This window comes from Osmerus eperlanus, chromosome 1 (genome assembly GCF_963692335.1).
Source record: "Osmerus eperlanus chromosome 1, fOsmEpe2.1, whole genome shotgun sequence".
In the NCBI taxonomy this organism is placed as follows: domain Eukaryota; kingdom Metazoa; phylum Chordata; class Actinopteri; order Osmeriformes; family Osmeridae; genus Osmerus; species Osmerus eperlanus.
In genome coordinates this window covers 9967114-10020464 of record NC_085018.1, presented here as the reverse complement: position 1 = coordinate 10020464, position 53351 = coordinate 9967114, and the positions used below count along the sequence as shown (strand labels likewise).

The 53351-nt window shown below is 48.3% G+C and overlaps 1 protein-coding gene across 1 annotated transcript; it reads left to right on the top strand.

The window, feature by feature from the left end:
• The first annotated feature begins 15084 nt into the window (after positions 1-15084).
• Positions 15085-49097, top strand: LOC134024370 (plexin-A2-like). The gene is made up of 6 exons (XM_062466868.1): positions 15085-15445; positions 29333-30516; positions 30720-30884; positions 34882-35064; positions 42447-42576; positions 48997-49097. The coding sequence occupies exons 2-5, from the start codon at positions 29467-29469 to the stop codon at positions 42480-42482; spliced, it is 1434 nt and encodes a 477-aa protein (XP_062322852.1). The 5' UTR covers positions 15085-15445; positions 29333-29466; the 3' UTR covers positions 42483-42576; positions 48997-49097.
• Positions 49098-53351: the final 4254 nt, after the last annotated feature.

Here is a 53351-nt window from a genome sequence, read left to right as displayed (position 1 = left end):
AATGATTAAATGTAAATGTACTCGATAGCGTTAGCAGCAATGAGTTGTTGATGGTCGTTGGGGTGGTCGATGCTCTGCCTCTGCTGCCGGGTTGGCTGTAAGAGATCACTGTGACTGACAGGTGCATGCACTTGTTGGCAGTCAGCGTTTGAAGTAGTGCGTTACAGTCAACAGAGTAAACGGGCTGAAATTTGGAGAAGTATTTTATCAACTTGTTCAATTGCAAGAAGAAATAAAGTATTTTTTCTGTTGAAAACGTTTTTTATAGTAGATACATTAAATGCGCTCAATAGGCCTACTCCGCTGAGTCAAAAGTGGTGGGGCGGGGCCCTACCACTTTGAAAAGTAGTGGGGCAAATGCATGCTCGCCAAACATGTGCCGGCGGTTTGGGTTGGAAGTCTTTTCTCTTAGCCCCTTCCCTTGGTGAGACTGGGGCAGCAAACAGCTCCACCTGCTTGGTCGTCATTGTTACAACAGTTGAGGAGGCACGTCTGTAGCTGCCGGTGAATTATAATGAATTTACCCTGCAGCTTGTTTTTATGTGTATAGACTTGTAATTATATGCATGTGTAATTATAAATATACAGTATATTACAGTAATAATGTGTTCGTTTAGCAGAAGGTACAGTACAGGGAAGCATTTGAACCTGGGGCCTCTTGATCTGCAGTCAAATGCTTCACATATCTCACAAAGATCATTAGAAAATCTCAGAAGATATTTGTTTAGTGTCTTGTGTTTTGGCCCCTATGGCCATCCGTCACATACCTTTTTACAAGCTTTACTTTCAGTAAGTTACACTGAATGACTGAGTTCCAATGTATTGCTGTAGATACTCTCAACATCATTTTCCCACCTCGAGAAAACTTTCTGTTGGTTGTTACAGTAAAGTAATATGGTATGCTATAAAACAACACTGCCTGTTAGCTAAAGGTCCATCTTCCTCCACTAACCTCTGGTCTCTCTAAATGCCAGGACAGACAGACACATAGACTGGCAGACAGACAGACAGACAGATAGATAGATCGATCGACAGACAGATAGTTTGACACAAATCTACACATTTAGATGTACTGTAGACAGTGTGGTGAGTTCCTCCCTGTCTCAAAAGGTTCCTATCAGAGGATAATCAGGAAATGTCTTCTTCATCAATCACTATGACTTTTCTGATATCCCAGTAAGTGTCTGGGCTCTTCCACGGAAGACAACACAGTAGAGTATCAAAATAATATCCCTGTAAAATCTTCACTTGTTACAGAACCCGATACCATTAGATTTTCACAAATCGGCCTAGATTTCCACCGTGAGCTTAATTGTCTTGTTAATGTGGCACAATCCTGCCTTTGACAGCTTCTATGCTTGTTTTAACCATACAGTGAAAAGTGCTAAGCTCTTGCTGTTATCAGTGTTACGGAGCATTAAAAGCACTTCCAGGATCACTGGCGGATAACAAAGAGATGTAAGCATTCCTGTGGGGCTCTGTTCAACCAGGTTGTGATGAGATGAGAAGGTTCCAGAACCACATATGCCAGAGAAACTGCAGGAAGCATGCTCTTCAATAATGTATAGACATCTGTTTGCATGGAGGACCTCCCTTATCACCTCGGTTGTCTGTAGTTACTGATTAACAACAGACATCACAAGGGTCTAGGTCAAGAAGCGTAGCAACACCCTGGCAATGTCTAGATACTAAATGCCAGAGTGTGATGTTGTCGTATGGACACAGGTAATGCAGACACAATGCACAAAGTTAAACATGTTTGAGTGAACATGGCTCAATGTAGTATGACTCAGTGACTCAAATAGTGCGGTGAGTCTGCACATGTTTGCCGCTGTGAAAGCAGGCTGCGTACAGGAAAGTCCTCGAGGGCACAGGTGTGTCAGAGTGGTGTCATCCTATGCCGTTCCAGCTGCTTATTATAAACTTGACCCAAGTCTCCTGAGATGTGGTCTCTCTTTCTCCTCCCTCTCATTCTCCAGACAAACATTTCATTACACCCTCCATCCATGCCAACATAATCCACCCCAGTGTTCCATCTGCTGAGCAGGCAGACCAGAACTAATGTCTGAGTAGCAGACACCCATTCTGACCTTTGGTGATGGGGAAGAGGAGGACCGGAGGAGAGGGGGATGAGGAGAAGGGGAGGTTGAGAGGGGGATGAGGAGGAGGAAAGTGGATGAGCAGGAGAGGGGATTGCAAAGGAGAAGAAGCGGAGAGGGGGACGAGGAGAGGGGGGATGATGAGGAGAGGTGGAAAAGGAGGAGGGTGAAGAAGGGAATGAGGAGGAGAAATTGAGAGGGGTATGAGGAGGAGAGGTGGAGAGGCATCTGGGGTCCACACACTTGACTGAAGACCCACTCAGACTAACTGTACGGCGGATACCCGACACTGTTCAGCAAGGTGGCTTGGAGGTTGAGAGATACTTGATTATTTTATGTAACATTATAAATATTGAGAAATAGGACCACTGAGACCGCCAACTGAAGGGGTGGAAGGGAAAACTGTTAAAAATAGCTGCTGTTTCGTTTTCTTGAGAACAAGCCTGGGGGCTGCATTTAGTCCCTGCTCTCTCTGGATCATAATTGATAGACCAAACAAGAAGTGCGCAGAGACATCAACTTAGGGGACATCAGCAGAAATGGAATGTGACATTGAGTGCACCCTCCAACAGTGCTGTGACGCTTCCAGATGCATCTTGATAAGCTATGGAATCAGACAGGTCTACAGTTCATAATCATCCACATAGTTTATATTCTGATGATGGGGTGGAACTGAAATGTTGCAGCCAGTGACTCGGGTTAACATTGATTATGGTATATTAAACAACGATCTTGCTTGCTCTCTCGCTCTCATCACTCTCTTTGTCTCTCACACTTTTTCTCTCTCTCTCTCTCTGTTTCTCTCTCTCTCGTTTAATGATGAATCGACCAGAGGGTCCTTTCATTATCTCAACCCGCTAACTGATCTGCGGGCTACTTAAACCACAGAGAATCCCCGAAAGAGGTGAAGACGCTTCTGATGAGGGTGGCAGCACAGTCTCTGATTATCCTCTCTGTTCCTGCTGTCTGGAAAGATAGAATCAAAAGCTGTCCAATGCGTCAACGTGCTTTTTTACAGTTTTTCTCAATTGCTAAAACACTAAAACCCATTGGCTGAACAAAGTTCTCAGTTGCCTGAGCTCATGTAGCTAATTGTGCAGTCTGTTGTCAATACCTTAAACCATTTCACATGGTAAAACACAATTTGCAGATCTCACTGTTCAGCAAAACTCTAAACACATTCTCATTCTCAAAACACATTCTGCACTCTAATGTCACATGTCATCCATACTGGTTAACACAAATGGCAACAATCAAATACAAATAGAGAAAACATGTCATTGACTAAACACAACCACTCAAAATTGATTTCACTTGTTTCAAATGATGTGACACAACCAATATAAGCCAGTTCAGAGAGCAAACAGGTTGTTGAAGGTGGGAAAATATTGCACAAGTGCTCTGGCCTGACCCAGCCCAAAGACAAGAAGAAGCACATTGATCACGTTTACTCCTTTGATTTTAGTCCCTTTTAGTTGTGTATACTGTAGTAGCCTACAGTGCATTGTAGGCTGTATACTGTACAATGAACAAATTGTATGGCCCTGAACATTGTACTTTCCATTTGTTACAGTAACAGTACTGACTGCTCAATAGATTTAGACTGGTTGCAGGTTCATATCAACAAAGAACAAGAGTGAGTTGTGAGTAGTGAGATGCAGGGTACAGTACTGTATAGGAGTCCAAGGAGGAGAAAGAACAAGAAAAATTGCAAAGACCAAAGCAGAGTAGTAATTTTTGATCAATTTTGAGCTACTATGATAGAACATGTTTTCGTTCATCAAAAGACAATGACGGATAAATATGAAATTAGTTTTGAGATTACGTAAAAATTTGTATCCATATAGTTCTCCTTGAGAACTATATGTTTTGAACAATGTGTTTTCAATTTTTTGGTGTATTGTTTACTGACTGCTTGTTAGTCTATATCATTTTGATTACTTTGTTTATTTTGAGAGCATTGTTTGATTTTGAGCACAGGTAAATCTGTTTTGAGGCGAAAGTTTGATTTTTAGCACAGGTAAAACTGTTTTGAGGCGAAAGTTTCATTTTGCAAGAGGATTCAGAGGTTTTGTAAATAGTGCTTGAAGATGAGGTTTTGTGTTTACAGTTTTGAGAAAATGGGTGACTGTTTCAAGAAATGTGTTTTAGCAATTGTGAAAAACTGTAACAAATATGTAAAAAGCATTCAACAGAGGGAAAGACTCATGTACAGTATCATATAAATAGTGAAAAGTTCAACATTAGACAGCACACAAATAGCAAACGTTGTACCAAGAGAACACAAATAACATAAATATGAGCATGGACCCTTTCCAGACATAGGCCATCTTGTCCCACCAGCCTAGATGTCTTCTATTAGTTCCCTGACAGCAAGCGATGGATGACATAATGACATGGAAATGACATGTGGCAGATTGCAATACATGTGGTCTGTTCTGTTCTATTACCTTTTACACAATATGTCACCATATGTCACCTCACTTGTCATCACACGCCTTCCCCTCGGAGAGAGAAAAACCGAATGCCTCTCGCCCGCACTGCCCTCCGAAAGGTTGCAAATGGGCTAATTTGTAGGTTTGACAGCGCTGGTCTCAGCGATGGGAAAAGAAATAGGCCAGGTAGGCTGGACTCGCTTCAGTGACTGCTGACAAGCACACAGACTGTGCAGAAGGTATAGGTCGGGTTCCTCTGGAAACTCAGACAAATTAAAAACAGAGAACCTTTGACATTTCTCATGCTGCGGGGCTGCAAAAGGTCATTGCCTGTAGTTACCAGTCTCAATTTCTCTCCCTCATCCCTGGGGAATGTGTTTCTCAGGCGCAACACGGGGTCTGCATGTGGACCGGGGAATCAGCGAGCAAATCTTTTGCAGTCTCACCGTGTCCAGGAAAATATCACCCGTTTCAGAGCAGGAAAGATTAATGTCAGTCTATTCTGGGCATTTTTGGCATACTGCATTTGACACGTGTATAGGGAGTTGGGACAAACTACATTATTTTCTGGCATACTGGATTGTATGACAGTATGGGTATTGAGACACACCCAGTGGAGAGGCACCTTTATTCCACACTACCTCCTCCCTCCTTCTCCCCATTGCACACAACGCACCCCTAACACCCATCCACCCCATAGATCCACCTACCTTTCCGGCCACCATACCACCATCTTTGCCAGACCCCCAATACCCACCACCTTCACCAATGGCTTGACCTCACCCCTTCCCAACTGCACCTTCTCATCAACCCTCTCCCTTTTTCTGCCCTCCTTGGTAACCTCATACGCCATTTCATCCCACACCACACCTGTCTGTGCTGGGACCCAGCAAAACCTGCCCCACCACCCCTGCCTTCTCCAAAGTCATCCACACCACCATCAGCTCAACCAACAGATCCCCCCCTTCTGAATAGATATACCTGTCTTTAAGCTACTAAGGGCAGCAACCGAATCTGAACACAACCCCACCCTGAGAGGACGCACCTCCTCCTCCTCCACCCATCCCAAACCCCACCATCATGGCCACCAGCTCTGCCTTGTGAACTGCTACGTCATTACTTACTGGAATGCACACCCCCAATTCTAGTTTCCACATCCCTGCACCCAACCTTCCATCATCCTCCACTGCTCAACAACATGATATTCTGTAGGTTCACCAGGAGGTAAACTCCAATCCCTTTTTGGTTGACTGTGATGTCATCTTGGATACTTATGGAGGGTAATCAGGATCAATGTTAATTTGGGGTAAACATGTTTGTTTGTTTCCAGTGCGGCTTCTCTTTTGTTCAATCATGTTTGTTTGATGTACCTGTGGTGTACGGTTCTTTTTTTCGGCTTGTTGCAGCTTTTGAAACTGTGTTATCTTTGATCACCCTGGCAATGATATTTGCTCCCACACCTCCATTTCCTCTCAACATTGCAGTACAGTGTTGGTTAAAGATTGATACTCCCGTCAACAGCACCATACGAAAAGAAATAATCATTATCTACCCATACACTGGAGCCTGTCAGTATGGAACGGTCTCCAAACAGGATGTTAAATCCCCCCCTCATATAAAGCGAAAGAAATAAACAAAGTCGTTTGTGATTTTACCGTCGTGTATCACTCCACACACCATAAACACATCTCCCGGGGCCTCGTAACTTCTGTGAAGCGTGACTTATTCTCATTTAAATGTTAATATAATTCCCATCATTCATAATGTACTGTTCTCCCAAGCTTTTCCTGTTCATCTCTTGTTACATCTTACAGGACAAGAACATTAACAATATACAAATGACTGCAGCATTGTAACCACCACTATGAATCTACTTTTGAACTGAAGGTAAGTGGTTCACATTCCACCCAGTAAATGTACAGTATATTATATCAGTTCACAAAATTCCACAAACATTATATTAAAGATGGAGCTTGTCTTGACTGTGACTCACTACAACACGGTTTTGGTAGACTGTGTTAATCCGATCATCCCTTTGAGATGGTGCACCTCACAGCCCTGTTCTCTCTCTCTAGCAGCAGTGGTGGTTGTCGCGTGGGAAATTAGTGGGGCCGCAGATTGTGATTTGAGTATGGTTGGGCCAGTAAAATATGACTGGAGTATGGTTGGGACAGTAGAAGGTGATTGGAGTATTGGGCAGTAGAATGTGACAGTGGCACGGGTGGGGAAATAGAACATGAGAAAGGCATAAGAGCAGTCAGAGCAGCATGTATCTATAGACCTCCAGCCCAACACCTTCATACCGGAGCCTCTCTGTGAGCTGACCCAGCTTGTGTGTCTGTTTTTTGGGCCCCACAGCCCCCCCTGGTCCCCAGCCCCCCTGGAACCTCTGGTCCCCAGCCCCCTGACTCCCCTGGTCCCCAGCCCCCCCTGTCTCCTCCAACCCCCCTGTCCCCTCTAGCCCCCCTGGTCCCCTGCCACCCCTGTCCACCTGGCTCGTCATCAGACAAAGCCACTGGTTACCACACTAACAATCCCCATCCCTCATTAACACTGACACAGCTCCTGCTCGGTTGCCAGGCTCAACCTTTAATGAGGTGGAGGCCGGTCTCAGCAACGTGCCGGCTAAGAGCAGGATTAGATGAGTCATGAAGGCCATTGTGGAGGAGATGCTGTTGTATCTATGCAGGAGGGGGGTGATGAGTGAAGAACAAGCTGCTGCACGCTGGGAGAGACGGCTGGAGGAAGACTAATCCATTCTGAACTGCGAATATGCAGCGTGCAGCTTGTAACAGGATCACTTTGGCATACTCAGGGAAGCTTGAAATAAAATGTGACGACCGTTACCTGTTTTAGTGTTCGTGGCATGTTGTTTGTGGAACGTTCTCATGTAAGGAATCTACGCATTTACATACAGCACGTATTTATCGTTTGCATAACAATGCAAACATAGTATCCTTGAGGGTTTAGGCTGGTTGAGGGGCAGTTCTATGGCCGAATGTGAAGCAAAGCTTGTAAAAAGGGCTATACAAATAAATGTGATTGATTTGATAACCATCCATTCAAATTAGAAATATTTGAATTAAATTACTAAAATGTACATATGAAGTGAAACCTTTTTGGCCAAAAGGTTATACATGTTTCTCCGGACAGCCCAACATCCGACATGTTTTTGCGGAGCGGAGAGTGATGGGGAATATTTATTGATCAGACATCACACATCAGATTTTGCTGCAGCCAAATCGCATTCATGGAGTATGCCAACTTCCCCCAGCGTTGATATTCTCCAAGTCTGAGAAAAAAGGAAGAAGAAGAAAAATGTTGATGCTTTAAAATCTCCACAAAGAAAAAAAAGGCCCATAAGTTTTGCTTGAAGACAACTCTCTTGGCAGTAGACCATCAAAACTGTCTTTAATAATCCAATAGCCCCCATATACAGACCCCTCCCTCATCCACTCCCCCCCCCCCCCCCTTCTCCCAAAGGAAGCGTTTATGAATTCACGACAGGGCGGCATGCGTGTTCTCCCTCCCATCGGCATCCATATCTGATGTCCTCCAAAATCCTGCCTCTGGACAGATTGTGTGTTTGAATGACACATGAGAGCAGATGATTCATTTATCAGACCCGGCCCAGACTTCCTTCCCAGGTGACTTGCTGATCACATGGTTGATATGGCCCTGTCTGTCCTCGGGGTGATGGAGGGACGCACCAACAGGACAGCCAGAGCCGGAGTCTGGATGCTTGTGGAACTCAATCTCATCCTCGGTTTATACCTCCCTCTCCTCTGTCTCCCATCCCTCCATCCGTCTCTCTCTGCTCCTTCGTCCCACTATCCTTCCATTCACCCGTCCGTCGTCTCATCCCTCCTTTCATCCCGGCCTGTGACAGCAAACAAACTGGCTACTGCTGAACAAAAACGATGCTATTTTAGAGGGCATATTTGACTGGACATCAATGCTTTTAATGTCAGTCCAAAACAGCCAGTACGGAAGACAGTCTCGAACAAACGCCAAACAGGCTTATAGTTATTTTTATAACTACGTTGTTGCTATATGGTGGGGGTAGTGTTTGCATGCATGTGTGATTGTATGTGTCGCATTAAACATTTTTTTATGGTGTCACAGGCTATAAACAGATGGCACTGTCCATGGTGCTGAAATACATTTGACAGTAAGTCTTATGATGGCGACTCTCTACGGTCTCTCGCTCTCTTTCCTTTCTTCTCCTTTTCGCTCTCTCTCTCCCTCTCTCTTTCTCAACATGCTGCTGTTAAATAATGTAATACAAAGGCTCAAGGTGAGCAATAGCAGAAAGAAATCCACTTGTAGATCTTAGTTACCAGCACCATCATTCTTTCACCTTAAGAGGACGCATCCCTTTCACAGGAACACAAAACCTTCATTTCCCTGGCCACTTTTTATTTATTCCCTTCTCGTGGTGCAACCATTTTTTGAGGGGTTGTGCTTTAGAGATGGAGGTTGACGTAGTCTTCAGCTCTCATTTATTCATCAACAGGGAAGAACACAAAGGGTCATTCATGTCCTCAATCATCAATCTTCCTGTAATACGTCAATGCAGTCGGCGAAACAAACTGACCTTTCATTGGAATCCTTTCAATTTAATCTCATAGCATTCAAACTATCCCTAATCCCGAGTATTTCTCCAGAATCTACACTAGGGCTTAGTCCTCCTCCTCCTGTTCAATATTTACACAAGCCAAATCTTTTATTCTCCACAAAAAGAAGACCAATTTACTTGGCATGAGAAGTCGCTTTGATCCGATAGGCTAGATGCAAATGAATCGGAGTAAAAGAAGGTCAAACCTGTTTTGATCTCTCCAGTCCTCTTTGAAAGGACTTAGATGTTAATGTAGGATGAAAGTACAGCATGTTTGACTGTATTCGTGTATGAACGCAAATCCAAGTTCCAGTCTTTTAACATTTACACTACCCAACACCCAAACTCAATTCTCAGTGCAACACGGAACAAGAGATACACAAAATATGACCTATCCGTACCAGCTTTGATTTCTCTCATGCCCTTTAGCGCAAAATGGACAGAACTCAAATGTGTTCATTTGGCAGGTCACCAGAACCATTTGGCACTTGAGCATTTCCTGCTCTGTGGGGTTGAGCGATGTGCTGACTCGGCTGCTCTGGTCATCCCCACCTGTTCACCAAGGGGAATGACCTCCAAGCCCAGGTAGACGATCACAGCACGAACAATCAGTGGCCTGATATGAAGATGGAGGAGGAGAAGAGGAGGGCTGTGGATGCTGCAAGGGTTATATCAAAGGTTCATAAGTTTATTAAGACCCCAGACATTACTCTAAATCGACTCAATCAAATAGGGACAAAGCACAAACAGGAGTTACCACTCTCCTCTTATGGAAGATAAATTCTTGTACTTTTTGTGGAACACATTGTGTTGTAAAACACACTTTCAGTTCTCTGAAATCAAACAATTTCTTCTTTTGTGTTTGTAGGATTGAATAAATTGATCTGATAATGGATCTTGGTTGAAATCAAAGTTCAATAAACGCCATCCTATTTCAAAACTAAAAACAGCACTGAACAATTTGTGAGGTATCATGGTCTAGTGCTCCATGCTCTATTTGTCTGGTCAGCATTCCTCAACAATATCATCAGCAACTGCAGTGAATACCACTGCAGCTGGATGAAGACTGAGGAGAACATTCAAGCCATTACTCCAGTCATTCATAAACACTGACGAGTCATCTGGCCACCTGCGCCCCCCCCCCCAATCTTTAACATTTTTCACGTCACACACAAAATGTCAGCAAATGTCAGCTGTTGGAAATGCGTGAGTGATGTGGCGAGCCTCACCTTTCCAGAACACGTTTACACACGATTGGTTTCCCCTGGATTCTTTACCCCTCACCACACCCCTCTCTCCCCCATCACCCCCTCTACTCCTTCCCATCCCACCCCACCCCTCCTGTCTACCACGGAATAGCATTTACATACTTCATGGTTGTATGTGTCGTATTCGCTACCTGTTGATACACATACCTCACCACTCCAGCACAGTACTCTGAGCTTCAGGTTCGCTTCAAGGTGCCTTGCCTGGCACTATCAGGTACAGAACTCCACTCTCCATCTGAACTTTGGTGTCATGTTCTCATGTTCCGTATGTGTTCCATACGTACAGTAACAGTCATCTCATCATAAGATCTATAAACAGCAGACCCATCTTGCTGCTACCCCACATGCTGCAGAGATGCTAGCAACCAGACCACCTGATCCATTTTTCAAGCAAGTGTTGTAGATGTAAATAATGCACCTCCATGATGCAGCTGGAGGCACTGTGCATTCACTTACCAACTGGAGGGGGGCCTTCGTTCGTCGTTCTAGCCTGCGTCCACCTGGTTGTGGTTATCGTGTTCACCACACTGGTGCTGGAACCATCGGTGTGGCACCACAGGTCAGACAGGACAATGTAAATTTAGCTCCGTAAGAGACATGCATTGGGTTGTGTGTTTGAAAGAGACAGATTGAGGGGGAGAGAGACAGAAAGAGAGAGTAAGGGCGAGACAGAAAGAGATAGAGAGACAGAGTGACAGCGAGAGAGAGATAAGAGAAAAAGATAGAGCAAGAGAGAGAGGTAGAGAGGGAGAGACACATAGAGGATTCAGGACTTCATTAAGATCTCCATTAGCTGGTGCATAATATCAGCTACTCTTCCTGGGGTCTACACAAAACATGAAAACATAATAGATAAGACACTTACAGAATTGTTTTTTTTAATAAACTTGTTTTTGCTTTATTGTGCTTAAGCAATCAGAGCTAGAAGGGATGCTCTGTAGCTCTATAGCAGGGGTACTCAATTAGAAACTCAAAAGGTCCACTCACCAAATTTCCATTCAGTCCAGGGTCTGGAACAGTGATGGTTTATTTTTCTGGCCCTTACCTCAGAAAGTTCTGGGGGTAATTTTGTTCAAAGTGTCTATGCTTTGTGTCACAGTGACGTTTCACGTTACCACTTTTGACAAGGGCAACTGTCTCATTGCCCCTGATTAAACACATCGGTTTTGTGCACGCCACCGGCAACACAAATGCATACTTGTCAGTCCATTCTGTCTGAAATTTGCGATTTTCTGAATCAAGTTTTCACTTTTTGTTGGGTTTTGTCACGCCATGATTTTTTGTTAAGGAAGAAACAGGTACCGTTAGCAAATCGATTAGCCTGCGTTGTTGCGAATGACACACACAACCTGCGTGACCCACAGAGGTTGCGGCCAACGTTGAGTGAGTGAGTTGTCATGGTGATTACAGTTATTACAGCTCCTGATTGGATCTTTGGATTGGACACCACCAGATAGAAACCACATCTAGTAGGAAAGCAATATGGGCGTGAAATCACGCACCAATGAAAACTCGCTTGGATCATGACTAAATTAGAATGTTGATTTTGGCTTCGGTCCAAATTGTATTGTGTCTGGGTCCGGATCCAGACCGCGGTCCGCCTATTGAGTACCCCCGCTCTATAGTGTACATGCACTGTGCATTGCTTTGACTGTGTTCCAACTGCAGATGGAGAGCGAAATAGAGAGATTTCTCTGGTGGCCCCAGTCCCAGAGAGAGTGCTAGAGGCAGTCTAGGCCTTTCTCCCAGCCAGGCCCCTGGATTGGACTGACAGGACTGGGTTGAGACACAGACAGAGCAAAAGAGAAGAGACGGCAGAAAGAAAGAAAGTAAGATCGTTGGAAAGTGAGAGACAGAGACACAGACAGAGCAAGAGAGGCAGAGAAAGTCAGGGAGACTACGAAATTAAGAGCACGGAGAGAAGGACTGTGTGCTTTTGTCCCATGACGAGCACTCCAACGTGCCTACTGCTGCAGCCTCTTATTCGCTTATTTTCCACACAGTGTAATCTTCACTCTGCAGCTCAGAATGCAGGTTCATCATCAATTTTTCTTCCAGTTATTATTCTGTCTGTTCTGACAGCTTGATTTGATCTGCACGGCGCCCATTATCCCACCATTTGCATGCTATTTTCCACACTGTTGCGTTGTTATGGTAATCTGCGTGCAGGCGATTGCATCTGGCTATTTCAAGTCTCTGACTCCATATGTGAAAAGGAGCCTGGAGCAAAATGTCAGATTCTGACAATGAACACGTTTGAACAATGGCTTCTATGGACGTATGGCCATCCATCCAATGACCATAGTGATTGGTCACTTTGCTGAGTAATTGATTATGCTTCGTGATGGGATTATAAATGTCCTCAGTGGTCTTTTTCCTCCTGAGATCTAACGGAAGCAGAAAACGTTCACAACTAGTAGTTCTCTGCCCGACCGCCTGAAATGTCAAGTAGGCAGTAGGTAGGATTCTGTGTGTCCATACCTGTGTGTGTGTGTGTTAGTGTGTGTGTGTAAGTAGTTGTGTGTGTGCATGCCTATGCTTGTGCATGTACAGTGTGTAAAGGTAAAATACTTTATTTGTTTATTTGCGCTGTATTGTATACAACGACATTTTGTTTGGCAACTTTCAGACAGTAACAAGAGCAAGAGCATTTAAACATAAACCTCTAAAATGATTTTTTTTATTAAAAAGATATAAATAATTATTTAGTATTAATAAACAAACAGAACACTGTACAATATATACAAAGTTGCACGTAAATATTATGCATTGGTTAGTAACAAGTGATTATTAACAAGAGATATATTGCACATTGTACAAAATAGTGCATGTAACACCAAAGGGTAATGTTAATGTAAAATGGTCCGGTCCAGGAATTACAGGGGGAAGCTGTTCAGTCTGTTTGAGAGTGACTTGATGGCCCTGTATCTCTTCCCAGAGGGTAAAGGGACAAACATTCTCTAACCCTAACCCTGTGCCCTGGGTGAGTGTAGTCTTTAATGATACTGCTGGCCTTTGTTTGCAGTCAGCTATCACACGCATGTGTGAATGAATCTCTGTGTGTGTGTGTGTGTGTGAGTGAGTAGATATATTATGTATGTGTGTGGGGTTTCTTTTTCACTGTAATTGGACAGCTGATGACCAGATCAACTCAAATGGTAGAGTGGTGATGGTGGTGGTGGTGGGGCGGCGGGTAGGGGGGCACCTGCCATCTGGCTTGCCCAGGGGGAGGCCCCCGGTCCTGGGCACCTTCGCTCAGCTCAGCCCCAAACAGGTAGCAGGCACACCTGACTTCTACCTCCCACCCACACATCCACCAGTGGATAATGAGGGATGGACAGCTGGTGGCTTGGTTGTGTGTGCATGGCATGCCCCTCCCCAGGAACAAACTGATGGAGAGGCATGCTGAGGGCTTTCAGCACTGTCAGCATTTCTCTAAGTGGACTCTCCTTCTCTCTGTTTGACTTTGAGGCCGGGGGCGTGGAGGAGGAGGAGGGGGAGATTAGGGAGGGAGGGTGGATGGATATTGAGAGTACACTGCTGTTCTGTTTTGATATGAAAAAGTCTAATAAAAGTGGGGATGATGAACAATGCTGTGATTTTGCTGTGGTTACTGTCTCTTTCCTGTCATGTTGCTACATTAATTGTCAATAGCCGCACATACATACACACACACGCACAAACACAAACTGGTAGGCAAGCAATCACACTCTCACTGACACGCAAAGACACACGAATACTCACACAAAATCATGCACACACACGGTACATGAATGTAGACACAAACACTTACACAGCACAACCTGTCAACACTCAACAACACTCAACAGTATAAAGCATGCCGTTTGAAGTCATTGTCTGTATGTGTGGCAGTTCTCTTATCAGTGTAGCAGACAAACGCGTCTGCTAAATTAATACATTAATCAAATAAAACACAGCTCTAATTTGAAGGTTTCCTGACAACTTTTACTGTCACCAGAGAAAAAAACGTTGTGTTTTGTTTCGTCTAAACATGCCGAAATGATACGAATGATGCAAAGAATACATTTGCTTAACAGGTGTCCCATTCATCCAGTCTGCAGCATTTGAATGCGAGCATGAGTCATGAACACTAGAGACGTGGTGAATACTATGAATGAAGTTCATGAGGTGGCACCAAGACACCTACAGGTGTCACTGTTTTAAAGGGTAATTTACCATCCTCGCCTTGCCGTCGTTAACCATCACCAGTCCCGTTAAGCCAACAGTAGGCTACTACTTGGCGCATTAACAATACACTTTTTCCCTTATCGTTTTGTTTTTACTTACTTGCTCATAATTTGGCAATACATCTGTTTCTAGCCAAACCTTTCAATTGAATCCAATCGAGCAGGTGTGAATGAATGGATGAATGGTCAACGCTGGCTAGTTCACCGTAGTTTACATGCTTTCGCTGTCTGTAGGCTATTATCAGGTAGAAACTGGATGGAAATGGCATGGCTGCAACGTTCTTGATAACAAATTACTCTTTAGAATGCAAGTCCCCTGCACTGTCCAAGAAAAAAAAAAGATTGCAATGAGCTCAGCCTCACGCCAAAGGATGACGCGAGTCGATGGAGGGAGGTTGGGTCTAAACCGCACACTGTACGTGAGATGCAAGTGAAACTGATGGGACCGACTTTGTGTTGTGTGGTTGGCAGCACCGGCGTTCAAAGAACTGCGGGGACTGCGAGCAAGACTTATGTGACAACACGGGAAAACAACCAATAACGATAATACTCACCTTCACTTTTTGACAACATCGGTTTCTTTTGGTCAAAGCACAGGTATGTTGCAGATGACCATCTTTGTCAACGCAAAGACTGTGAGAACGTAGCTCAGGACCATCTATTGAATCAGCAGCGGTTCCCGTGTAAATCATTGTAGCCTACAGGGTTTCACAGCTGATTTTGCGAGCAGTTGTAGGTAGCATTGCTCAGCGTCTGGAATCAACGCGCGGATCCTGAATTCATTCCTCACATCATGACTGTCTTCTCCCAGTTGAAGGTGAGTGGGTTTCTTTGTAATTGCAAAGCGTGAGAACGAAGTTTGGTTATTACCTCGCAAGCAGAGGACGCGCACACGCGCCTTCTCCGTCTCTTTGCAAATGTGATTAATTATATGATTAATTGGGAAGAAGAAAATATATAGCATCATTATTGTTATCATATATTAACATGTTGGAGTGTACATGTCAATTAAGCAACCTCTGTACATTCTCAAAACAAAACCGTTTTAAGGGGATGATGTTTTCCATCGACTCCAGTCTACATCGTTTCATCCAGCCAACGAGTAACTGATGGATACTATGATTTGATAATTCTAAAGTAGGATAGCCTATTTAATTGATTACCTCTGCTTAGGCAATGTCTGTGCACACTGCCCAGTTTAAGAAAACAGACCCCCCACACATACAACTGATTGTGTTATGCTGCAGGATCTCAAGGTTTATCTGCTGAGGGAATGTGCCACCACCTGATCAATAAGACAGCTGGCTACACAGCAACATTTCAAAGTGTTGAATAAACACCAGGAGCTTTCAGCATGGTGAGAGTGGATCTATTTAAACCCTCAATGAGTTAAATATACACTCCTGGTGTTCAAATGAACACTTTGAAATTTGCTGTGTATAGGATCCTGGGAAGTGACCTTGCAAGACACCTGGATGCACAAGATTACCACGCAAGAAGCCAATTCCAGAATCCAGTTATTTGTTTGTGCCCAGACCAGTGGTTCGTACCAATCAGCGTCCTTGAAGAAACTACTGGCAGCTAGAGGCGTGGTTGAAGTCATCCCTTGATAGACAGTGATATACATATGGTTCATCCAATCACCTGCCAAGTATTTTGCCCTTTTCCAAACAGTTTCCAAGGACGACTTCCCAGATGGCAATGTGTAACAAAACCACCTGGCGAAATAAAGTTACCTAGGAAGGGGTACAGTGACACAAGTGACATCCTTAGTAATTAGAGTCACAGCTTGGTGTTGTGACATCAAACACAACAAAGGGGGAAGTGGGATGAAGTGAAACATAAAAATGTTCCATCGGCATAGTCCTTACATAGGTACACCGTATCAGCCTGTAATGCAAGAACCGTCCAACAGCTGTGAGGACCACCCTGTGTGGGTCTTGGTTGTCCACCTATCTGTGGTGGTTCACACTGCTACTGTAGCAGAGTCTACACAGGCTTGGCTCAGCTAGCGAGATCCAGTGTGACAATGACAACGGCCAACTCAGAGAGGAAGAGCATTGGGACCGGAGCCTAGACCAACAGGAGTACATGCAACTGCCTGCAGCGCCAACTGCCATCAGCTAGCAGCCAAAGTTCGCGATCACAATGGACCTGACCAAGCTGATCTTTGTTCCGTATGCGTGTTTGCGTGTGTGTGGTGTGTGTGTTGGGGAGTGTGGGTGTTTGTGTGTGTGTGTGGGGGGGTGCCTCTGCCTCTCGTGCAGTCACTAGATGAAGCTCTCTCTCTCTCTATCTCTCTCCTCCATGCTCTCGTGCTCCTCCTTATCTGGCCGGCCAGTTGGGCTAGCTTTTATTCACAAGGTCCCTCCAGAGCAGTAAAGCTTCTCATAGAGAGAAAGAGAGAGATTGGCCCCTATTTCTCTTATCTCTCTCTCTTTTTCTCTCTGTCTCTGCTCTTTCTCTCTCTGTCTGTCTCTCTCATGTATTTATTTCTCTCTCTGTGTATTTCTGCCTCTCTGCTTTTCTATCTGTGTGTCTCTCTCCCCCTATGTATCCACTCTCTCTCTGACTCTCATCTGTCTCTCTCTCTCTGTCTCTCTCTCTCTCTCCCTTCCTCCCTGTCTCCCTCCCTCTCTCAGATGTCTACTTTATCAGTTGCTTGCTAATTTTAGAATTTAAATAGGTCTTTAATGTAACTCTTTTCTTTTTTATTGCTGTCGTATAATGAGATTGCGTTTTTCTTTGGAGGTGACTCTTAATTTCCTCCGGTATTTCCAATGTTTCTCTACTGACAATGACCATGGCAAATTGCTTGCTATATTCAGCATCCTTCTGTAATCTAACCTCGATAATGATCATCCAGCACAATCTGTCTGCCTCCCACAGCCCCTGATACCAAATAAGCCTTTTCTCCCAGGAATCATGTTACTAATACTAAGATCATGTCCCTAGATAGAGGTCGATGCACATGAAACGGGCCCATGGACTGTAGCTCACGCACGCTCTGGCAGGGGGGGAAACGGACTCCTGTGTTGGGTTATTGCTCTGGGTATTCGGTGGATGACAGAGGTTGCTCTGTGATTCACATATCATCAGTGTGCGGCCAATATGGGTCAACTGCAGAGGCATGCACTTACGTTACGATGGGAAGTCAGGCAAATTAGTGTATGTTAGACAATTACGTGACGTTTGAGTGCGCTCACACACACACACAAACACACAGTTTCCCTAGCTGCAGACTCCCCCCCGTTGCCCACGGAGACGCTGATTAAACACGACTGCTCTGATGCTACAGCCCCGAGGAGGAAGAGGAGCAAGAGGAGGAGGGTGTGTGTGTGTGTTGTGGGGGGAGTGTGACAGCGTGCTGTGTTGTGTGCACGCATGCGTGTGTATGTGAGAGAGTGAGGGTTGGTTGGATAGAGAGACAAAGAGAGAAGGAGAGAGGTGACTGAGGGGGGGGGGGCTGGTTGGAGAGAGAGACAAAGGGATGGAGAGAGAGAATCTGACAGCATTGTGATTCACGTGTAGAGAGATAAGAGAGAGGAAATCAAATCCAAACTAACAAGGCCTTCAGCGGTTGTCCTTCTTCTCCCGACCCTTCCTCAAACACCTGTTTAATGTCTTTAACAGTGTTGGGCCGCCAGGAGGGAGACAGAAGTTGGTAGAGGAGAGAGTTTGTGTTCTGAGAAGTGTTAAGGTAGAGTCTCTAGAGAGAGAGAGAGAGTGTTCAGAGGAGTCTTCAGGTTAGAGAGAGAGAGAGAGTGACAGGGCAGTGTGTTGAGGTAGAGAGTGTGCGTTTAGCGTGGTGTTGAGATGGCGTGTGTGCGTTGAGAGCAGTGTGTTGAAGAAGAGAGTGTGTGTTTTCCGAATTGTGTGCTGAGGTAGAGAGCGTGTGTGTGTTCAGCGTAATGGGTTGAGGTAGAGAGTGTGTGTTCAATCTGAGCAGTGTACAGAGAGAGTGTTCTGACTGAGTCATATTCAAGATTTTCTGAGTAAGTTTGAAGCTATTTTGAATTATCTTGACTTATTGAGGCAGAGGGAGCATTATGTTGTCAGGGAACTCTGTAGATGAATAGAGTGTTTGTTCAACCAGCCATCCAGTCAGCCAGCCATTCAGCTAGTCAGCCAGTCATTCAGTCAGTCAGTGGAGTGTGCAGTGCCGAAGTAGGTGTAAGGTGGAGACAAGGAGCTCACCTACCAGATGGTTCCTTTGGCAGTGCTCTGCATGGAGTGATTTGCTAGCTTGCAATATGGTTCTGGCCCTCCAGATACACAGTATGCCAGCACTGCCGTTAACACGGGGAAGCATTATCTCTGCTTTGCCATCTATCTGTCTATCTATCTGTCTGTCTGTCTGTCTGTCTGTCTGTCAGTCGGTCTGTGTCTGTCTGTCTGTGTCTGTCGGTCTGTCAGTCGGTCGGTCGGTCAGTCTGTTGGTCCATCTTTCCGTCTGTCCGTCCTTCTATCCATGTCTACCTGGCTATAGAGGTTGTGGCTACAGACTAGTTTTTGTCTGTGCCTGGGTTCCCTGATTACAGTGCCGGTGAGTAAAGGGAGGGAGGAAGGGTGGCTCATTTTAAAGTGTCACACTGTCAGCAGCCAGGCTCACACCGAGCCCAGCACAGGAGAGAGGCACGGCTGAGATCAGATCATCTGAGCAGATGCTGATATTTGCTCAGCTCTGGGAGACTTCCCCCCCTCCGAACCTACCCCCCCCCCCCCCCTCCCAAGCCTAGGCCTTGTTTGCTTTTGGGATTATCTGTTGAGCCACCGCCAGTGCTCTGAGTGGCTGGTGGAGGAGGTGAATGAGGAGAAAGAACAGACCTTGTCTCTCCTCTTCTTTCCTGTTCTTTTATGCTTTTCTTTCTCTCTCTCTCTCTCTCTCTCTCTCTCTCTCTCTCTCTCTCTCTCTCTCTCTCTCTCTCGCTCTCTCTCGTGTTCTTTCTTTGTTTCTCTCTTTAACATGTGCAAGCTTTCTATTTCTCTCTTTCTCTTTCTCTCTCTCTTGCTCTTTTTTTCTCTATCAGACATAATGCACACACACTATGTCTCTCTCTCTCTCATATGCACTTAGTCTGTCTCGCACACACAACATACACACACTACAAACACACACACACAAACACACTCTCACCCTGTTCACCCGGTGATTTGTCAGCAGCGAAGGTAGCAGCTGTTCTGTTTGCTGTTGTAATTTCTTTGATCGTAATTACTTGTGCCAGCTACCTTCGTTCCTGGCACACTCCTCTCCACAAAGCCATATGGACGGAAGGGAGTTTGGCTCTTACTGAGAAAACATAGGCTTGTTAATCAGTATTTGCGTTTGCCTATTGTCTATGCTCCCACGTACAGGTGTGTGTACTCATATATCGCCTCATGTACACACATGCGTTTCCTTTTCGATTTCTACCAACCAAAGAACCGGAGCGCTGGTCTGGGTGATTTCCCCCCAACCCTCATGTACCGTAAATGTATATATGCTTTTATAAAGTCTCTGGGTTCCGGTCCATGGAGGACTGTTGTTTGTCAGCACACAAAGTGCAGTGCTGTTTCCCCAGTCAGTCCTAAAAGATTGATGCTGACAAAGCTTATGTGGTGTAGCCCACCGCCCACAGTTGAAACTGTGCTGTAAGTGAGCTCGATATAGTTCTCTTTACAGCCTCGGTAATAGCAGCTTGTTATTTCCAAACCATCTCTCAGGGACAGGCAGACACTGGCGGTATAGCATCTTCAAACTGAGCAGGCTGGATGTTTGGCTTGAGAAGGCTCTTAAGCCTAAAGCAGTTTCTCAAAGTTCCTCGTAGCTCGTCCAGCTCATATCTGGTAGGAAGGGCTCTCATGTCTCAGGGCTTATTCCCTGTTCACCCGCTCAGCGTCTCACCATCCAGCATCTGGCCTGGCTGACGGGCAGAGCACTCACAGCCTCACTCACAGCCTCTCTCCCGGCCTCTTTACAGACTCTCTCACAGCCTCACTCACAGCCTCTCTCCCGGCCTCTTTACAGACTCCCTCACAGCCTCTCTCACGGCCTCTTTACAGACTCCCTCACAGCCTCACCCACAGCCTCTCCTACAGCCTCTTTACAGACTCCCTCACAGTCTCACTCACAGCCTCTCTTACAGACTCTTTACAGACTCCCTCACAGTCTCACTCACAGCCTCTCTCTCAGTCTCTCTCTGTCCTGGCGCTGAGCTGAACACATAGACGTTCTGTCCAACTGGGTCTGAACACAGACGTCGTCCCGGCAACAGCTGAACACAGCAAGCCCTGTGTTCCTTCTCCTCTCCATCCTGAATTATAGAAGATGTGATATTGCACTCGGCCCGCACACGTTTTCATCACAGGGCTGGAGGTCACTTTGACTCCCCCCTACCCCCCCTTTTGAGATTTGAGATTTATGGATGTCGGTGCCGACGAGCCGGCAAAGGAGGATGCGTGCGTGAATCTCAGCTTCCACGCTGATGTTACGGGAGGTCCAAAATGACTACGGTACAAAAAACATGTCACACATATTCCCTTCTCGTCCGACGTCCCATGAATATGATTTGTATATCTTCCCAACCTGCAGTTGTACTGCATATCAATCTAGACGCACTATATGCATGTAGGCAAATACTGGTGACTTCTCGCTATTTTACGCCGCACAGATAAAACTGTGTCGTAAAACGTAGAGACCAGCTGGGATTTGAATGAAGGCTTGGCGAGCAGCGAAGTATTTCTTGTCGAAAACTTGTCCTTGTTGAATCCTCTCGCTAAACGCAACAAACGGGGGTCAGATGGCTGAGCGGTTAGGGAGTCGGGCTATTAATCAGAAGGTTGTTGGTTCGATTCCTGTCCGTGCAAAATGACGTTGTGTCCTTGGGCAAGGCACTTCACCCTACTTGCCTCAGGGGGAATGTCCCTGTACTTACTGTAAGTCGCTCTGGATAAGACTGTCTGCTAAATGACTAAATGTAAATGTAAACGGCAACATTTAGACATCGTCAGCCCCCCACACAACCACTGTAGCAGGGGTCGCCATGTGAGCCCCGTCCATCTAGACCTCTCTGGGCCTCATCCAAGCTTCAGGCCCCTAAATCATCCCCCTGATTCCCCTCTTTACGACTCCTGGACCTGGTTGTCGGGACCACAAGCCTCGGTGGTGACAGGAAGCCGCTTTACGGTTCCCTGGAGAGCTGCTTGACTGGTCTGCCTGAGTGATTGGTGGTCAGCTCCAGACGCTGCCTGCTGGCAATCGTGGAATTCATAATAAACTCAGCAACTGCCATTAATGAACAAAACCAGAGAACGATCTATATATAAATATATCACATTTCCTCCAAAATAATCATCTATTTATATATAATATAACAGGGGGCTATGGCGTAAAATGTGTTATACATATATAATACATTTGTAGATACAGCGCATGTATACATCATATTTCTTTTTTGAACATTCAACTATGCCAGAACATGAATACTGTACAGACTAGAACTTGAGCAGATTTTCCAGCAGTTTCCACTCTGACTCACAAAACTCATGACTGACTTGAGTGGTGGGATTCGCTGCTGGTCATCTCGTCTTTGTGGTATTCTGTGGTCTAAGTGAACAACCCTCCAACTCATTGTGCCTCATCGTGGCTTCAGTCATGTGCGTTCCTACGAGGACCGAACAAAACCAAAAACCCTAGCTGCAGGCTCCCCCCCCCCCCCCCCCACACACCCTCAAACAGGCCACAAATAAAGACACGCAGGCCTGATCACAAAACCTTGCTTTTAGAACAACCCTCCCCCCCCCAGCAAGTCCCTCGTGATTCAATATGACAATTTGTTTAAAAGCCACTGTTAATAAAGGCCGCGTTTTCACGTCCTAATTCCTCGCCCTCCCTCCTCATCATCTATGTAGGTACCAGTGTCAGCCTGAGGCTCCTACCCTCCCCCCCCCCCCCACCCCCCATCCCGATCCCTACCACGACTGACCTACTTCTGTCTCTGCAAAAGTGTAAACAGAGCTACTAATTGCCTTCATTTATTCATTTGGAAGTCAAATTCTGTCGAGGCTGGCTGACGCCCAGGTCATTCATGTGGAACGAGTAGGATGCTACCTCTCCCTCTGTCTCCCTCTCACCCTCCCCCCTCAACCCTCCCCCCTTCGCCCCACCCCAACCGCTCGTCTGCATGGGATTGTCAGGAACCCTCAGACAACAGCATCCCATCAGGCTATGGGATCTGACGATGACTAAATGAGTGCAGGCAGGAACCCTTCCAGATGAACAGATCTGTAAATCCAGCAATGAAATCCAGTAATGGCACATTACTGGCCACAAACACCATACTGGGAACCCCTGTTACAGTAATACATAACACATACATTTGCATTATATTTACATATATACTGTAAGCATAGATGGCCAATATGAATATCACTTAGCTCATTGCTTTGTATATCGTTTCGTGAAATTACACCTTTCTGGTCTGATTTCCATCAATCAGTAAACCGCTAAACCGATGCTACTGTATATGACAGTAGCGTCTACAGTGTTATATCGTATACAGAATGTATATACGGTATGTACGGTAAAGTGAGTATATGGTTTGTGAAAGGAGACTGCCTCTCTTCTCCTGGAGTCTTGGGAGCCCCTGCTGAGTTCTAGATAGAACAGCCAGCATTTGACCATGAGGATGGCAGGTTTGGTATGACTAGTTTTCACACCCGCACACACACACACACACACACACACACACACACACACACACACACACACACACACACACACACACACACACACACACACACACAAAGACACTTCAGCCACAACAACAGCCCTTACTGTGCCACTGTTCTTGTCCAATCAGAGAAGGCTAACCAGGTCAGGAGGCGCTGTGTTTTTCATCTGAGGAGAATAACACGTCTCTATTGTTGACTCAGCGTGAGGTGGAAGTGTGGGGACACCGAGACTCCTGCTGCAGCCCAGACCGTCCTCTGACTGGTGCCGATCACACTGTCTGTCTGCATGTCTGTCTGTCTGCGTGTCTGTCTGCGTGTCTGTCTGTCTGCATATCTCTTTGTCTGTCTGTGCATGTCTGCCTGCATGTCTGTCTGTATGTGTGTCGGTTTGCTTGTCTGTCTGTCTGTATTTCGTTTTTGTTCTGTATTTACAGGACATGGCCCGAACAGAAACAGTCACACAAACAGTCACCCGTGCGGTACTCTCGAGCCACTGTCCACAAACAGCAGAGAGGGGGCGAGACGAGACCGACTGGTGGTTGTGCTTGACATTTTCAAGATGTAGGCTATGTTGGTGTGACCAATGTCCAATCTGCAGTCACAGATGGGTCAAACAAACCCTGTCCCTGCCACTCTGTTACTTACACTCACACAAACCACACACACATACACCACACACACTAGCACACACCACACACACAAACCACACACACGCTGATAGTTTAGAAGTCAGGAGTAGCAGTCCCCAGCCAGGCCAGTGAAAGCTGAACACACAGACGGCTCGCCCCCCTGGATTTTAATCTGGGTCAAAGGTCACATTTGGACACGCTGGCCCGGCCTCTCTACGATGTGATTGGTGCTCAGAATACGGTGGTGGGTCTGGCTCCCCAGAGGGGGTGTGTGTCTGTGTACACTATGTGCGTGTTCTTGTGTATGTGTGTGGGTGTGTGTGTGTGCATGTAGGTGTGTGTGTGTTTGTCCCTGCGTGTGTGATCCACTTCTGGGTGCCTGCCAGGGCAAGACAAGAGTGTGTTTGACTGGCGAGGCGCTGAGCAGAGTCGAGAGGTGGCGTGTTTAGCAAGAAGATCTACAAGGAGCCACACAAAAACACACACACACACACAGTAAAAGTACTCACACAGTGCACACACACACCAATACACACAAACACCCTTCTACACAAACGCAAGGACACACACACATAGTGCATACACACACATCCACATGCAATTTACAGTAATCCTGGGTAAACAGAGCTTGCCTGCTCGCCTTATACCTGTCTGGAGCCTGATGGACAGGGATATATGGATGGAGGGAGGTATGGATGTATGGATGTATGGATGTATGGATCAATACACTTATAGATGGAAAGAGGTGCCTTCTGTTTATAGACCCTATGTAGTGACAATCCCCTAAGTGTGTGATGTCTATAAGTCCGAGGTAACCAGTCTGTCCACACAGTAGTTCCCTGTCTCCCCTGTCTTGGTCCCTCTCTCCTCCCCCTGAGGAGGACAAAGAGGGAAAGAGAGAGGGCGAGAGAGAGAGAGGAGGACAGAGGGAGAGAGAGAGGGCGAGAGAGAGAGAGGAGGACAGAGGGAGAGAGAGAGGGCGAGAGAGAGAGAGGAGGACAGAGGGAGAGAGAGAGGGCGAGAGAGAGAGAGGAGGACAGAGGGAGAGAGAGAGGGCGAGAGAGAGAGGAGGACAGAGGGAGAGAGTCGATCGGTGTGTCAGTTGTTTTTCGTTCCAAGTGCAGACAGCGGCACAGTCCTTGAGGCGCGACTAAGATCTCGACGCGAATGACCTCCAATCTCAGAACACACATGGTTGTTGTATGAGCAGGGCCGGCATTGATTGAACAAGAACGGAAAAAACTGGATTTGCCCGACCGCTTAGCGCTGCGTCTCCAGGTGGTCCCACACGATAGGGCGAACTGGAGGAACTTAATATAGAGCTTGAAATGGGCTGTGCTCCTCGGGGGATAGAGATTATTAGTGACAATCCATTTGCCTGGGCCGTGTGTTAATGTAATTTCCTTTGCATGTACAACAATTACACACGGCGCACAGTCAATGCTAGATTAGCCGCAGGCTTTCATCTAACGGAGCCAAGTCACCCACCTGTGAATGCTGTTGGAGTGTCGATCCCTTATTCATTATCTTTTACTTCAAAGGCCAGAAGAACACCGTATTATTTTTACATTAGCGTTGAACCAAGGCCTGTCGAGTGAGAGGATGTAACGCAGGTGGTTTGAGAGGATTGCCAGGAAAGGAGACCAATTTTGTTGTTGTTTGGAACGTAAAGCCCTGTGGGGATTGGACCAGGGTTTACCATCAGACCAAGACGTGCTCACGGTTTGAGGGCATCTGAGGTTTGGACCAGATAGCCAAGTTTGAGTATTATTGGTAGGTGCAGATCTGGTGAAATCCACAATAGCCAGGTTTAGAGCTCATCAAATCTGCTCTAGCCTTGTTTAGACTGGGTACACGTTTGTAGATAGGCTGACTGTGATGGTGGATCACAGGGAGGACCTACACTGTGAGTCCGAGGGTGCTTTCACACCTATTAGTCCGTTTGCTTGGTCCGAATCAGTGGATGAGTTGCTACTTTGTTGCATTTTTCATTAGGTCTGGTTAGTGTTCACACGGTCCTGTTTTAAGCGAACCAACGTTTGTAAAAATACAATAGGTGCGTTCGACTTCATGCAGCGCCGTTGTCGCCTGCAGCCCGGCGTCTGACATGAAGCAGCCAATGGCATTCTCAGCTTCAAGGCAGCCGGCTGCAGTCGGCTGTCGGCGCTGCATGAAGTCGAACACACCTAATGACATTTGTAAAAAACAATGACACGCGGTCAAGGTTGTTAATCTATTGGACAGAACTTCCTTGTCACGAACAACAATTGAGCAACAGCAGCGTATTGAGATTGCAATATTATCTTTAATTGTTATGACCACGTTTTTTGGCTTGCTCGTTGGTCTTTTACTCAGGATTATATCCAGGTCATCAAACCATGGGAATTGTTTTTTTTCGTCCGACGAGCTACCACTTTTCCATAGAACATCACACACTTTCATGTATTGCTGCCTAAGTTTTTTAACTTTCAAACAACATTGGTCCACTGTGCAATATTAACCATTTATTTCAGTATATCACTAAATAATTTAAATACCTCGCTATTCTTATGTGACTCCACAAGTATCTCTGCAATATGATCATCAGCCCATATTTGCAGAAGAGCCTTCACTTCATCAGTCCCCCACGTTTTCCCTCAACTAATTTTGCTGCTAATGAGTGGCACGGCAGTCTCTGCCAAGTGTCAACATCCTTTTTCAACCCACAATGCACTACATTTTGGTTTGCTTCCCGGAATAGGTCAATAATATGTCCGATTACGTTCACACCTAAAGCGAACCGAACCATGGTTCACTTGGTCGTTTATTTGGTCCGCACCAGAGTTCGAATGCGTGTTCTCACCTATCCAAACAAACCGGACTTTCAGAGAAAACGAACCATGGTCCGATTGAAACGGATCAAACATGTCAGGTGTGAAAGCACCCTGAGAGAGCAGGGGAGGGACATGGAGAAAGAGAGAGAGAGAGAGAAAGGGAAGGAGAGAGAGAGCTGGGAAGGGAGATAGAGAAAAATAAAGAGTGAGAGGGGAGGACAGAAAAAGAAAGGGAGAGAGAGATCAGGGGAGGAAGAAAGAGGGAGAGGAGAGGAAAAAAGATCCCTTTCAAAAGAAAGAGAGATACTCTTCGGCAACTCTCCTGCTCCTGAAAGAGAGAGCGAGGCAAGGAGAGAGAGAGGGAGAGAGAGAGAAAGGAGAGAGAGGGAGAGAGACACAAAGAAAGAGACAGAGAGGTGGAGAGTCAGAGAGAGAGAGAGAGAGAGAGAGAGAGAGAGAGAGAGAGAGAGAGAGAGAGAAAAAGAGGAGTAGGGACAGATGGAGAGGAGAAGCTGGAGCTGGATTACGGCCAGGCTGCCTTCTCTGTGTCAGTCTGTCTGTCCCGCAACCTGATCCCTGGCTCTTACACAATGCGGCCGGACAGACAGACGGTTATCTGGCCGGTACATGCACTCTCGCTTTTTCCCTATCAGGGCCGATACACATGGCTGGTCCCATTCAACATGATCTTAAACTGGGAAGTCTCATTCAGAGGAATAAACTCTCTCTACTCAACCCAGGCCAAGGAAACCAGGGCCAAGGCGAAGATCGCCGCCAAGCCAAAGAGTCCTTGGCTGGGTCCAAGGCCTGGGCTCAAACCTGGGTCAGCCATAGTCATCAAACCACCTCTGTTACGTTAGAATGCCAGATGGCTCAGAACCCCTGGGTCCAGGGTGCTGTGAGGCTGGCAGGAGAGAACAGAGGAGGAGAGAAAGAAGGAGAGAAAGAAGGAGAGAGAGAAATGGACAGAGAGAGGACACACAGAGAGAGGAGGATAGAGAGAGGACACAGAGAGAGAGGAGGATAGAGAGAGGACACAGAGAGAGGAGGATAGAGAGAGGACACAGAGAGAGAGGAGGAAAGAGAGGACACAGAGAGAGAGGAGGATAGAGAGAGGACACAGAGAGAGGAGGATGGAGAGAGGACACAGAGAGAGAGGAGGATGGAGAGAGGACACAGAGAGAGAGGAGGATAGAGAGAGGACACAGAGAGAGAGGAGGACGGAGAGAGACAAAGGTAGCAAGATCAGCAGGAGCATTCTGACGGGACCTCCTCCTAATTTACGGCCCCCACCCCCACAGGTGACAGGTTTACGGCTGTAATGGACTGGGATGAACAGAGTGCATGCATGAAGCCGCCAGATCCGCCTCAACTCGGATCAGCGTTGCCTACAGAAGATTAATAAGGACGCCTATGAAAGCGCAGCTCGGCTTGAGTGCTGCAGCGTCGTTTATTGTGGTGTGTGTCCACACAGGACATAGCAGCAGGTTATCTCCGTGGATCTGCCGTGGGGCATGCTTGGGATGCAGGTAGACTCGGGGTGGAGGACTCAGCGTTGTATATAATATCAGGATTTTACACTGTGGCCCATCTGTTTATTCACCCGTCCGTCCGTCCATCCACATTGTGTCTATTTTCATTTTTTCCACTCATCCCATCATCCTGTCTTCCATCCGTCCATCCATCCATCATGTGTTCATTTACATTTTTTCCATCCATCCTTCCATTCATCCATCCCTTCATCCAAACAGTGTTTGATGGAGCATTATTTGCACCCTGCCTAAAACATCTGCATAAAATATGCTAATGAAATTAAAGAGGGAAGTGTCAGGCTTGTTGCAGCCTGATTGCGAATCCCTAATGATTCCCTGCCATCCTTGGAAGAAGCCTGATTAATTTAAGAAAGTCGACCGCGCCGGAGACCGATGAATTCCTGGAGGATTTGACCATTTAGGAGAACAAGAGGGAGGGAGGAACAGAAAACAGGGAGCCCCCCCGAAATACAGAGGCATAATTAATACATTGGAATCATATTTAATTAGCTGCATGCCAGAGGGGGGGGGGGGGGGGGGAGCGCATCCTCTCTGTTGTTTGTCGCGGCTTTTGTTCACATAATAGACTGCAGTTAGGACCTGGTGTTGATAATAGGGCCCCTATGGATCCTGGGCCAGAGTGATACCTCTTTCTCCTCCTCCTGCTCCGCCTGTTTCTCCTCCTCTTTGTCCTCCTCTTTCTCCTGCTCCTACTGCCCATCCTTTTGCTCCTCCTCCTCCTCCTGCCCCTGCATGGAGGCTGGGGTCCCACTGACTTGCTGCTGACAAGGGATTTCATCATGATTCATCATGGTGCTTTGATGTGCTCCGCACACGGCCAGGCGAGGCAGAGAGCGAGAGAGTGTGATAGAGTTGCACGCCGAATCCAGGACTCTGTGGCTCTTGAGTGAATTATCTCTTTAATTGTGTGCTTCAGGTGCTTTTAATCTAGAGACGTGTTTTATTTATTTCATTTGTATTTTTTATAAAGCTGTGTTTTTTCGCCTCTCCTTTACAGGATGACGTGAAGACCTCGCTCGGAGTGTGAACGTCTGGTCGAGTGACATTCCCTGCTCATCCCTCCCCGATCGCTCCTCCCCCTCCTCCCTCCTCCTCCGCCTGGCGTCTGGTCCTCCCGGGAGCCCCGCGGGGATGGGGGTGCGCTCGGAAAAAACACGGACTTCCCGCGGCCGCGGGCGGGCCGCGTCGCCGTGGTCGCTGACCTGCTTCCTGCTGACCCTGACCTCCTTCCTCCCGCCGACGGCCACCTCGCCACCGCTCAACAGCTTCCTGTCGGAGCGGGGGGAGTGGTCGCTGAACCACCTGACCGTGCACCAGAGCACGGGGGCGCTGTACGTGGGCGCCGTCAACCGCATCTACAAGCTCTCTGCCAACCTCACCCTCCTGGTGTCTCACGACACGGGCCCCGAGTACGACAACAAGGCCTGCTACCCCCCTCTCATCGTCCAGCCCTGCTCCGAGCCCCTGGCCTCCACGGACAACGTCAACAAGCTGCTGCTCATCGACTACTCCCAGAACCGGCTGCTGGCGTGCGGTAGCCTGTACCAGGGCGTGTGCAAGCTGCTGAGGCTGGACGACCTGTTCATCCTGGTGGAGCCCACGCACAAGAAGGAGCACTACCTCTCCAGCGACACCCAGACGGGCGCCATGTACGGGGTGATCGTGCCCTCCTCCCAGGGCCAGGACGGGACCCTGTTCATCGGGACGGCCGTGGGGGGCAAGCAGGACTACTTCCCCACCATCTCCAGCCGCAAGCTCCCCCGCGACCCCGAGTCGTCGGCCATGCTGGACTACGAGCTGCACACGGACTTCGTGTCGTCGCTCGTCAAGATCCCGTCCGACACGCTGGCGCTCGTGCCGCGCTTCGACATCTACTACGTCTACGGCTTCTCCAGCGGCGCATTCGTCTACTTCCTCGCCGTGCAGCCCGAGACGCCCGGCGACGGCACGGCCGGCGGGTCGGCGTCCCCGGGCGACCTGTTCTTCACCTCGCGCATCGTGCGCCTCTGCAAGGGCGACCGGAAGTTCCACTCGTACGTGTCGCTTCCTGTGGGCTGCGTGCACCGGGGAGAGGAGTATCGCCTGCTGCAGGCCGCTCACCTCTCCAAGGCCGGACGCGTCCTCGCCCGCTCCCTCAACGTCAGCGCCCACGACGACGTCCTGTTTGCCGTCTTCTCCAAGGTGCCGTTACCGTGCGAACGGGGAATGTCTGAGTTCACGTTGAGCGTCTGGCTCGTTCACGCATGCACGTTTGCATTTGAGCTATTCGTCTCTAAAGCCTCCTTGTGTGTGAGGAAGGAGCTCTGCACGCTGGGTAAATGCCATTATTGTCCAACATTTCTTGATCTTGGTTATAATACAATATCAATCATATTTGGATTAAGGGGCAGAAACAGTACCATGACCCGCCGGACGACTCTGCCCTCTGTGTGTTCACCATCCGTGACATCAACGCACGCATCAAGGAGCGCCTGCAGTCCTGTTACCATGGCGAGGGCAACCTGGAGCTGCACTGGCTGCTGGGTAAAGACGTGCAGTGCACCAAGGCGGTAGGTGAAACCTGGATGTGTTCTTGGTCTAATGGAAGACTGGGGGTTCGATCTCTGCTGGCAACCTCCCTCTTAGGGGCCCCAACCGGCTCTTAATTGGGTGTGCTCAAGCCTTCGGCGAGAGCACAACCTTTGTTCTCTCACATATATTATTATTATTTTTATTTCTTTTTGCCCCCCTAAAACTCAGTCAATATTTGGCCTACATAGACAACGTAGGTGTCAAAAGTTTTGTCTTGGTAGCGATTGAGTTGCTTCTATTGGAATTTACGTTCCGTTGCATGGTTTAGGCTGAAGTTAAGTTTTTGTGGCGAAAAGTGAAGCTAACGGTGGCTAATTTGCTAGCCACAGTCACTGACGTTACTTACGTCACTAACGTCACGAAAACACGCGTGACTACATGTAGCAGAACATTCGTTTTGCATCTGTTAACTTGGGGGATAGCTAGGCTAACTATAGCTTTGCTGCAAGGCAGCTGCAGAAACACCACAAGCAAAGAGGCCAGGGTGATAACTATTTACTCATTTTACTTTGTGATATGACACACAATTGTGATGTGTAATGTACAGTATAAGCTGATATTATTAAGGAAGTACATCTACTTTCGGAAACAGTAGTCTGCTATTTCACTGAAGTATTAGCATCATGACATTAGCCTGTGTTGCCCGGGCAACACATACTACAGTGGTCTATGATGTAGCGTTATCTGTTTTCAATCGTTAAAATAAACATTCCTCACATATACATTTTCGTTGTAGGATTTATTCTGACATTAGTAAACGATTTGTTGGTGAAATTACCATTACCTGTGGTTTCAAACCAGTGTAGCTCACTGCAACGCTGTAGCTTACGCGAGACACTACAAAAACATCTACACTACACAGCTGTTTAGGAAGTCAAACGGCGACAGAACATGTTCGGCACTCCCCTTACTTAAATCAAAAGTCTATCTAACTACTAACCTGAACTTCATTGCCACAGACTAAACGTTGTCAATCTGTTCATGAAAATAATTAATTTCAGCTTAAACCGTACAACGGAACGTTAAATCCAATTCAACCAACGCAATCGCTACCAAGACGAACACAGCAGTAGTCTAGTACTGTACCGTAGTAGTACAATTTACCGGGGCAGCTTCTCCACACAGGGCTATATCGCATTTTGCGTTGTTACTGACAATGATCGCTACCAGTGAGCTTTTTAGGAATGAGCGATTTTCCACTAAATAAATGTCAAGCTTATTTAGGCTACGTTTTTGGGGGCATATTTTCAGTTAGCAGATGGTACTGTTTGAATCGCGATTCCATCTTCTACTGCCGGGTAACGTCGTAGAATAATCTTCAAAGGGGGTTCTTTATTAATGAATGAATGCAATGAGTAGGCTACATGCCTGAAAATATCACGAGAAGGGAAAAACTTAAAATGACGTTTAAGTCATAGAGATTAGGTCCATTTTTACACCGGTCTGCCAAATTTATTCGTTTTGATTCAACGATGAGGCTGCCTCTTGCAGGGGAAATGAGAAGACATCTATTTCATTCTACACTTCACTCGTATTTTCAGTTGTAAATGAGCAGCAAAAAAAAATGCTTTTAAATCTATTTAATCTTTATAAATAATAAGTATGCATTTTCATATAAAATATACAGAAATCAGTTGTAAAAATGTCATTCAAAAACGGACCCCTGTGCAACCGACGCAAGCAAGCACACCCTACAATTTCCCCAGAAATTGTAACCTCTCTAGTTAGTGTTGATTCTTCATTCGACACACAAACACACAGAGACATACACATACACACACAAAAACACACACTCTCACACAGTAAACAGCAAAGGTCACAGGTTATTGAGTAGGACTTGTATCCACTGTGATTGCAGACTTGATTAGAAACCCAGCTGGTCTGGCTGTTCCCTGAGAGGAAGAGAGTAGGAGAGAGACTAGTGGAGGGAGAAGAGGAGGAAAGGAGGGTAAGAGGAGGAGAGGAGGGGAGAATTAGGAGGAGAGGACAAGAAGAGGAGGAGATGAGAAAGGGAGAGGAGGAAGGGAGAGGAGAGGAGGCGAGGAGAAGGGGAGGAGGAGATGGGATGAGACGATAGAGAAGTGGAGGAGAGGAGAGAGAAGAGGGGGATAAGAGGAGAGAGAAGAGGGGAATAAGAGGAGAGAGAAGAGGGGGATAGGAGGAGAGGAGAGATAAGAGAAGGCTAGGAGAGTATAGGAGAGGAGAGATAAGAAGAGGATAGGAGAGTAGAGGAGAGGAGAGTGTAGATGAGGGGAGGAGAGGAGGACAGGGATTACAATGCTACAATGCTAATCAGAGGACTGCTGTAGAAGGCTTTGATTTGTCTCAGAGGTTTGGGCCTTCCTCTCCCTCTCTACGTCTCTCTATTCTTTTTTTTTTTTTCTGTCTCCATATATTGCCTATTCTCTTTTCCTTTCTATTCTTCTTGTTTCACTCTCTAATTTGTTCTTTTTTTCGTCACACATTTAACTTTCTCTCCCTCTCTCTTCGTTTTGTATCGTCCTTTCTCTGTGTACTTCTCTCCTATATTTTTTCTCTCCCTCCCTCCTTGCTTCATCTCTCTGTGGTTCCTTTCCCACTTTCACTTTATCTCCCTTTTTTCTCTCCCCCGACCCCCTCTCTCTCTCTCTCTCTCTCTCTCTCTCTCTCTCTCTCTCTCTCTCTCTCTCTCTCTCTCTCTCTCTCTCTCGCACGCTCTCTGCTTGTCCATTCTGCGGTGGTGTTTGAACCCAGCTACACCAGCTCTCGATGTGAAAAAGAGGATTTTTTCCCCCTCGGTCCCTTTGTGTCATTCTTCCTTGCTGCTGTGTTCTGAGAGCCTCTCCCCACCCAGCCGCCCTGCACCAGCGCATGGTCCTCATCCTCCATGCATCCACCACTTACTGCGCGCTCCACTCTTGTACTCTCCAACCACATTACCGACAGTGCCCACTATAGTCTCTCTGTCTCTCTTTCACTCTCTCTCTCTCTCACACGTTCTCCTTCTCTCTTTCTCTCTCTCCCTGTCTCTCTCCCTGTCTCTCTCTCTGTCGCTCTCTTTCTCCTCTTCTCGCTCTCTGTCTTACCATCTCTCTCTCTCTCTCTCTCTCTCTCTCTCTCTCTCTCTCTCTCTCTCTCTCTCTCTCTCTCTCTCTCTCTCTCTCTCTCTCTCTCTCTCTGTCTCTCTCTCGCGCTCTCTTTGTTCTGCTCATCTCTCTTTCATTTCCACAGTGGGAACAAAGCAAAGGAGATGTTCATGGACAGGTAGCGGCAGAACAAATGTTTTGCCCTAAAAAGTGATATTTTTATTCGGTTTGACAGGCCATTAGGAGGGGTTTGAGGTGGGTGGAGGGAGATGTAACAGGACTGCTTGGAATGCGTCTGTCTTTGATGCTAAATCTAAACCTGACATCTCTTGGGCTTGTGTGTGTTTGTGTGAAGTCAGATCAAGCGATATCAAATCACACAAACAGCGCCAAATACACGCCGTTCTCCTGGATGCCATGAGCAATTAGCTATACACACACACACACACACACACACACAAACACATACACATATACGGACAGTTCCCAGCACTGCTGACAAATGTAACAGCCTCAAATCTTTTGAAGTTGTCAGTTTAAATCCCGAAGAGTGTGGAAGTAGTATTTTGCAAGTAGATATGACACAATAGTACAGCAGTCTGACTTCCCTTACTCTGCTGTAGAAGGGACCGCCTTATTTTTGTCTTTCTAACTCAATTATTTTCTTCCTTCTCTTTCTCTCTCCCTCTCCTCTCTCCCTCTCCTCTCTCCCTCTCCTCTCTCCCTCTCTCCCTTGCTCTCAGTCCCTCTCTACCCATTTCTTATCCCTTCCCATTTTCCTCTATCTCTCTCTATGTCCCTCTTTTCCCTCCCTCCCTCCCTCCCTCCCTCCCTCCCTCGCTCTCCCTCTCCCTCTCCCTCTCCCTCTCCCTCTCCCGCTCTGTGTCCTCTGCCTCATCCCTCTCTGCAGCCCGTCCCCATCGACGACCACTTCTGTGGGCTGGACATCAACCAGCCGCTGGGCGGCTCCCAGCTGGTGTCCGGCCTGACCGTGTTCACCGAGACCAGGGACAGACTGACCTCGGTCTCCTCCTACACCTACAATGGATACAGCGTGGCCTTCCTGGGCACACGCAGTGGCCGACTGAAGAAGGTCAGTGTGGATGTGCCCTCAGAGATGAGGAAGGAAAACTGGAGGCGATCCCTAACGGTTTTACATTTGTATTCCTTTCGCTTTTATCCGAAGTGACGTCCAAATATCGCTTGGAGAAAGGAGAAATATAAGCATCCAACACATTTTTGCCAAATGTATAAATGTCCAAACTGAATCAACCCTGTGACTAAATAGAAACTCATTTGACATCAAATGGGTCCACATGTATAATAAACTGTTGGTTTTGTTTTGTTTACGGCTTCGATCCAAATCACATCTACGTACATTTGAGACGTATTCAAAGACCCCCTCGAACAGACTCTTGTTCTAATGTAATACTGATGTACTCATTTAACAGACGCTTTGATCCAAAGTGACATAAGTCACAGGGAGATTTGAACCTGCAACCTCTTACGCAATCTGCAGTCAAGTGCTCTTATCACTGAGCTGTACTCTGGTCATCATCTTCTGTGCAGTTGTGCTCCAGTACAAACTGTTCCTTAGTTTACAGTAAATGAGGTCAAATGAACGATAGAGTATGTAGAAAGATTCTGTTTCCCCTTCACTGTGAATGCTCAGCTATATGAGTTCCTATGAGGTTGTGTGTATGGTTTGTGTGTGTGGTGTGCATAATGTGTGTTGTGTGTTTATGGTGTGTGGATAATCTGTGTATGGCGTGTGTGGTGTTTGTGTGTGTGTAATGTGTTTATGGTGGGTGTATGATGTGTGTATGGTGCTTGTGAGTGTGGGTGAATGGTGTGTTTGTGGTGTGCGTGTGAGGACAGGGTCCATCATTACGACAGTATGTGTGGGTCTGGTTGAGTCCGCTGAGCCCCATGAACAGCATCCGATCACGTCTCCTGTCCTCCATCATCCCTCCATCCCAGGGGAAGGGGAGGCCTGACGGTGGAAAGCAGAAGACCAGCTCGCAAAGGTCACACCCAGGGCAAGGTCGGAGAGGCCACAGAGGGGAGAGGTCAGATGGATAATAGACAGTCTCACGCCCCCCTGGACCTGCCTCCTTCAGCCTCCAATCCCCCCAAACACTCCAGTCCTCTGGCCCTCTGGCCTTCAACCCTCCAGTCCTCTTGCCCTCCACACCCCCAGCTACCCAGACCCCCAGCTACCCAGACCCCCAGCCCTCCAGACCCACAGCTACCCAGACCCCCAGCCCCCAGACCCCAGCTACCCAGCTACCCAGACCCAGAGTCACATTCCCCCTCATTCCCTCTGCAGTTGTGCTCCTCCACCATATGCTGACCAGCGTGCTCCATCTTATTGGTGGTTGAGTTCTCCTCAGTAATTGGGTCACCAGCAGTCTCTGTGTTAGTTAACTGACCCCTCCCCAGCCTCCCCCCATACCCCAAACACACACACACTCACTCACACTTACACACACCCATGCAAGCACACACACTTACACACACATACACACACACACACATGCACACACACACACACACTCAAACACACACACACTCACTGAGCCCCAGTGATAGCAGGCTGTAGCGTGGCTGCTGTACATTCTAATAAGATTAAGCAGGGCAGTATAATTCATGACAGTGTCAGCAAGCTGTGGCTTAACCCCTCAGACACAGCTGCACACACAGGCACACACACACACGCACATACACACTCACACACACACACACACACGAGGGACACAGGGCATGCGTCTGAACGTGATGACCTGTGGGGTGACCTCTGAGTGACGTTTACCAGAGAAGATGTACCTGAACATGCAGTAGCAACCGCTCATCCCCTGTGTTAAGGTATCGCTGGATTTGACCCCCGAAAAAGCTCCCACCCACACTTGCGTTCCCTCGATCCACATGGAGAACAAGCCCGGCGAGGACCTTCTCCTCGGTGGAACGGAGGAGAGAGTCCTGCAGCTCGGAGCTAAATGTTCTGAGCGTTCCGAGGGCACGGCTGGGGAGGGCTGGCGCAGGAAGCAGGGGTGTGCTGATTGAAGTCAATAGGCCGGAGAGACAGATGGAGGGAAGGCAGAGGGAGAGAGGTGCGCTGGGGGGACGGTGTGTTTGAGGCTAGATTGAAAGGATTTTTACATTTGCATGCAGGGTGCCGCCGAAGTCGGCACCCTGAGTAGAATGGAGAGTCGGGTCTTGGAACAGACAAAGCTCTGATATACATTCACACACACACACATTCGCACACAAGTGCACACACATGCAGATGTGCAACCAGTGGTGGTCGATGTGGTCTGTGAAATGGAGAGCAGATGTGTATTGTTCCCTCGCCGCTCTCCCACATTATCCCTGGGTTGACCATGGGAACTGGGAGACAAAGGGATGAGATGGAGGGATGGGGAGCTCTGTAGGAGGCCAGGAAGGATAGAACAGGAAGCAGGGTCCTGGAGGGGAGAGAGAGAGAAAGAGAGAGAGAGAGAGAGAGAGAGAGAGAGAGAGAGAGAGAGAGAGAGAGAGAGAGAGAGAGAGAGGGGGGGGGGAGGGAGGGAGTTGGCAGAAGGGACAGAGAGAGACAGAAGAATCTGTTGTAGAATTCTGTTGTAGACCTGAGGATATAGAAGCTTGGCAACTTGCCACATCAGAGTGGTACTGTAGGCTCCTGAGAAAGCCGGGCTTAGAAAATCACACCGTGCAGAACAATGCTCTCTCTCTCTCTCTCTCTCTCTCTCTCTCTCTCTCTCTCTCTCTCTCTCTCTCTCTCTCTCTCTCTCTCTCTCTCTCTCTCTCTCTCCCTATCCTTCTCTTTTTCACACACTGAGCACACAAGCATGCATACACACACGCACACGCATACGCACAAGTTTTTTACGCATGCATGTACCCTTAAACACAAAATATGCCTGCATGCATGCATGAACACACACACACACAATCACCATGCTTTCATTCTGGTTGGTAATGGTGTGCGTTAGTGGTTAGCACACATCTTGTCCACAGTTGAGGATCAATAAGTCTGTTTGTGCTCTAATGTGATGGCTGAATGATTAAAGCAGGGTTGGAACATAGATGTAACACCATCAAACTGCTCCAGAATGTTACCCAGTGTCATTATATAATCCTCTCCTGTCTCCCTTTCCTCTCCTCTCCTTTCTTCTAATCTCCTCCTCCCCTTCTCATTTCCTCTCCTCTTCTCTCCCTTCCTCTCCCCTTCTCTCCTCTCTATTCCTCTCATTTCTTCTCGTCTCGTCTACTCTCCTCTTTTTTCTCTCATCTCCTCTCTTCTCCCCTCTCTTCCTCTCCTCTCCTCCCCCCTTCTCCTCTCTCCCCTCCTCCTCTCCCCTCTCTTCCTCTCCTCTCCCCTCCTCCTCTCTCCTCTGTCCTCTCTTCTCCCCTCTCTTCCTCTCCTCCCCCTCCTCCTCTCTCCTCTCCCCTCCTCCTCTCCCCTCCTCCTCTCTCCTCTCCCCTCCTCCTCTCCCCTCCTCCTCTCTCCTCTCCCCTCCTCCTCTCCCCTCCTCCTCCCCCCTCCTCCTCTCCTCTCCTCATCCCCCCTCCTCCTCCCCCCTCCTCCTCTCCTCTCCCCTCCTCCGGTCTCCTCTCTCCTCTCCTCTCTCATTAGTATTCACACCAGAGTGCAGGATGTGGGTTAATCAATGTCCACTCTCCCTTCTGTCAGCTACAATCTGCCCAAACTCCCAGCCACTCAACCCTGAAGGTGGCCAGTTGTACTGGCCTCACGTCACTGTATGTCCAGTCTGGTTCTGTCACGGGTCAATTCTACCAGAGCGGCACACACTCCTGAATTCAGTCCATTTCATTCTATCTTCTGACAAAAGCATGGCCTGTTTTCAGACGACTTGCCATTGACAAACAGGTTTGCGTGACAGTTGCCTTCGGCACCCATTTCAGATTAGTTCAAGGTTGGCGGCTCTCTCAAAACAAGTCGCAGTGACCTGACGGGGGGGAACAATTTTATCTGTTATCCGCAGAGGTAGACAGTGCACTGTCGTGACGGTGGAGGACTGTGCTAGAGAGAGATACGTCTGTCTGGGTTGGAGGAATTAACAAATACTAGCCTCCAACCGACTGCCATTCTCATTGGTCACTTGGCAGGCTGACAGGGATTGGCTAAGGGATCCATGTGTTTGTGCCAGATGCTCCGCCCCACTGGGCTCGGCCCTGCGCCCATATGGACTCGCTCGGAAGGATTGGTCACTCAGGGCCACTATGTAAACAAACCAATCAGGTGTCATAGATACCCGCCTCTGTCTGAGAGGAAAGGTACTTCTGTCGGATGATTGGTCGTCTCTGCTTCCTCTGTCAACATGGTCACCCGGATAGGAAGAAATCCCCGAAATCCGTTCCATGTGGAAGTTTGAGCGATTCCTCGTTCACTGCTAGAGCTCACTAAGCTCGTCTGAGCCACGAGAGATAGGTCTGTTTTCCCTGGCGCGTCTCACAGGGGGTGAAAGGTCAAATGAGCAGCCAGAGAGAGTCCCAGATGGAACTCTGGGAAACACTTCTTTCATTCGAAAGAACGCGTGGCGTCAGATGACATATCCCGCGATAGATGTCGACTCGGCCAGTCCGGTCCGCGTCACATGCCGTCCCTTGAAAGAGAGGCCTTTGTCTCGCGTCATGAGGACGGAAATCGGGCGAACCGAATGAAGCACCTCTCAGTCACCACGTGTCTCGTCTCACCATCTGCTGGCCCGTGATAAACACGTTTATAGGGGACAAGGAAGAAAGGTTAAAGAGCAAGTATGGTACGCAGACAGCTAAGGATCCCTCTCAACCAGTGAAGGGGACCACATACACACACTCAGATTGAGCAACTGTATGTGTGTGTGTGTTGCACACATCCAAACATGCTGGGTTCTGTAGTTTGGGTTTTGTTGTCTTGTCTCTTGAATTTTGCTTCGTACTCTTATTTACAATCCATTTCCGACATGAAATTGCTATGTTTGTTTCTATGGTTGATGGCACTACGGGCATGTGTCTAGCAGTGAAAGGTAGGCCACCTTTTCCTCGTGTTCACATCATTTGGGACCACAAACAGTGGACCATACTAGATACACACACACACACATCATACACACACACACACACACACCAGAAGCACACATCAACCCACCCGTTCTGCAACTAGCAGTCTCATTATAAAACCAATTAAACCCTCCTCCTCTCATTATAGGCCGGCTGGATTAGAGACAGATTGAGGACCTGTTGTGGTCCCACAGGACTGTGGCCTGTTTGGCCCTGTTCAGATTATAAAACCCTGTTTAAAACATACTGAAATCTAACTCTCCCCGGGTCAAAAGGTCAACGCTGCTGAATGAGCTCACCAGATTGGACCTTGGCAAGATCCCCAGGCCCAGTTGCACCAAGTAACACCCTGCTAAATACCCGTCTCTCTGTCTTTCTAATTCTCTTACTTTCTCACACTTTCTTTTCTCTCTCTCTTTCTCTCACCCCTCTTTCTCCCTCTCTTTCTTTGTCTCTCACTCTGTCTCTATCTCTCTGGGCAATTTGAGTTTTTATTTCTGAACTAATCTAGCACGTGGAACGTACTCACAAGCCCAATGTGGAGTGTGGGAAACTAAATTGAATAAGACTCCACTTTGTGTGGGATTGTGGTGAGAGAGAGGCATGAGGGAGGCGAAGGAGGAATAGTCTGATCACTCCTCTCCTGTCCCCAAACACTGATCACTCCTCTCCTGTCCCCAAACACTGATCACTCCTCTCCTGTCCCCAAACACTGATCACTCCTCTCCTGTCCCCAAACACTGATCACTCCTCTCCTGTCCCCAAACACTGATCACTCCTCTCCTGTCCCCAAACACTGATCACTTCTCTCCTGTCCTTGCATGACTGGTAGGATGCCCCCGGACTTGCAGACATCACTGGTCCCCTGCTGAGTGATATGGTGCTATATGATTATGGTCAACTGTATCTCTCTTTTTGTCTCTTTCTTACTATCCATATATCTTTCTCTGCATGTCTCTGTCACGCTTACCATGTATCCTTCACTCTTTCTCTCTCTCTCTCTCTCTCTCTCTCTCTCTTCTCTCTCTCTCTCTCTCTCCTCTCTCTCTCTCTCTCTCTCTCTCTCTCTCTCTCTCTCTCTCTCTCTCTCTCTCTCTCTCTCTCTCCCTCTCTCCCTTTCCTCTCTTTCTCTCTCTCTCTCTCTCTCCCTCTCTCTCTCTCTCTCTCTCTCTCTCTCTCTCTCTCTCTCTCTCTCTCTCTCTCTCTCTCTCTCTCTCTCTCTCTCTCTCTCTCTCTCCTCTCTCAATGTCACTACATTTCTCTCTCTCTCTGTCTGCCTCTCTCTGGCTCCGTAACTGGAAGGTGGGCTTTGATAGATTGGTACCGTTTTGGAGAGCACAGGGGGTCCAATCATGCAATCAGTTTTATTGATTGCTACTTTCTGTATAGACTGGCAAAGCTATACCACTGTCTGTGACAACTGGGTGCAAGTACAGGGCCAAGGACACAAAGCATAGAAATTAACAGATTTGAGTGAAAATCTTGTATTATATAAGTTAAATTATGTGCAGGTGTACATGTGTGTGTTTGGTGTATGTGAGAGAGACTGTGTGTGTGTGTGTCAGGAGGTTTGAGCAGGTGAGTGTGTGTGTGTGTGTATGGCAGAAGGGCTAAGGAGGTGTGTGTACAGTATGTTGTGTGTGTGGTGGGGCTGAGCAAGTGTGTGTGTGTAGGTGGGGGTACATTTCCCTACGTGCCAGCGGGTGTCTACTCTGTGTGTGTTTTCTTAATGAGTCCAACATATTGTGGTTTCAAAGTCATTGCCAAAGTGAGGTGAGTCTGCAGAGAAGTCTGGCTCATGTCGGGCTGTTTGTGGTCCAGGCAGCTGGACGACCAGCCAGTGATCAGCACCACATCCAGACAACCTGGACCCACAATCAGAAGGGTCTGTTCAGGTCCAGCCAGCTTTTGCAAGCCTTGCTTTAACCGACTGTCTTTTTTCTCCTTTCCATGTCTTCCCTCTCTCTCTCCCACCTCTTCTCTCTCTCTCTCTCTCTCTCTCTCTCTCTCTCTCTCTCTCTCTCTCTCTCTCTCTCTCTCTCTCTCTCTCTTCTCTCTCTCTCTCTCTCTCTGTCTCACCCCGCTGCTCTTCCCCCCCCCTCTCTTTCTCTACTCAACTCCCCCCTTTTCTCCCTCCTCCCTTTTCTCTCTCTCGCCCCCCTTTCTCAAACCCCCCTTCTCCTCTCTCTCCCCCTTCTCTCTGACCTCCCCCCCTCTCTGCCACCTCCCTATTCTCACACCCCCTCCCCCTCCGCCTCTCTCTCTCTTTCAAATCCCCTCTCTCTCCTCCCTCTCTTTCTCAACGCCCCCTCTCTCTCCCCCCTCTCTCTCTCTCTCTCTCTCTCCTCAACTCCCCCCTCTCCCCCTTTCTCAACCCCCCCCTCTCTCCCCCCCTCTCTCTCCCCCCTCAAGGTGAGGGTGGACGGCCCAGGGGGGTCTGCAGTATGAGACAGTGAGCGTCATGGCGGACGGCCGCCCCGTGCTGCGCGACATGGCTTTCTCGCTCGACCGCGCCTCGCTCTACGTCATGTCCGACCGCCAGGTGAGCAGCCCGTCCAATCACGCGACGCCGCCGTTGAATAACACCATGGGGGGGGGGGGGGGGGGGGAGAACGGGTTGGGAGAAAGGGGGAGGGGGGGAATCATCCAGAAGGCAGGGGTCGGATGTATCTACTCCATGATTATGTATTTTCCGTCATCATGGGAACGATTTGACAGGCTTTCCACGACAGACTCTTTTTTTTTAGATGCCGTGTTTGCTTCGGAGTGACATTCATTTCTGTCGTTCTGTGACTGATGATGTTAGATTGGACGGTGCATGGAAGGATCCTTGATAGATGTTTTTAGATGCCAAATTGATGTCCTTGACATCTTAGCTCACAAGCAAAGGCGGACTGCTGGTCTTATTGAATATGTTGAAGCTGTTCCAATGAGGTGTTTGTGAGAAAAGCTTGAAAAGCAGCAAGGATAGCACACTGTTTGTGTACACTGTGTGAGATGAGATCATTCTGAATAGAAATGCGACATCAACAATCATCTTCATTGCAACAATGAAGTGACAAACCTATTCTCCTTCCTGTATTGCATGTGTGTATCCTGTTTGCTCCACACACTCTCTCCTTGAGGATGGGAAATATTCAGGGACGTGCAGATGGCGAGGTCACTGTCCTAATTACTCATTCATGCACACTGACCTACACACATCTTAGACATACAGCCTCACACACATCTTAGACCTGCAGAACCCACACACATCTTAGACACACAGCCTCACAGACCATCTTAGACCTGCAGAACTGCACACATCTTAGACACACAGCCTCACACACATCTTAGACCTGCAGAACCACACACATCTTAGACACACAGCCTCACACACATCCTAGACCTGCAGAACCACACACATCTTAGACACACAGCCTCACACACATCTTAGACCTGCAGAACTGCACACATCTTAGACACACAGCCTCACACACATCCTAGACCTGCAGAACCACACACATCTTAGACACACACACCCCCATAAGCTACCATGGGATTCTTTACTGCTGTGGGTTTGTAAGAATAGTGTGCTGTATTTAGTTGTTCCGTGCTGTGCTGTCCTTGTGTGTATTAAGCTACTGTGTGTTATGTTGCGTCGCGTTGTGTGGTAGTGCGTTGCGTTGTGTTGCGTTTTGGGAGTGTTGCGTTGTGTTGCGTTTTGCCAGTGTTGCGTTGTGTGTGGATCCGCTGGGTTCTTCATCTGGGCTGTCATCCCAGTGTCTGACTGTCCTTACTGGCTGCTGTCCTCTGCTCTCACTGGGGATAAGAGGGAACAGCAGTAATCACTTACTCTTCCCATCAAGTGATTACGCTGAGTCACACACACACACACACACACACACAATCACACACACACACACACAAACACCACACACACACACTCACCACACACACACACACCACACACACTCACCACACACACGCACACACACCACACACACTCACCACACACACGCACACACACACACACACTCACACAACACACGCACACACACACACACACACACACCCACACCACACACACTCACCACACACCCACACCACACACACGCACTGATGCACAGAGCTGTGAACTGGGATTAGGCTCCAGAGTGGCCAGAAACCTCCCCCCCCCACCCCACACACACGCTGTCACTTGTCTTCGAACTTCTGGAATTTATTTTGTTATGCCCCCCCACCCCCCTCCCTCCTTCCCTCCCACACGCGCGCACATAAACACACCAAACGCTCCGCACAGTAAGAAGGACAAGGACGTAGAGGGCAGCCCTGTCAGTACGCTCATGTGGATGCTGGAAGGCTGACTGTGGAGCAGGGAGTGGGAAGAGAGGGCTTGTGTGGTTGGGCGATAGAAGGATGAAGGGGTTGGGGGAGGGGGAGGGGATGGGAGAATGAAGGGATGGAGTTGGCCGAGTGGGCGGGTATGGTGGAGAAATGCCTCCTAATACAAATGAAGGCAGCTGCTTGGCGTGTGTGTGACGGAGTGGAAGAGACTGGCATCTCTTATTGATGAGGTCCGCTTGTTCAAGGAGACACGTGGTCAGGCTTTCTTTGAGGAGACGCGAACGTTGCTCTGCATCCAGACCTGGGTTGGCACGCCGCAGCGGCCGAGGAAGGGCGGTTTAAATCGGTTCTAGATCGCAACAAGTTTCGCGAGTGATTGGGACTATCAAGGTTCTAACTCGAAGGAATTGGAATCATTCTGGTGTGCCTGTTGTATGAACGTGAATATTCTAAAAAGACTAGGGAGATGACATGACGAGAGCCATGGAAACCCAACAGCCCCTAACCAGGCCTAGCCTAACCCAGGCCTAGCCTAACCCCAGGCCTAGCCTAACCCAGGCCTCGCCTAACCCAGGCCTAGCCTATCTCTGGGTCAACCCAGACCTTACTCAGGCCTAACCCAGGTCTGGCCTAGCTTATCCCAGCCTTTGCCAGGTGTAGCCTAGACATATCCGACCAGAACCCTCTCATGTGCGGGTGCGGGGAGCCGCAGAGTGCCCGCTCCTCTGCAGCCTCCTCTCCTCCACTCCCATCATGCATCACTCCTCCTTCGCGGAGCGTTGCCGAGGCTGTCGAGGAGGGGCAAGGGGGCCAGCCGGGCTGGCTCATGCAGGCCTCCTGCCCCTCCAGCATGGCCAAGGGACCGCGCGAGGGGACGGGGGACGGGAGAGGATGTGGGGGGGAGAGTGGGGAGGAATGAGGGGGCGGGCGGGGGTGGACAGGGGAGATTTGGGGAGGTATTTCTGCGAGCCGAACAATGGAGAGATGATGTGGAATGAGCAGCGCGGCGGCGCTGGCAGATTTGGCTGCGATGGTGCGACCCTCGCGGAATAACAATGAGCCCCGCTCTCTCCTGCCAGCCGAGGAGCCCAGCCATGAGCAAGCAGAGCGGGGAGAGCAGGATGTCTGTGTGATGGTGTGTGTGCGTGTGCGATGGTATGTGTGTGTTTATCTGTTTACTGTCGACTAAAACACCGTGTATAAGGGTGTCATCCCCCCAGATGTCAGTTTCTCAAACGACGAGAGCGTCGCCCTACGGAACACGGCATCCTAAAGTCCTCTCCCCTGTTCGATACGTGCAGCCTGAGCTGTAAACCTGGATGGGAACAAGTGCAGGGACACCCCTCTCTGAGTGTCAGTACCCCACGGCTACAGGAACAATCCCGTCTGAGTGCTGCAACGAGAATGTCAAATCCTCACTTGCCTTCCTCATCCTCATCCTCTCTCCCTCATCCTCATTGTTATGACCGGCGCTCCGTTCTGGAGAGAGCAGAGCAGGCTGGGCTGAGGGCATTGTTCAGCAATGGTGGATTAGATGACTCCTTTTATTGCGATGAGTATTATCAGAGCAAAGCGGATGAGAGATGAGCTTAGTCGCACCTATGGCTGTTAGCCCAGTTTAGCGGAGCAGTCGAGACTTGGGCTGTCCGCGCTGTACGAACGAGGCGCTCGTGCATTTAGCAGATGCTTCCATCCACAGGCAGACACGGGAGGGATTTGAACCCGCGACCTTTCGCTCGGCAGTGTCACGGGCTACCGCTGATCTATACCCCCCCCCTTGCATGCGTCGAGGCGGCGCTTTATAAACAGGCCCAGTCTGTCCTCGCCCCACCTTTTGAAAACATGCTCAGCCCCTTCCCGCGTCCAGCGTCGTGGTGTCCTCTTTCTCCAGTTAGGTGCTGTACTTCTGTCGTCAAACCCCCGCCCCCCCCCCCCGCCCCCTCCCCCCACCACCACCTTCATCCTCTCCACCGTGTTCGTGGAGTGTTGATTCCCGTTTGTTTTTGTTTGTTTAGACAAGGAGTGTTCTGTCTCTCCGTCCTCGCTCCCTGACCCCCGTGTCCCTGTGTCACATCCACTGTCTGGGGTCTTCAGCAGCTCAGGCACCACAAGGAACTGTCTGAACGATGACCTTTACCCTCCCTCACACACACACACACCCATCTGATTTCTGTCTCCGTCTCTGACTGTCTGGCTAAGTGGATGGTTTGATACGGGGGGGGGAGGGGGGGGGTAGAATATCAGCCACTGAAGATTTACTTTTGTTTGGCTGCCTTTGAATGCTCTGTGTTACATTTCAGCCAATCGATACTGGGCATGATATCTCTACAGCTTATGAATGCTCACTGATACTCTGCAACACTGTATTCTACACAAAGGCAAAGCATTTCCCCACAAACAACCTTGCTTTTAGTGTGTCCCAAAAAAAAAAGCCTTAATCTGGACTTTTGGAGGGGTAAATTGCAGCAAATCTGGATTTGATTGGTACAGCCACACTGGGCCAGTGTAATAGCCCGGCCTAATCTGTCATCTTTCTCTTCTCTCTGGGAGCTGAAGCATTCCGGATGACATCATTTATGAGTTACCGCTGGTTCTATGAAATCCAAATGTCCACGTTGTGATGATGTCATTCTTATATATTTATAGGACTGTGAGTCAGGTTGCCATGTTGCTGCCTGTACAGTGTTCAAATCTAAATAGATATCTGAAAGCCAGCCACAATTCTTAATTTAAATGAATGACAACAGGCAGGAAAAAAAAATATTCTTCCTGCTCTCTATTTTAAGAAAGAAATTAGATTCCAACTCATTGTGATTCCGAGCTGTGTCTTCTTCCTTGGAGGGACGCGGGGAGGGGGGGGACAAACACTCTCTAAAGCTGAAGAGAAGATTCAGAGCCGTGTGCGTGGGGGAGGGGGGGCGTGGGGTCAGGGTCACAGAGGTTAAAGGTTGAAGCTGCCCCCTGCTACTTCTCTAGTTAGGTGTCGTTTTATAGGCTGTTGAACCCCTCCAGATTCGGTCTTTGTTTGAGATTGCCTACCCCCCCCCCCAGCCCCCACCCTCACTCCCCCCACCCTCACCCCCCCCCCCTCCCGAAAATCCATCCTAAAATGATTTCGCTAATGAAATGCGCTAAATGCTGCCTGAACACTTAAAAAAGAAAGAGAGAGAGAGAGAAATAGAGAGGAGGGGAAAGAAAACGGTTAAAAAGTCATTTTGCTGCGAGCTGAAGATAATCCGTTTTACAAACACAGACCTGAGACGGAACACACTTACCCCCCCAAACCATAATCCACTCCTCATTTAGGATTGGTTACATCAGGAAATTGCTTGTGTTGTCTGTCAAGGCCTGGAATGATAAGAGAAGTGTGATGTAGTACAGTGACGGCATCAGCCTGTTTGTGTATGCAGGGACTACAGCGCTGCCCACTCAACAGTAACCTCTGTCAAAGCAACAGTACAGCTAATGGAAAGGATGGTGCCATTTACCTTATCCACAGATAGAGAGGTGTGTGTGTGTGCCTACGTGTGCTCGTGCAGGTGTATGTTTGTGTTTGGGTGTGTATTAGTGTAGGTTTGTCTGTGTGTTTGTGTGTGTCACTGTGCACGTATTAGTGCATATATTTGTATGTATGTGTGTTAGAGTCTAAGATTTCCACAGCATCTTCCCTGTGTGTACGCCAGTACAGACATGACCAATACTTATATGATTAAGACATCCGTGACCAATACATACATGACTACTACATACTAGGGATGTGAATCTCCATCACAGAGGCTGCTAAATAACTTGATGCTTTGGAATTCAATATAGTACAGAATGACAGTTTGATTTCATTCATTTCATAAAATTCATAAATGAACAAAAAGTGAACCTTTTAACAAACTTGTTTCTCTAGTGCTGTCTTATTACGCCAACTCATTCAGCAAGCATCTCATGTATGCTGTTTCCTTTATACTTCTACTTCTACAACAACTCTTAGCCCTTTCACAAACGGGCCTCCTCACAAGTCTTTCTAGTGCAAACAAAACCTTGCCTTGAACCAGTCCTTCTTTCATGTTCTGTCTCCTGTTTCACTTTTAAAACACCTCACATTTAACAGTTAAACCATTTGAAGGATACTCAGGATTAACAATGAAGCGTAGTGCATAAGTGAGGTAATTACTGCCTGCAGTCTGACGTACTTCATACCATCTTCAGGTAGGGGAACTCACCCATGAGCAGAAAGCAGTGCTGCTGTTTCTGAACATTAAAAAACCTGAAGTGTTGCCAAACGTTTGATGGGTAGCAAATCTTCCTCTTTCCACTCACGTCACGGTTGTCTTACAGGTGTGTTTCAGATGTGTTTCAGGTGTGTTAAAGCTGTGCTACAGGCGTGCTAGAATAGCCCTGTGATATGTGTGTTACAGATGGGTTACAAGTGGGTACCTGTGTACAGGTGTGTTACATCTGTGTTCCAGGTGTGTTACATCTGTGTTCCAGGTGTGTTACATCTGTGTTCCAGGTGTGTTACATCTGTGTTGCAGGTGTGTTACATCTGTGTTCCAGATGTGTTACATCTGTGTTCCAGGTGTGTTACGTCTGTGTTCCAGGTGCGTTTAAGGTGTGTTCCAGCTTTGTTGTTGATGTGCTGCAGGTGGTGCAGGTGCCGGTGGAGGCGTGTGAGCAGTACGGGTCGTGTGGAGAGTGCCTCAGCTCTGGAGACCCCCACTGTGGCTGGTGTGTCCTCCACAACACGTGAGTTCACAATCTGATATGGGCTGGCTACGATGCGAACTCATTCATGCCAATAAAGCACTATTGAATTTAAACCTGTGGTTTGGGACACCTACTGTCACCTACTGGTGGTTTGTATGGGACCGGTGGTTTTAGACACGTACTGGGGTGTAGAATGACAGACCGTGAGGCACACACTTTTCGTGGAAACAAGCGTCAAACTGAAGTGTGTCGCAGGGGAACGTTGGCTCTGAACGTAGCCTGTGCTGTCTGCTCCTGGTGGAGACTATACCCTTTCACCAGACAGAACACAGGATAAAGATAAGTAGTTATAATCCCCCTAAAATGGTGCCATTTAGGACAGATGCAGAATATTCGGAGAACGCTATTGTGTTTTTGGTAGAGAAAAGAGGGCAAGAGAGAGAGAGAGAGAGAGAGAGAGAGAGAGAGAGAGAGAGAGAGAGAGAGAGAGAGAGAGAGAGAGAGAGAGAGAGAGAGAGAGAGAGAGAAATAAAGGGGGGCAGAGGAAAGAGAGATGAGCCAGGGACAGAGAGAGACAACAGACCAAAAGTTGAGACTTAGAAACACAGAGAAACGATCAGAGAGAGAGAGAGGGAGAGAGAGAGAGGGAGAGAGAGCAAGCGAGAGTAAAAGATCGACATAAAAACAGAGAGAGAGCGAGACACAGACAGAGGGAAACAGAGCGGGACAAAAAGAGAGACAGAAAGACTAGTTGCTGGCGAGGGATTAAACCCGAGGCGGAGAGCAGCGGGACACCACAGCCAGAGAGCCACTGCTGTGGCCTCTGGAACATTTTGGACCCTGACAGAGCGGGCTTATCCGCTCTATCTTAATGATCTGACCCCCAGCTCGGCTTACGTCAGAGAGCGGCACAGACGCGCAGGGGATTGGGAAGATTAAAATGCTGGGTTTCTGTGAAACGGACAGCCCTGGAAGAGACCTCGGCAAGGATTTGTGGATGCGTCACATTTGCATTTTAACTATCTTTATCAGTGCCATGATCTAAATTAAACCGCTTTGGGCAGAGTCGCCCATATTGAAGGGAATATACTGTCTAACTCACACTATGCAGAATACATAAAAATGAATTATTCTATGTACAGTATACTGTAATTATGCATTATCATTGATTGATTGATCAGGATTTTCCCCTTGAAATCTCTGTTTACTGTCTCTATGTGTAAACTATGGAAACACCACTGTGTTGGTTGAACAGTATATTGACTGTTTCCGTATTGACTGTTCCCTGCAAGGTAAAGGATGTATACGATCTACCGAGGGAAAGGCACATCTTGAGTGTGTGTGTATGTGAGGTGGGGGGGGGTCAAGTGACGTGTAATCTGGCGTAGGTGGCATCATTTACGTGGCGTGTGTGTGTGTGTGTGTGTGTGTACCAGTCCATACATGTCTAGACAGCAGGATGGTGTGCTTCCATTTAGTCATTTGTGTTCCAGCCTGTGTCATCTCACAGACTCTGTCACACATGGAGATCACACAGGCACCATCACTATAAATCCCTGAATACTAATAGCTCTTTAAGTGCTGCGTGTGTATGTGTGTGTGTGTGTGTTAGTGTAACACGCTTGTTCCCTGGTCGACAGACGTGCTTGAAGCGGGTGTACGTATTTGTATGTGTGTGAGTGTGCCTTACTGTAATGTAACACTGCTCGTTCCCTGGTGTGTAGATGTGCGAGGAGAGAGCGCTGTGACAGGGCGGACGAGGCCTTCCGCTTTGCCACAGAAACAGAGCGCTGTGTGAAGGTCATCTCTCACCCCGACAGCATTGCCGTGTCAGCTGACAGTGTGCCGGTGAGTTCACCAGCCCTGCCCTCCACTTTGATAACGCTCTCCACCCGACCTTCAGGCCGTCGTCTCACTGGAAGGTCATTAGTGATATTGTGTGGACCGGAATGGAGTTTTGATAACCTCGTCTCTTCTCTGCTCGGCCTTCTCCTCTTCGCGCCCCTCCTTTCTCCTCCGTTCCTCTTGTCTTCTCTTCTCTTTTCCTCCTCTTTTTTCTTCTCTCCTCCCCTCTCTTCTCTTCTCCTCTCCCTCTCTCCTCTCTTCTCCTCTCCTCTCCTCTCTTCTCTTCTCTTCTCTTCTATTCTCTTTTCTTCTCTTCTCTTCTCTTCTCTTCTCTTCTCTCCCCTCCCCTCCCCTCCCCCTCCCCTCCCCTCCCCTCCAATCCCTTCCCCTCCCCTCCCCTCCCCTCTCCTCTCCTCCCTCCCTCCCTCCCTCCTTCCTTCCTTCCTTCCTTCCTTCCTTCCTTCCTTCCTTCCTTCCTTCCCTCCCTCCCTCCCTCCCTCCCTCCCCTCCCTTCTCCTCTCCTCCCCTCCCTCTCCTCTCCCTCTCCTCCCCAGCTCCTGCTGGAGGTCAGTAATGTTCCAGACCTCTCTGCTGGGATCAGCTGTTCCTTCGGCCAGCAGGCGGAGGTCGAGGGTCACGTTAACGGGAACCGGGTCATGTGTCTGTCTCCATCCGGGAAGGACGTTCCCCAGATCCCCCAAGGCCAAGGTGAGCTGTGACATCATTTCCTGTGCCACTGTGCCAAGCAGCAGAGTAATGGATGCGATGGGACCAATAGCAGCTGGACACCTGAAAGAGAGGGAGGGGGGGGGAGAGAGAGAGAGAGAGAGAGAGAGAGAGAGAGAGAGAGAGAGAGAGAGAGAGAGAGAGAGAGAGAGAGAGAGAGAGAGAGAGAGAGAGAGAGATGAGAGAGAGAGAGAGAGAGAGAGAGAGAGAGAGAGAGAGAGAGAGAGAGAGGGGAGGATCTTGTAGAACGGATATGCACTCACCATGTCCTTTTCTCTTGGGTTCCCTTTTTCTTCTCTGCCCTACTTCCCCTGTCTCTTTTCTCTCACTTTACACCTTTACACTGTCTCATTCTCCACCTCTCTTTGTCTGTCTTTCCCCTCCTTCCCTCTCGCGTCTCCGTCCGTCTCTCTTTCCTCCTGCCATCCCTCTATCTCTCTCCCTGCCCCCCTCTCTTCCTCCCTCTCTCTATCTGTCCCTCTATAACTCTCCCTCTCTCTCTGTCTCCCTCTCTCCTTCTTTCCTTCCCTCCCTCTCTCTCTCTCTCTCTCTTTCTCTCTAACTCCTCCCTCTCTCTGTCTCCCTCCCCTCCCTCTCTCCTTCCTTCCCTCCCTTTCTCTCTTCATCTCCCTCCTTCCCTCTCTCTCTCTCTCTCTCTCTCCCTCTGTCAGACTGGTCGGGAGTGGAGCTGCGTCTCAACTCCAAGGAGACAGGCCAGATGCTGGGCAGCACGGAGGTCAAGTTCTATAACTGCAGCATGCATCAAACGTAAGTGAGGCTCCTGCCCTCCACCCTCTCTCTCTCTCTCTCCCTCTCTCTCTCTCTCTCTCTCTCTCTCTCTCTCCTCTCTCTCTCTCTCTCTCTCTCTCTCTCTCTCTCTCTATCTCTCTCTCCGTCTCTCTCTCTTACTGTGTGTCACAGTTTGTCTCTACGTCTCTCCCCCTAACCCCGTCATAACGGCTTGATCTCTGGATTTAAAGAGGAGAGGACAGAAGAGGGAAAGGGGGGAGACGAGAGGAGGGATGAGAGAGGAGAGGAGAGACAAACTGACAGCCCCAGACTGTCTATACTTGTATGGGTGTAGATGTAGTGCTTTGTGTTCCAGTAGGCTACCCCACATCTATTGGCTTTGGGATTTACATATTCTAGTAAACCCTACAAATAATACTCCTGAAATCCCTCAACCAATCGGTAAGGTTAGGGTCTATTCTGGGGATGTCTATTTTGGGGACGGTCTATTCTGGGCAGGCTAAATAGGGTCATGGTCTATTCTGGTCCAGGAAGCTGGGCTGAAACCTTCACATCAGGAAGCTCATCACATCTGTTTCATCTCAATCTGGCCCCCATTAGCCACCCGGCGACTCTCTGTAACCTGGGATTCACATTTCAGACTAAACACTCTCCTAATCCCCCACTACCTCTCCCCCTATCCTGCTCTCCCCTCTCCCCCTCCTCTCCTCCGGATCTCCCCTCTCCCCCTCCTCTCCTCCGGATCTCCCTCTCCCCCTCCTCTCCTCCGGATCTCCCCTCTCCCCCTCCTCTCCCGCATCCTGCGCTCACCCCTCTGCCTCCTCCAGCTCTCCCCTCCCCCTCCCCTCCACTCCCCTCCGCTCCCCTCCCCTCTCCTCGCCTCGCCTCGCCTCCCCTCCCCTCCCATCCCCTCGCCTCCCCTCTCTTCTCCTCTTCCCTCTTCGGCTCCATCATGACATCAAGCCTCAACAT

Coding starts and splice junctions, on each gene's coding strand:
- LOC134024370 (XM_062466868.1), top strand. CDS start 29,467: ATGGGGGTGCGCTCGGAAAAAACACGGACTTCCCGCGGCCGCGGGCGG. Junction 30,517..30,719: donor TGTTTGCCGTCTTCTCCAAG/GTGCCGTTACCG, acceptor ATTTGGATTAAG/GGGCAGAAACAGTACCATGA. Junction 35,065..42,446: donor GCAGTGGCCGACTGAAGAAG/GTCAGTGTGGAT, acceptor TCCCCCCTCAAG/GTGAGGGTGGACGGCCCAGG.